This window comes from Micromys minutus, assembly GCF_963924665.1.
Source record: "Micromys minutus genome assembly, chromosome: 15".
Classification (NCBI taxonomy): domain Eukaryota; kingdom Metazoa; phylum Chordata; class Mammalia; order Rodentia; family Muridae; genus Micromys; species Micromys minutus.
Genome location: NC_137984.1, coordinates 18,447,962 through 18,520,050, shown reverse-complemented (window position 1 = coordinate 18,520,050; position 72,089 = coordinate 18,447,962). Strand labels below are relative to the sequence as shown.

At 38.9% G+C, this 72,089-nt stretch overlaps 2 pseudogenes across 2 annotated transcripts; one reads left to right on the top strand and one right to left on the bottom strand.

Annotated features, from left to right (window-relative positions):
* The first annotated feature begins 30,783 nt into the window (after positions 1-30,783).
* On the top strand, positions 30,784-31,535 carry LOC308430304 (cyclin-I-like; annotated as a pseudogene). Its single transcript has 2 exons — positions 30,784-31,317; positions 31,370-31,535. The product of its transcript is annotated as a cyclin-I-like (transcript).
* Positions 31,536-47,951: 16,416 nt separating this feature from the next.
* On the bottom strand, positions 47,952-48,876 carry LOC308430303 (ribonuclease H2 subunit B-like; annotated as a pseudogene). The gene has a single exon. The product of its transcript is annotated as a ribonuclease H2 subunit B-like (transcript).
* Between the last annotated feature and the right edge of the window lie 23,213 nt (positions 48,877-72,089).

Genomic DNA, 72,089 nt, shown 5'->3' with positions numbered 1-72,089 from the left:
CAGGAACGTTGTCCTAACGAGATAAGTACCTACTACAGTGCTCAGCTAAACGTGGAGAATGAGCTTGTCTCCTGAACGAAAGCAGCCCATTTCTATAAGAGAAGCACCGTGGCTTTTCCCTTGCTCCCTCGGAACATCCGGAAAGTATGACGGCACGGAGACCTGGGCACACACCGGTGAAAACTGGGGTCCACCAAGAACAGGCGTGGCAGACCAAGCTTATGTAGGTCCCTGCATCAGTCTGATTTCTCACGGGTTTGTCGGGCCTCCGAGTGACATCTGGAACATGGAGTGGTGAGCAGTAGGCCTGTGTTGTAACTTCAGCCCCCAGAACCAGGCTCATGCCCTGAAGACCGGTCCTCAGGGCAAGCAGCATTTAGTAGAGGGGTACTGAGGAGAGATCACAAGGGCTCTGGATTAATCTATTGATGGAGTCCCAATCTGAATGAGCTGTTGGGAGGTGTGGCCTTTTTGGAGGAAGCAGGTCATTGGGTTGCATCTTTCCCTGTGCCCTATTGTTATAGACAATGGCTTCCTCGATCCCATGAACAAAACAGTCCACCATCCTGCCTTCTCTGCCTCTGTAACCTCCTACCTCGACTCGGGTCCACAGGAGTGGAGCCAGCCTGCCATAAACTGAACGCTCTGAGTCAGCATGAGGCTTCCTCCTTTGAGCTGTTTACGGCAGACCTCCCGTCACAGCACAGCTCCAGTTTCCAGTCAGAACCCGGAGAGTGCGCTCAAGGGAAACCCGTGATTCCTCGGTCTTAGAGCAAATAACGCAGCTTTACCGTCTCAGTCACCTGTGCCACGTGACGTTTATAAACCTCATCAGTTGGTCACAACTTGTGAAATCCTTTGTCAATCATTACACATGACATAGGCTGTGCACACTGCCGAGGTGCCCATCGGCTAAGGGTAGGAAGGTGATTTTACAGACACCTCAGCTCAGCCTCTTACACATGCGGGCATCCCCACACATAATATTCCACAGAAATATATCCGGTACCTGGTTGAACACTTTCTCTTTGAGGATCAATTGAATGACTAGAAAGTACACGCACTGAACGGAAATCTGAACTTGATTGGCCTTGCCTTTTGTTTAGGACAGGCCACAGGCATCACACTAATCTTTCCACTGATTTTAGGCAAATGCTCCTCTCCCCTCCTCTGCGCTTCTCCTCTGCTCACATTTCCATATGGTTCTCTTTCCGGTGACTGTTTTGCCCAGCCTGCTCTCCTCGTCAAAACATGAGATCTGGAGGAGAGCACGCATTTTGAACTGCTGTTCCTAAGTACTAGAAGAGAGCTCTTCCTGCGGGGATGACCCTGGGCGTCTGGAATCATCCCTGAACAAACACTGTGCCCAGCAGAAATCTCTTTGCTTTTCCTTGGTGTAACCAACCAGACGGGAAGAATTCATTGTGCTTGTGCGTTCTTATGTGTGTATGCAGGTGATAAAAACCAGAAACTGGAAACACCAGAAACACCGACACAGAGTACACCATTGCACACTGCTGAGAAGCAGTTGTTTTTTTCTATCATGATCACAATCGTGAGAGGCAGCGGCCATTAGTACCACGGCCTGAGGTGATGACTTGAATGATAACTCCAGCTCTGCAGACACCGCGGTCGCTTTACGCTTCTTGCTGACAGAGTTTACACATATCAATTGGAAATATACAGCACTATTTTGAAAACAAAAAACAAAAAAAAACAAAAAACAAACAAACAAACAAACAAACAAACAAAAAACCCAGCTCACTCCCTCTTTAAAGATTTGTTAGCAATGAGCTGACCTCCGTGGGTTTGTGGGCAATATGGATTACCAAACTGACCAAATTTTGAATCACACAGGAGATAATTCTCTGAGTATGTTTGTGAGGAATGCTGCAGACTAGCGTAGTTTTGGGGCTTGCTTGTGAAGGACCATGTGAACAGGTTAAATAAAGTGGGATGTCCTAATCTAATGGTAGGTGGTACCATTCCCATAAGGCCTAGACTGATAAAAGAAAGAAGCTGAATTGACCACTCTCTTCTTCCTGATAGGATGACTGGTTCAAGATATTGTCACATTGACACTCCACCCTTAATGGGGGGAAAAATTGACAGTTTGAAAAAATAAATTCTTAAACTTGCTATTACATGGTATTTTATCACAACAACAGGACTAGGAATGAGGTCTTCATTTTAAGACAGCTGAATTCATTACATTACAATGACTTATTTATGGGGCTGTGAGGAGATGTCCGGTGACAAAGCGACATTTAGCAGAGGCTGAAAAGGGAGGAAGTAAACTATTAAGATGTATTTAGAAGAAGCAGAGCGGTCAGTCTTTAAATTACTTTCCTGACTCGTTCTGAGAGCACTGACAGGAGCAGAGGATGGAGATGGAGAAGGTGACCTGGGGACATTGTGGCAAGTGTTGAGGCACATAGAAGATGAAGATGAACAATGTGTGGGTATTAGACAGAATGCAGTAGACACAGGTTAGATCATTCTGTGTGAAATTACCTTCCGTGAACTATTGCTACCCAGTGCCGTCCTCATTCTGTGTTGGGGTTCAGTTGAGTTGGCCTACATTTCTGAGGCCAGACTCAAAAAAAAAAAAAAAAAAAAAAAAAACACTTCTTCTCTTCTATCTTTTATCTCTTTAGTTTGAATCTGGAAAGAACTGAAATATTTCTGGATATTCTGGATATAAGTTGGGCTGAATATTTTCAATTTACAAAAGCCGCCCTTGAAGAGAGTATGTACACGATGGAATACGACAAGCACTGTGGATCAGCACTTTCTTCTGTCCACAAACAGACTCTGTATACGTACCTTCTCAAGAGTATTGACTCCCATCTTAAAGTTATTCTTGTATGTGTGAGAGGAGAGAGAGAAAGCAAATGATGTCCTCTATTTATACTTTTGAGACACCAAATCTTTTAAGTTCAGACTGCATTTTAGAGAACTCGAACTCATGTAAACTAACAGACCAGTACCTAGTACTAGTTTCCAAGGTTCAGTCCAAAACTCCTGTGCCTGGTTCCAGTTTCTAAGCTAACCCCAGTAAATCCAGCATTTTGAAATTCCAGTCCCTGCCTAATGACTACCAATACAGAAAGAAGCAGAAGTTAAATTTATGGTTTGACTCCCAGAACCAGCCATTTATGCTAAAGGCCATAGTAGCTTCCCAATTATATACCAGAAACACTCCTTGTAGCTTCCTATAATGCCTTAACCAGAAAGATATGCAGGGCTCCTCACCACCAAAACCATTTTGCATGTCAGCGAAGGACTGGGGGGTCCGAAGAAGCTTGAATAAAGACTCTGTAATGATTTGCATCAGATCGGCTCTTCTAAGGTTTTGGGGGTTCAGTCAGACTTCACTGGCACTACAAGTTAGTTATAAATGCTCATTTCTACTATGAGCAGTAGAAAGGGAACAATAAAAGAGATATGCTTTCACCTCTAAGAGTATATTTACTTACTTATTTTTGAAGAGAAACTTGGAAGAATAGGAAAGAGAGCAAGTTTATGTCTACAAATATGAAATATCACAATAGAGAATATCAATGAAGTTGGGTGCTTGGGTGGAGTAGAATCCAGAGGAAAAGTAGTACTGAAGAACATGGACTAAAGTGTGCAGTGATACACAACCCCACGGCAAAGGCTTACAGACAGGCAGGTGCACTCTGAAAGGAATTATGGATACTGTCAAAAGGAGCACAGAACCTTTTATCACACCACTGCTGAAGGTCTTGTGACAAGAATAAGAGGTTGAACAGGATATTTAGTGGGAAAAAAAAAATCTCAAGCAATTTGGTTCTTTTTGTGTAGGAGATAAAATTGTCTCCTTGTTTCTTTGCATTCTTGTCCTTTCCAAAGTGAGGAATAACAAAAGTGTTTAGAAGCTCTGATCTATGTTTTAGAACTACTTTTGCAGAGATAGCTATTAGGGTAGAAATGAAAGGCCATTAAAGAACAATTGGGGGTTAGCAGAAAGTAATTTGACCTAGGTGAAGGCTTATCATTCCAGGTTGGAAAGGTTAATCACCCAGGCAAAGTATCCTCTTTACATCACTCAAAAGAGACAGATTGAATAAATCTGTCTATAAATCTATAAATAGATTACAGGAATCTGATGGTGCAGCACATAAATAATCTCAATATTCAGGAGCCAGATGGTAAGAACCTAAGTATACCAATTTTGATGTATTTGCTTTTTTAATGTTTGTTTATTCCTAATCACTCCTCCTTTCTATCATGTGGCAATTCATTCATCATGCATCTGACTTGCAAGCTTTCTGAAAAAGCAAGGGAAATTCCCCCTTTTTATCCTTCATTCTCTTTCTGCAGGCAGTTGCTAAGATTTACCTGTACTGGCACTGAAAAAAAAAATTCGTACTTAAATAGACTATCCTTGAATTTTAGGTCAATCCTTATATTCTTTTAATGATAACAATAAGGACCACAAGAACAGAACCCAATATGCACCACACGAGATCTCAGAAATAACACTACATTCATAGTAGAAAAACAAGCAATTCTGTGTTGGGGTTGTCTTTCTATGAGAGTCATTAGGAGCAGAGTTCAGCAGCTTCTCATGAGCTTCTATTTCTATACTGAGTCCTTACAAGAAAGATGGTGTCAGTAAGTTTCAATGTGGCAGAAAATGAAGGGGAAAGATGTGGAGAATCACCTCTCACTCTCTACTCCTTTCAACACTTACACATGATCTGAGTGCTACAGAATTCCTGACACAGCTCTCATCATAGCATTCCTGTCCCTGAGCAGATGAGATGCCAATGATATTAAAGTGTTATTTCCGACTAGCTCTTGCCTCATGAAATACTCTGAGTCTTCTCATAATCAAAGACAGGCCAAAGTAGAAACAGTCATTATAACAGGCCAAAGAAAATGCGTTAATTTGGGCAAATAATATACACTGAATTTTCGCTTGGGTTCCGTGTCTTCTGTGGAGAAGGGACATGAGATGAGTATGATCTCTGTAATTCTCAGCAGAATGAGACACCTAGGAGTCAAACTTTCTCAAGCAGGGACTCCTGGTGTTCTACAAGAAAGCTGCATATCTTAGGATGTGGCTTTCATAATTTTTTCTCATTAAGAGTAAGATTGTTTATAGTTTAATAAGACTATACATCTAAAAGTTGGAGTGCTGACAGTTCTCAGCTGAAAAGGAGGGTTTAGTCTCTTTGAACCAAGATAATCCAGTGTTAGTGAAAGAGCAGCAAGTGAGAGTAGCAAGCATTTATTCTGTTTGTCTTTAAATGAAGTGGAACTTTTGAATAAATTGTTCATTAGCTAACTTGTCTGGGTATTCTCTGTGTCCTGGTTAATTCTCCTCTACCGCTGAAATCTCAACACACTAAATATTGACAGGTTTTCATGTAGTGATTTCAAATGGAAAAAAAAATTGGGCCAACACACCAAATCCTGCCTTTGTGTCTATGTTCTTCACATTTTGTCAGCCTTGTTTGCCACCTTTGTCAATGTTCCACTGGAGAATTCTACAGTATGAACACACTTTTAGTGACCTTAGATTTTCACAACGTGTTTCATGTGATCCTCCGGGAGAATCAGAATTAGGTCCTTAACAACATAGATGCTGACTCCATTGTAATAAATGACACTACTACATTTCTATCCTACTGATGCTGCCTTCCTGTGTTAACCTCTCTCTGTCTCTCTCTACACACACACACACACACACACACACACACATGCCTTCCCTTTTTCTGGAATGTTTGAATTTTGGTTCCTTCTTGGTGGTAGGTCCTCTTTGTGAAGGGCTCAGTATCATACCCTTGCTAGAGGATGTATTGTACAGTGTTGCAGTAAATATTTGAAAATAATGGAGGGTTCGTCTCTTTTCCTGCTCTGAGGTCTCACTCCTCAGGCCCGGTTTTCGTTTGGAGCCCCACACACCTCTGGAGCCTGGTCCGAGCTGACAACATGGCCCAACTTGTCCACGCAACTCTCTTCCCTGGGCGGTTTTCTACCACCTGTTCTATGCCTCTGTCCTGGGGTATTTCTGTACCCCAAAACTCACACAAACACAACTCTACAGCCCGATAGCTTTTCATACAGGTTTATATATTCAACTCTCAATCCACAAACCCTCTACACAATAAGGACTGCATCAAATAGACAAAGATACAAACTGCCCTTCTATATGAGATATTAGACCTGTAAAATCCTTAATGTTCATAGCTTTTTAACACCAATCAATCCCACCTGGGTCCAGCTGGTCCTTGGGAAGCTTCAAGTTGACATGATCCCTAACTTCTGTCCTCTGACCTCCTCAGACCTCCCAGCCCTCTCTATTTCCCTTGCCCCACCCAGTCACTGGCCTTCCTTTATTTTACTAATTAAAATGGGAAGGTTCAGTTGAAGTCACGAGACTAGGCAGCCATTCTTGCAGAACAGGAATTTACATTAAAATACAAACAGTTTCAGGACAATCTATAGTACTTTGAGCTTTGTGATTAAAAGGCTTTTCTTTTCTTATTTCCAGTTCTTTTATCTGCTTCTCTTATTCTCTTAGAGCATGGGCACTTGGCTGTTTGTTTTAGTTCCTATTTTTCAACTGCAGAATGGATACATCCAACTCTGGAATTGTAAGAGGCTAAACAAACCTTTTCCTCTATAAGCAGTTTTAGTCAGTGTTTTCTAATAGTGACAGAATATTAAGTAATATACTGTTATCCCTCCTAACTAACAATGATGCATTCTACTTCATGTATTTACACATGACAGTGAGACCAATTATCAGCAGCAATTTGGAGCTAAGGAGCACATCTGTAAGTACTTTTGCAGTACCTGATATCTTCATTTCAGGAAATCAAGAAGCAGAAGAAACCATTAGAAAGCTCACATCAGTGTTCTTCTCTTAGCTGATCTGAGAACTTCTAAGCCAGCAGTTCTGAGAATTTTGCATCTGTCCCTTGTCAGCATTTGAAGCACCAAGCAAAAGACAAGACATAGTACAGTCATGTCGACATCTCCACTGGTCCTATGTCAGTTTGCCAATTTTCTAAAAAATAAAAAATTGGAAGGTATTTTCAGTCAGCATCACAGGGCCATTCATTTATGAAGAAAATTTCACACAAAATAGATGAGTTTTCAAACTGTATCTTTGCAAGGTTGATTAAGTCTTTAAAACTTCAATGAGTTGTATAGTTTGGCATGTTTTATATCCAGAGTCAAGTTAATTTGATCATACTTAGCCTGCTTAATAGTCATTTATTACCTTCCTCTTATGTAACAGCTGCTGCTCTGTGTTATACACCTCACTCATGAAATTTCTTCTTACAATAATTACATCCCATGAGGAGTGGGGCTTCCAATAGGTATCCTCATAGTCTGGAAAGTCCACACATCACAAAAGTAGCCATCAGCTCCTCCACACTTATGGCCCCATGCCCTATGATGCTCATTTCAGGGGACACACATAGACCTGGATGAGACATAGCTTACTCCTTAGCTGAGGGTGCCTGCTAATCCTTGTTCTCCCAGACCAACCCCGGGCAGGGATTTGGGGATCTTGTGGGTTCACCCTTGCATTCTGGTAGTCCTTCTTCCAGTTCCTGAGTGGGAACATCGCGTCAGCTAATTTACACAAATCAGGGGTTAAAGTGGGCCACCAGTTGTAAAGGGGTGATTCTTTAGACATGGACCACACATGTAGCTGATAGGACCTGCCATATAAGTCTAGAAGGGGTATAGGACAGTTCTTGATATGTCCTCCAACAGCCACAGACAAACTAGTAGCCAGATCATGGTGTTCTGTATATCTTGAGTTTTATGGGGTTGTAGGTCTTTTCCATTTTCCAACTGGAGATGTCAGATGGTTCAGGTGCTGGAGCAGATTTCACATGGGAGGCATGTATTCAAGCTGTGATCCCATCCACCCAGACTGCGGTTGGCATAGTCAGCAAAACCAGGTATGGTCCCTTCCAGCTTGGTTTGAGGGTCAGAGTCTGATGTAGTCTCATGTGGACCAAGTCTCCGACTTTGAAAGGGTAAGCAGTCTCAGGAGCAGCTAGAACATTTGCCACAGCCAATGGAGCCCAGACTTCTTTTTAAATTGTCTGTAGAGCCTTAAGTCTGCTCACGTGGCTCACCCGACTGCTGGAGTCCAGCTCTGAAAGGAGTGATTCTCTGCCCACACACCAAATGAAAAACTCAGAGAGCCTTTTTATCTGGGAGAACCCATATCATAGAGACACGGAGGCAGCAATCAATGCAAAAGGAAGACATTTATTAGTCCAGTACATGGGGGTGGCCTACATCCAGAGGAGAGGTAACCCTGAACGGCTGTTAAAAGCAGTTTTTATACTTTTTAAGGGTACAGGTTACATCAGCAAGGTAACAGTTTAAACTTATTGGCTAATCATATTGGCCTTTGAATCTATTGTCTAGCAAGCATGTGACAGGCATCAGAACTCTATCTGGGACAAGAGGGTGAGGTGACTATCAGTCAGTATATTCTGTGCTTTTTCAAGAATGTTCCTGTTCCTCCCAAGAACTGTGGGTAGAGAATGAAACTTGGTCTAGCCTGGATCTAAGACAGTGGATGTAAGGCTGGTGAAAGTCCTTAGGTTCTTGGTGAAGCCTAGTTGCAGTAGAAGACCCCATTGTATTGATGCCATAACCATGGGATAATTACCAAGAACAACAGTGGCAGTAGAGTGGAATCAACGTGAGCTTACAGTGCTACAAAGAGCAGAGCTGGGGATGTGACACCAGCCCTTCGGAGGAGCCCAGAGGATCATGTGTAGACCCCAGACATTGGAACAAGAAAGTGTTGCCTTACAGGCCCCAAGCTTTTCGAGATGCTGGAGCCATAAGACATCTCCTGAGGAAAGCTGCTCACAGGGAGTGGAACCAGCTCAGGAAAAGTAGTTTGTTACAGTCAACAAAAATGAACAGTGTGTACGAGATCTGAAAACTGCTCTGACATCAGACATGAAAATGCAGAGTTTGTAGTTTGGTTCCTACCTTGATTCGAGAATTATAGTTAAGTGAATGGATGAATCTCAGAAGAGATTTTGAACTTTGGACTTTTAACATTATGGATACTGCTATGGGGTCTTCGGAAGTTAGACTAAATGTACCTGTTAAATTATGATAGGAATAGATATGGCCCCCAGAGTCCCATATGTTTAAATAAACCTATGAGAGCCAGGGAGTAGAATATGAGGATTTTTATATGCTTAGCCCAAGGAGTTTCACTGTGTGCAGGTGTGGCTTTGTTAGAGTAAGTGTGGCCTTTTTGTGATAGTTGTGTCACTTTAAGAGAGAACATTAAGACCCTCATCCTACCTGCCTGAAGTCAGTCTTTCACTTGCAGCCTTCAAATGGAGATGTAGAACTCTCAGCTCTGCCATGTTCCCACCTTTAATGGACTGAACCTCTGAACCTGTAAGACATTCCCAGTGGATTAAGGCTGGACTTAATCAACAAGGGAAACAATAGACATCACACCTACTCATAGAAACTGAACAAATCTAGACTCATTGATCACTTGGTCAAAAAAGAAATAAAGAAATTTAAGTCTTTTAAAAATTCAATGAAAATGAAGGTACAACATACACAAACTTATGGCATATAATGAAAGCAGTGTCAAGAGCAAATTTTATAGCCTGCATAAAATAAATTGGAGAGATCCAATATAAGCAACTGAACAGCACACCTGAAGTATCTAGAACAAAAAGAAGCAAACAACAGGAGTAGACAGCAGGAAATACTCAAACTCTGAGCTGAAGTCAATTGCTTTGAGCAATACAAAGAATCAGCAAAACTAAAACCTGTATATGTGAGAAAATCCAGAAGACAAACTTCTCCTTTGTCAAGCAAACTAAAAGGTCTAGATTCAGTATGCTAGTTAACAAGATAGTCATGAAAATGGAGGTATAACAACAGAGACTATTGAAATGCAAAATTCACCAGCTCTTACTTCAAAAGCTAGTACTTATCAAAACTGAGAAATCTAGAAGAAACAGATGATTCTCTAGACAGGTACCACTTGCCAAAGTTTAATCATGATTGTGTAAACCACCTACAGAGACTTATAACCCTTAAGGAAATAGGAGCAGTCACCAAAAGTCTCCCAACCAAGTATGGTCAGGGCAATATTATTGTGTAGAATTCTACCAGACTTTCAAAGAAGAACTCATATCAATACTCCTCAAACTATTCCAGAAAATAGAAACAGAAGGAACACTTCTTACTTCATTCTATGAGGCCACAGTCACCCTGATAACTAAACAAAACAAAGACCCAACACAGAGATTTTCTGACCAGTTTAACTTATAAATGTCAATACAACAATATTCTACCAGCTTGCTCTGGAAGAAAGGGTCTATTGTCCAGAAGGAACCTTTGTCTGGTTCTTAATTGGAACACAGCGCTTTGATGAAATAATGGTTCAGAGAGAGACTGTGGCAAATTGAATCCTACCGGCCCTTGTTCTTAATCCTGTAGTATGGATAGATTTTAGTGATGTGTGTATAAATCCCATCAGGCTAAGATGTTTGTCAGGAACCATTGTAATTGCTTGTACTGTCAACTGTGCATAGGACTGAGGTGGTTTTCATTCATCCTCTGTGCTGTCTCTGCCTGAAGCTTCCTTTCAATTTCTGGCCGTTAACTGTCAGCCACTAAATTGAGGTCACAGGTATAACAGGGCTCATTTTTTACTCTAAAGAGCCTGCTCCCCGGGAATAAATGAGCAGGAGTCTGCAGCACTGATAGTTCCTGTGTGGGGGAAGGGTGCTGATGAGGTGGCATAGTGTCTGGAATGCAATGGTCAGGGGTGAGATCTGTGGCTGCACAGGCTTCACTGGTGACTGCTCCCTGCTTCTCTTTACTCGCTGGATAGTGCTGGAAATGTGATCTTGATATTTGTGCTCAGAAACCTGAAAGTGCACAGGAGCGGCAGCTGCAGTGGTGGCGCCCCCGTCCCTGGAACACAGGGTCCATAAACAAGAAATTGTGTCATTACCTTATGAGTAAAGGTGTTTGACTTTTTACATGTTTTTGCCTCATTCATGGCTCATTAAATTATGCCTGCCTAGGGGACCAGGAGATTTGTCAGAGCCCCTGGAGCTGGAGTTACAGACAGTTTTGAGCTGTTGTATGTACTGGGAACAGAACCTAGGTGCTCATAAGGAATGCTCAGTGTTCTTAATTGAGTAGTTGTATTCCACCCAGGTTTTCTAGTTTTGAAAAGGTTTTCAGACCTGAGGTTCTCTAGGGAGTGAGACTCCCATTGCTTATTAAGGAGGGTAATTCTTCTACAATTGGTAGAATTAGCTACAGGCAAAGATAAACTCTCTACCCGAGTCTCCAATTCAAAATGATAAGGCCTGCATCCATAGACACAGAAGCAAAACAACCCAGATGAAACAGAATTTAGTCATTTAGTAGAGTTTACTTTCATACCTAACATAGAAGAAGTAGGAAGTGAAAAATTTGGGAAGACATAGAGGGAGGACAAGGAAAGGGAAAGCTATATAATTTATTTTAATCAAGAAATATACAACTAAATTTAAATTAAAAAAAGAATAGAGAATGGACTCAGAAGTTCACGTTGTAAAACAAAAATGGTAAATAAAATTGTGCTTTTATACCAGTTGATGGGATTATTTGACCTACTCTGGTTATACTGGGTACTGAACACAGAGATATGCAGGCAAATACCCATATAACTTATATGTAATTTAAAAAAAATGAAAAGATGGTATTCACTAAGTGATGTTACAGTCCTGAGAGAAATAGCAGGCAGGACTAGTTAAAATGTACTCATTGTGGTCCTTGATGGAAGCTGCTGTGACCTTCCCAAGTCAGTCTGCCAGATGAAAGAATTCTTCTGAGGTAGCTTAGCATAACCACCCAGGTAGAGAGCCCTTTGTGCCGCACCCAAACAGGGTGCTGGCTTCCCGCTAAGGACTCGGCAAACAGAGCCCAAGAGACATAGTGCGCATGTCACAGCCCGCTGTCCGGGCATACTAATGAGCTACTGGAGAGTGCACCAATCAGGTAGTGACACAAGTCTCCTGGGCATATATAAGCAGTGCATTTTTCTTCCACGGGGGTCCCCTAATCAGAGTATTGTACAATAAAGGTTGTTCGCAGAAGAATCCTGTTGTTGCATGCCTATTCCTGCCGGCGGGACGTGGGGCGTGGGACAACCCACCAAAGAACATGCCCACAATGATATAGATGACTTTTGCAAGATGGGTTCCGTATTTGTGCTTTTTTTCTTCTGAGAGTTGTGCCATTGATACATGTATCCTTCAGAACATACATCATGATTAATTAATAAACAACTGGTTCAAGAAAATGTACTTTCACAGTGTCATTTTATGTTAGAAATCTGCCTGACTACTTTTTGAGTACTGGAGTCATTATTCTGTATTTTTAAAACTAGGTTTTCATTTACTATAATAGCTGAGTTAATGTTTTCAGGTCTGTTTCCTGGAGCCAGATGTGCTGCAATTCTTGATCTTTACTCTTTTTGGAGGACAATCTGTTCCTCCCTAATGCCTTCCCAATCTCATGAATACTGCTTGGTGGTGTTTGTCTGTCTGTGTGTTGTTTCAGATTCTTCTGTATTCTCTTCTTGCATTTTTCTCACTTTTGTAAACTTGCTTTGTAACTATTTGTGATTTTTCTCTTTAAAGTGGGCCCAAGACATGAATTTTGTGTTGTTCTCTTAAATACAGTCAGGAAGTAGACATTGAACACATTTTGACTGTACTCCAGTAAAATCAAGCTTTCTGTAAATTTGGCACAAGGTTATGATATGAGACTCATTCTTGCCTGATGGGATGAACACTTTCTTTTTAATTAACATCTTCTGGTACAAGATGATTATGCCAAAGACAATTGTTCTTATTCTTTATGCTTTATATCAGTTCTTGTATGATTTTGAGCTAATGATGTCCCCAAATGTCTTTTCTATTCTATGTTGATGATTTTCAAATCTGGATTTGCTAGCTGAGAATGGGTGGAAATAGGGAGAATTCTATTAATCCACATGCTTTCTCTTCTTCTTTTTTAAAATTTTTGTTAGAGCCATTGCTTTGTATATAATACTATGCACACCTTTCCTTTTTTGGAAATGATTCTATGCTCTCCTTGCAGAATACCTGTCTCAGCTCCTTTGTCTGACTGCTGTAATGGCTATAATTTGTAGTCAACTTGACCTTATCTAAAATAAGTAACACCCACAGAGTTGGGTAAACCTGTGAGGATATTTTCTTAATTAAAGCTTTTGAAGTGGGATCTTTGGATCTTTTAAGATGACAAGATCTGGTCTACATGTTCTGGTGGCAGCCTAAGTACATAAAGGACATCGAGGAAGGAAGCTCTCTCATTTTGCCTGCTCACCCTTTCTTGGGCTGGCGGGTTAATTTTCTTGCTTTTGAGCCTATTCTTTGGTATTGTGCTGTACACTGGAGACCAGCAGAAACATCCAGCTTATAAACTGAACTGCTAGATTCTTCAACTTTTGCTTGGCAGACAAACCTTGTTGGATTATCTGGACTACAGCCTGTGAGCCACCCTAAAAAATCCACATACACAGATTTACTTTATCAGTTCTATTCATCTAGAGACCCTTGACTGATAGAATGTGTTTTTGCACATTTACACTAAGAATGCTAACAATAAATAATGTCAATAAAAACATTCTCTGAGTATTTAAATTACATAGGAGAATATACTTTCTATTATGATTCATTTGTCTAGAGATTGCACTGAATTTCCCGAAGAAACTCTTATTGGAAAGACACACTATGCATCCTTCTGGTAGGGGAAAGATCCATCATTGTGTTTGTGATCTAGTTCCTGCTTTCTGCCTAGATTGTTTGAACTACCCTTGCCTACCTTGTTAAATGTAGCTGCAGTTCACCTGACCTCAGTGTGAAGGTCATCTGACCTCAGGGTGAAGGTCACCTGACCTCAGGGTGAAGGTCACCTGACCTCAGTGTGAAGGTCACCTGATTTCACTGTGAAGGTCAGTGCAAATATTTTGTTTCTTGACTTCTCTCCATAGTTATAGGCTCTCTTCCACCTGTGGACAGGAGAATCCCTCTGCTGCAAGTTGTGTAGTTTGCAGTTCCCAGATCTCTGGGAAAGGTCTATACTGGGGCAGATACCAGTCCCTATAGATAATGAAATATGAACCTGGAATATACTGAAACCTTAAAGGATGTCCTTCATGTCAGTCAGTGCTTCCAGCCAATTGAGACCTCGAGGCAGACTGCTAGTCACAGGGTGGATGGGCGGGCTCATAAAGGAGCCATGCTGTTAGGCTTGGTTCAGAATCTGAGTAGCTGATAGCTTTCAGCTCAAACACTCAGAGCTGTGGTGCATGCAGAAACAACTTAGGAACCCTGGATATGGTGAAATGGTGAACCAGGCCTCGGGAAAAGTGGGTTGCTGATCCTCGGGGGTAGGGGAGCGGAGCATCCTGTGTCATTCATGCTCCTTCGGTTCCTTTGGAACTAGTGGCCATAAATATCTTCAGCTGAAGTATTTCCAAATCCTAGGCCCCAAGTGGTGGGCTCTGCATGTTGTATCGAACATTTATTCATAGGATCCACTTGGAGTTCATTTGCTGGGGTGAGTAAATAAGATCTTTCTGGCTGCACTCCTTTCCTAAGCTGTCATGTAGAAGAGTAGAATTGGAGATGGAAAGGACTTGCCAATGGTTACGAGATACTGAGTCACACGAAGTAGAATTTAGCTAATGCAAGGTTAACTTATAACATGTGCAACATTCACTGCATGTTAATCAGACCAGTCAGAAAGTTCATAAATACTCAGGAGACAGGTAGTAAAAATTGCAAAATATTTTTGTGTTGGGAGATGGCCTGAACAAGCAAGGCCTTTCCCTGAATTTCTCATAAATATAGAAAGAACATAGCATGGCTCCTTCTCAACCCAGGAATGTACTTAGAAGATCTAGTAACAGCCTGGATGTAGCCTAGACCTTCAGAGCTTTTTTGGTAATTCTAAGTTATAGAAACTAAATGAAGCTCTTATTCAAAAACCAATGATAATCTTGAGAGAGTTGATCATGGTCTTGGGCGAGGGTATATGGAGAGGAGTTTGTTCTGTTCCTGAGAACCCAACTCTACCCACCACATGGCATATTGGTCATTAGTTCCAACGCCACTTTGTGCTTAGCAAGTAATATTCTTGACTTGCCTTGTGTTGCTTTTAGGCAGTTTTGCTTGATTAACCTCCTCCTGTGTTTGTACCATTACATGTTGGTTTTTTTGCTGTGTTCATAGATGTTCCCAAGTTCCTCCTACTTTCCCCCAGGAAATAATATACAAGATGTTAGTCTTCTTAAGAATCCTGCTTGACTTACACATAGGTAGTGTATGACTTCCCCACCCCAGCTTTTCTCTTACTTTCCTTCTACTTTCCCAATCTCTTTCATGTCCTGCCACTGAACCCTGTCCCTGAAAACTGATCTGCTGCTCCAGGCCACTGGTATACTTAATAAAACCTCTGGGAGTACATTTGCTGGATCCATCTTCCATCTCCCTGATCAGTTAGACTTGCAGTCTCCTTTTTCTAATGTTCACTGTATAGCCTGGGACTCACCACACTTATATGGGATGCAAAATCTGTTGTAGGCTGATTTCCCTTTGAGCAATACCCAAACCTCAATGCATGATATTTTTTGTTTCTTCTGTTAATAAACAACCTTATTCTGGTCACCAGAGTTGAAACATAACTAGGTCTGACAGAGGTGGAGGGAAATGAAGGAGGAGGGCAGCCTTTTTGATATGGAGAAGGCAAATCAAGCAAAATGTAGATCAGAGACTGTTAGGTCTGTTGGTTGGTTCTGCCACCACCATAGGAAGACTTCTAATATAGAATTGTTGATGAGTTTAGGATGATACTTTCTGCACCCAGCTGTTGTGTTATCTGTTGACTCTAAACCAAGATCAAAATAATAGTGGTTTCCATTTTTTGTGACTCAGGTGGGAAGGGGCAAAATTTGGCAAAGCTTTGGAACTGGAAGATTTGGCAAGAACTAAGCTCCCAGGAAGAGATAACTGCTGATGAGTGCTGATAGCAAGAGTGCATGCCCAGCTAGCCCCAGGAACTTAGTGCAAAGCTATTTGGCAGCTGCTGGCTGCAAGGATGGAGAGAGGTTTCCAGCTCCAGAGAGTCAGACCTGGTGTTTGTGGGAGAGGGGTGAGCTAGGAAAACATGCAGGCTTGGTCCCAGGCCCTGGGAACAGACCAGTCAGTGCCTAGCTGGCAGTAGTGTGGATTACTTTTTAATAATTACAGGCAACATTGATTGACTTGGATTTAACTCTTACTCAAGATGATGATTATTCATCTACTCATATTCTCCTTGCCTATTTCCAGTTAGAATAGTACCATGTGTTGGTGCTCTTCTTTTGCTCTGTGGATTTCTAGCTTCTTTATCAAAAATGAAATCTCCAGAGGTGTAGGTTTATGTCTGAGTCTTTAAACTATTTTCATTGATTAGCATGTCTAATTTTTGCAAATGCCTTGATGTTTTTACTACTACATCTCTGCAGTACATCCTGAAATCTGGGATGTCAGTACACTTAAAGTTCTATCATTGTTCAGGCTTGTTCTTAAGTATCATGTTTTGTCTTTGTTTTTCCATATGAAACTAAATATTGCCTTACCAAAGCCTGAAAGAATTATGTTGGGATTTTGGTGTGGGTTGCCTTGACAACTGTATATTTCTTTTGGCATTAAGACTATTTTTACTATGTTAATTCTATCCACGGTTGAGAATGGGAGATCATACCATATTCAAATAATCTTTAAATACTTTTTTTTCTTTTTTTTTTTTAAGACTGGAGATTTTTGTCATAGCAGCCGCTCTCTTATTTAGTTATAGTCAATTATTGTGGCTACTGTGAACTGTGTTGTTGCCCTCCTGTCTCACACAGCCATTTGATACTTATTTATGGGAGAACTATCAAACTTGATTTTGAGTTAATTTGTATCTAACTACTTTGCTGATGGTATTTTTCAATTATAAGTTTCTTCAAAGAATTTTTATATGATTTATGTACATCATTGTATCATGTGGAAATCACAGTACTTTGACTACATTATTTCCAATTTGCATTCCCTTCATCTCTTTCAATTTTCTTATTGCTCTAGTTAGAACTTCAAGTACTGTATTGAATCAAGTACTGTATTGAGTCAGAGTGGACAAGCTCTTGTCTTCTGTCTGGTTTTAGTGGAATTGCTTTGATTTTTCTCTCTACTTAATTTTTTATTGGCTATAGGCTAGGAGTACATTTCCCTTTATTATGTTTATGTATGTCTAGTGTATCTTTATCCTTTTCAATGCATTCATCTGGAAGGAGTATTGAATTTGTTAAGCATTATTTTACATCTTATGAGTTTCTAATTTTTTTTCTTTAATTTCAGTTTGCTTGTATTGTGAACTAAATTGACAGATTTTCTTATGTTGTAAGATCCCCGCATCTCCTGGATGAAGCTTACTTGATTCTGATGGAGGTCTTTTTGACTTGTTCTTAAATTTGGTTTGAATTACTTTATTAACAATGTTTGCATTTATGAGTGAAGATGGTATATAATTCTTTCTTGTGTGGTTTGGGTCCCAGTATGTCTCTGGCTTCATAAAACTAATTAGGCAAGATTCCATCTGTTTATATCTTGTGGACTAATTTGAAGAGTGTTAGTAAATAGGTATTCCTTGAATATCTAGTATTATTCTACACCAAGACAATCTGGACTTGTGGGTTTTCTGCTTTAGACAATTTTAATAACTGCTTTTTTTAGAGGCTATATATCATCATAAATTATTATTTTTTGTGATCAGAATTTAAATTTCTAACTGGTATTTGGTAACTTTCTATTTCTATTAGAATTTCTAATTATATGGTGTACATGTTTTTAAAGTTTGACATGGTTATTCTTTGGAATTTCTCTGTGTCTATTGTTATGTGGTTTTTATTTCTTCATTTATGATTACATTTATGTGCTTACTCTCCTTGCATTAAAGTTAGTTTGCGTAAATGTTTGTCCATCTTTGTAGTGAACCAACTCTGTTTTGTTCATTCTGTTTAATGCTGTCTTTATTTCTATTTAATTTATTTTAGACCCCAGTTTGATTATTTCTTACAGTGCTTTCATATTGGGTATGTTTGCTTGTTTTTGTCCTATGGCATTCAGGTGTGTAGTTCATTTCCTGACATGAAGTCTCTTCATTTTTTTATTTCTAATGTAGTTAGTGCCGTGAAGTTTCTTCTCAGTTTTCATTATGTCCCATATATAAGATGTGCTGTTCAATTTTATTGAATTCTAGAATTACTTTTGATTTCTTTATTTTAGCCTGGACCCTGAGTTTGTAGCAATCTTCCTATTTCTTTTGTTGTAATCCATGTTTACTACGTGTTAGCCTATAGAGTACTGAAGGTTGTTTCAATTTCTTTACATTTGTGGAGACTTGCTGCGTGACGGAAGATGTGGCCAGTTTTAGAGAAGGTTCTGTGAGGTGCTGAGAAGAACATATACTCCTCTGTTTTGGGGAAATCTTCTGTAGATATGTTATGTCCATTTGTTCTGTCACATCTGGTAGCTCCAGTATCTCTGTTTAATTTGTATCCAGATGAGATAGTGAGGGTGCAGCACTGGAGTCAGCACTGTCAGCATTTAAGGGACACTGTGCGGTTTAATCTTCATTTTCTTTTACCAATATGAGAGGCATGCTTTTACACATAGATGTTCAGACTTGGTGTGCTTTTCCTTTAGCAGATATGAAATGTCCTTTCCAGTTTCTATTGCTTAACTTTTGTTTAAAGTCTATTTTCTTGGATATTAGACAGGTTATGACAGCTTCATTCTTTTTTTTTTTTTTAGTTGAATAAACAAGTTTATTTGTAAATTTATTCAACATACATAATTGACCTAAAAACTTCAATAGGATACTTTTAAAAACCACTTGAAGGCCATCTCTATAAAACATTTTTTTTTTTTTTTTTGCCAGGATAGTAACCAGGTGTAACCTAACCCATCTTCATTGGCAGAGGTCCAATAAGCTGAAGCTGTACTCTTACCGCCATGTTTATGAACTACAAAAGGAAAAACAAACCTTGTACATTTTCTCCCCTTAAAGATGAAAAAGAAACAAAACTGAACTCAATCTAGGTATAAGACCAAACACAGTGAAAAGCTGCACTAACTAGATTGGTAACAGATGATGCTGGTGTGAATAGCTTGTTATTTCACTCTAGAGCCCTTATAAATAAAATCCCCGTTAGTGTAGTTCCCAGCCAGAGGGTCAGGGGTCAGTGAACATGTGGTAGAATGAGGACTTATGCAAGGTTTAATCCGAGTAGCATTTTCCTACTTTGTTAAAAACAAATGCAGTCTAGTCAGGAAATACCAACTGGACTAAATTACACACACCTTAATGACAAGACTCCCCACCACTTGTGAATGTAAAACATTTAATTTTAAAATGTTGAACACTACAATATATAAAATAGCTATTATAAATGCACATAGTGTATTCTATAGCTGCCAGGTTTCCTTTTTTTTTTTTTTTTTTTTTTTTTTTTTTTTAAGAAAACTGTTACACTGTGACTAAAACTTGTATCTTTAACCTTTGAAAAAGCCCACATTCTATCACAGTGATGTATGGTTAAACACTTGGATCAAGTCATAACCAGTTTTATTGCAAAAGGACCCTGTACACATTTATCAATTCTAGTACCTTAATAGCTACCCAACAAGTCATTAACATACAGAAACATGCATGAGAAGCAAGAAGTACCACCCATCCCTTCTGCATATTAGCAACGTGTCACTCCTGAGCCACAGTGCTCACATCACTGAGGTCTGTGAACAGTCACTCTTCCCATTCATCCTGAGTGAAAGATGGAATGACTTAAGTACAAATGCAACATATTATAAACAATTTCTTACCAAAAAAAAGTCACAAATTAAACCAAAGTATTTTACAGAATTTACTACAAAATGCCATAAAAACCGCCTCAACTTAAGCTCTCTTCACCCACCCACCCCCCACCCCCCGTATCCGGCGAGCCAACTGGATGTCTTTGGGCATGATGGTGACTCTCTTGGCATGAATGGCACACAGATTGGTATCTTCAAAAAACCCCACAAGGTATGCTTCGCTAGCCTCCTGAAGGGCACCGATGGCTGCACTTTGAAACCTCAAATCGGTTTTGAAATCCTGGGCGATCTCCCTCACCAACCTCTAGAAGGGCAGCTTCCAGATGAGCAGGTATCGATTTCTGGTAGCGACGGATCTCTCTCAAAGCCACAGTCTGTAGCGATGAGGTTTCTTCACCCCACCGGTAGAGGGCGCGCTTTTCCGGGCCGCCTTGGTGGCCAGTTGTTTGCAGGGGGTGGGGGGGCTTTCCCACCGGTGGACTTCCTAGCGGTCTGCTTGGTTCGGGCCATTTTCTTTCACCCAAAGCCGAAGTTTGAGGCCCTTGCTGGGACTGACGCGCCGCTGTACGCAATCGCAGAGCAGAACGGGAAGATGCTCCTCCAACGAACGACCAAACCGCTCTGCCGACAGCTTGATTCTTAAGTCCATCTCTTTGGAAAATGTCGTTCCAGTCCTTTATTCTGAGCTAATGTCTGTTTTTAATGTGGAATTGTGTTCCTTGTGTTCATTGGAAGGATGGGTTCTGTTCCACATTCATTCTGATAGACTGATTCTTTTCTCAGGGGATTGACGCTGTTTTTGTTGAGAATTAACAGTGACCAATGCTTGTTAAGTTTTGGTTATTTAATTTTAGTTGTGGTAGTTGTGTCAATGTGTGTGTGCATGTGTGTTCACATGCTTTGCAAGCTTTTCTAGTGTGGAGCTAATTCCTGTGTTTTCGTGAGTATAGTTAACCTCCTGGGTTTGGAGTCCTCCTGACAACTTGTATAGGATTTTATTTTGGAATATAATGTTGTCTCGATCCTTGGTGGTTGAAAGATTTGCTGGGTAATAGTCGTTGCTGGCATCTTTTGTTTCATGAGAGTCGGAAGTACATATTTTCTCAACCCTTCTGTATTACAAATTCTCAACTTAAAAGTCACATTTAAGCGTAATATGTCTGTGTTCATGCCACTTTGACTTTTATTCCTTTAGGATTTTAATAGTCTTTCATTGTGTTGTATGGTTAGTGTTTTAGTTACTACGTGGAGAAGAAATATTCTCTTTTGGTCAAATCTACTTGCTGTTCTGTATGAGTCTAATAAAATTATAATCTTTTCTCTCTTTGGTTTGAACTTTTTCTTTATAATTTTGTTAAAAATATTTCTGGGCCATTAAGCTGGTATTCTTTTCCTTCTTCAATTTAATTCCTTGGATTAGATTTTTTTATGGTGTTCCAGATTTTCAGGGTGTTCATATGAAGAACTTTTGAAAAATGTAATATATTCTTTGACCAGTGTATCTATTTCTTCCAGTTTCTTCATATGTTGTGTACTCTTGATTCTTGTGTCTATTTATTTTTGCTTATGGAAATTGCCTATTTCCAGAATGTATACAATCTGTGGTTTCATTATTGCTTCCCCCCCCATCCTTGTTTTTCCATTTCTTTAAGGCCTTTATTTCTTCTTTAAGAATCTCTATGATCTTCCTAATGTTGGTTTTAAGATCTTTTTCTTGTATATCTTCAGGACAAGAATTCTTCAGTACTTCTAAATTCTTGTTCAGTTACTCAGGGCTTTCTTTAGTAGGATAGCTGGTGCCATATTGTTCTGGTGTTAATTGTATTCTTAAACTGTTTTTAGGCATCTGGGATTTGGGTGATTATTGATTTAGGTGCTTATTTATGAGATTGTCTTTGTTAGATACCCATTTTATTCCTTGGCTTCTATTTCTGCTCTTCTGACCTATGTGGTTTGTATTTGAGCATGAGCTCTTGACCTAAGTTGGGAAAAGGAGTTCTAGTGGCCTTTGTGACCTCTGATATAGCAAGAAGTCTCCACCTGAATTAAGAGTCTAGACTTTTGGGGTATAGTATGACCTTTGGTTATAAACCAAGTCCACCCAAGTTGAGGGTTGTGATGTGGTGAGAGAGCAGAAAGGCTGTCCTGGTGCTTGGATGGGAAGCCTATCCAGTCTTCTGGCAGCTGTGTCCTGTCATTATGCACAGATGTCTGCCTGAGGTAATGAATGTGGGAGAGGTTTTCAGGAGCACAGCCAACCTGTATTTATTTGTTATTGTGCATATGACTATCAGATGGAGGTTATATTGTTGAAGGTTATATTTGCCCTGCCTAAGTTTCCTTAATGTTTTGTTTTTGTTTTTTTTATTACACTCCACTATATTTTTCTGTTTTTTTTTCTATCCGTGTGTTCTTCCACAATTATACACATACTTAAAAGACATATAACCCTGTAGTATGTATAAGTTAATGTGTCTGTATGTGCAGTATTTCTTTATAGTCATACTGAGAATTATGATTGTGTTTTCATATGTCTTTGAATTCAGTTTTTCAGCTATAAACTTTTGGGAATTTTCTCTGTACTGTATTAAATTTATGCAGTAAATTGAACAGGTCCTACATCTGAATAATTATGATATTAAAAAAATTTACACAAGGATCATTTACTTTTTTATTTATTTAGGTTTGTTAGTATTGTTAATTTATGAGAGATATTTAAAATATATTATGGCCAATGAGTCCTAGTTAGCTTCAGCTGTCAATATGACGTAACTCAGAGCCATCTCAGGAAACATCAGTTCAGGGCATGTCCGGATGAGAATGGCTGGTTCCTGTGTCTTTGAGACATGTTGTGGGGTAATGATTAATAGAAGACGGATCTTCTACTTAGGGTGGCAGTATCCCTAAACAGGTATGCATGGGCTGGGTAAGAGTGCTAGGTAAGCATGCAGGAAAAACCAGGCAACAGTGACCAGGAAACAATGTTTCTATTTTATTTAGGGTTTTACTGCTATGAACAAGGCAACTCTTACAAGGACAATATTCAATTGGTGCTGGCTTACAAGTTCAAAGTTCATTATCATCAAGGTGGAACATGGTAGCATATAGTCAGGCATGATACAGGAAGAGCCCAGTTCTGTCGCGCGCCCTACATCCCGCCGGCAGGAAAAGGCGTGCAACAACAGGATTCTTCTGCGAACAACCTTTATTGTACAATACTCTGAGCAGGGGATCTCCACGTGGGAGAGAAATGCACTGCTTTTATATGCCCAGGAGACTCGTGTCACTACCTGATTGGTGCACTCTCCAGTAGCTCATCAGTATGCCCCGAGAGTGGGCTGTGACATATGTGGCGCATGTGCTCTAAGTCTCTTGGCTGGGCAAAAGCTCTGTTTGCTGAGTCCTTAGCGGGAAGCCAGCGCCATGTTTGGGAGCAGCACAAATGGCTCTCTACACAGTTCTACACCTTCATCTGAATGCAGCTAGAAGACTGCCTTCCAGGCAAGTAAGAAAAGTGTCTTGACCACAGTGTCCATAGTTATGCGCCTACTCCAACAAGGCCACGCCTCCTAATAATGCCACTTCCTTGATCAAGCATATACAATCTATCACAGGTCTCTCCCTGGATTTTTTTCTTGTTTCTTTCATGAATTTATATCCTAAGCTCTCACAGTGATGGATTATGATCTGGCAATGTTAGACAATTAAATCTATCATTAACTTAGTTGCTTTTAGTTAGAAGATTTAATCACAACAAAAGAAGCAACTTCGAACAGAAAAAACATCATATATCTGAAGGAATTTTGTTGTTGGGAAAGATCATAGCAATGTGGTCTTTGGAGGAGTGTAGAAGATATCAGTACTTTAGATGATAGAAGTGATCAGAAGCTGTACCCAGAGATTAATCAGTTACTCTGGTAAGACTTAGAAATTGTGAGTGGTGAGAGTTGTGTATTCATGAGAGGTTGAGCTCATAGGATTTCAGTGGGAAATTGACTCCATGAAAAATTAAGCTAGAGGTCTTTTGTGTGATATTTTTCTTCAAACTCTTTCTTGTTTTGCCTATGTCATGAATTAAAGAGAAGTAAAATGGGGGTGGTGGTGGTATTTTCTTAGATATTGATTTTGTTGGACTGTTATTACTGATGACTCCTGGAGGTCTGCAACAAAAAGGAGTACAAATAGGGTATTAAAAAACCAGTTTGTGATTTGTTGAGAAAAATATCACTAGGTAGTTTCAGATGGTAGTCAAGTTCTTAAGCAAACTCAAAATGTTTCAGGAAAATACAAAAATTAAATATACGGGTAAAGGGATAACATCTCAAGTGTAAATACAGAGAATCTAATAAACAAAAATGGAGAATCTAAGGTTCAGACATTGATAACCATTAGTAGCTCCAATGTTAATACTAGCAAATTCTGTTGTTACTAACACTAGGATTGTATTAGTTCAAAGTATGGTAGTAAACAATGTTATCCTCTGTTGAAAAAAAAAGTTCAAATTCTCTTCTGAGATCTAGCCAATCCTTAATTATAATCCCTGATTCAAGACAATTGACCCTGTGCAAACTCTAAAATCGATATCTTTATGTCTTATGTCAAAGCAGTTTTCCAATCTCAGGCTTCTTTTTCATCTTCATTCACTGCAACAAACAAACTCTCTCTACATACTCATATTTTCTTTTTTTAATACAGTTCACTTCATGAACTGAATTTCTTATTTAGTTTTTGTTTTGGTTTGTTTTGTGTTATTTGTTTGTTTGGTCTTTGAGGAAGGATATTTCTACATACTCGATTATATACTGAAACGTACAATATGAACCAGATGGATTCAAACTCAGAAAGGTCTTCTTCCAATTTCTCCTACCTCCAATATCTGTTCTTTCATATTTTCGTGGATGACTCCAATTTCCAAAGACTTTACCATGGAGTTTGCATTCAGTTTACTCTTCCAGTATGTATTCGTTCATGTATTTGAAGATAATACAAACTTGCAATGGCTTTACCATGTTCAATAATTCATACGGTTTCTCTCCAGTATGTACTCATCAAAGATACTGTTGTGCAAAGGCTTTACCAGATTCATTAGACTCATAATGTTTCTCTCCAGTATGTGTCCTTTTATGTCTTTTGAGACACTTTTGAGTTGGAAAGGCTTTACCACATACATTACATGCATAGGGTTTCTCTCCGGTATGTTTTCTGTTATGTATTCTGAGATATTGCTGAGTTGTGAAGGCTTTACCACATACCTTACATTGATAGGGCTTCTCTCCAGTATGTATTCTTTTATGTACTTGGAGATTACCCTGTTGTGAAAAGATTTTACCACATTCCTTACATCCATAGGGCTTCTCTCCAGTATGTGTTCTTTTATGTACTTGAAGATGCAACATTTTAGCAAATGCTTTACCACATTGATTACATTCATAGGGTTTCACTCCAGTATGTATTTGATTATGTTTCTGGAGAGATTGTTGAGTTACAAAAAATTTACCACATTGATTACATTCATAGAGTTTCTCTCCAGTATGTCTTCTTTTATGTATGGGAAGATATTTCTTAGTTGCAAAGGTTTTACCACATTCATTACATTCATAGAGTTTCTCTCCAGTATGTCTTCTTTTATGTATGGGAAGATATTTCTTAGTTGCAAAGGTTTTACCACATTCATTACATTCATAGGGTTTCTCTCCAGTATGACTTCTTTTATGTGCGTGAAGACATTGCTTAGTTATAAAGGCTTTACCACATTCATTACATTCATAGGGTTTCTCTCCAGTATGTGTTCTATTATGTATTTGGAGATAACTATTACTTGCGAAGACTTTACCACACAGATTACATTTATAAGGCTTCTTTCCAGTATGTGTTTTTTTATATATTTGGAAGTAATTCTGAAATATAGCAGCTTTACCAAATTTATTATCTTCATTGGACTTCTCGACATTATGAATTCTTTCATGCCTTTGAAGATATGCAGAGACTTCATCATACTGAGTATATCCATAAGGTTCATCTTGAGCATGACCTCTTTCTTCCCTGTGAAGATAACAGGCTTATGTGAACACTGTACCACACTGATTACACTGAGGAATCTTTTTGTCTGTATGATTTAATTTTAATATTTAGCAAAATTCTCAATAGGAACAGATTATGGTTTTATCATCTTGTTCACAGGTATATGGAATTATGTATTATTGTGTGGCTTTGATTATATCTGTGATTGTTAGAGCCATTAGTACACCTTTCACAATTATAGCATCCTTTACTAATGTGAGGTTTTTCTTTCCCGTCGTTGAAGAGAACTAGAAGAACTTAGATATTTACCCCAGTCATTACATTCATATATCCCTATCATGTGTGTTATACTATGTTTGTAAAGGAAATCAGGAACAATAGAAGAATTTCTCTAGTCCTCCTCACAGGACTTTCATGAATTATGTGTGTATAAATACATTCTCAATAACACTAGACACACCATTTCTTGTAAATTTGAGTCTGCTGAATGTGAGGACAAATAAATGTCTTCTAATTTTTCTGGGAAAGAAAGTGGCTCACTGCTTCTTTCCATACTCCTTATGCTCATATGGATTGTATCTTATTTAGCACAGGACATATGTATTAAAGCAAGACTAACAAAGTAAAGATAGCCACATTGGATTAATACAGTTTAAATTTTAGAGATGAAATATAAGAAGTAAATCTCCTGTAAAACAATTATCTTCTTGACTCTCATCAACTTCCCCTCTCAATGAACATTGGTAAATCAGTACAAATATATAAGTAACAGGAGTTTCCCTATAAACTATGTGCTTCTTAGATGGGTTGGGAACCCTATTTTTGTGACTCCTTCTGAGATTCCTGAGAGGTATCCAAATAAATGAATTGGCAATCTTAACAAGTAAATTCCATTAGGCTATGATTAAAATGGTGATACCATTGTTTCCTTGTCTTGTCTTTAGAGAAATACCTTTCAAACAAGGTACAATAATATGCTTTCAGAGGAACATTTGTATCTGTTTGCACATGATACTTACCTTTTATATATTCCAGAACGTTGATGATGGTCTTCAATACTGCAGTCTTCCCATTTGCATTCTAAAGCACATTATGGAAAAATATATGATACATTATTTGAAAGTAAACAACAGTTAAATTACTATTATCATGTAACCTTAGGACATGTCTAAAATATTTACCATTTTCACAACTGAAATAATAGAAGAATATCACAAACCAACACAAAAACAACAACAACAACAACAACAACAAAAAGCAACTTGAGCAGGAGGAAGAAAGGAAATGGGGGGGGGGGAAGAGGGTAATGGGGAAAGGAGGAAGGTATAACATTTGAAATGTAAATAAAGAGAATATACAATAAATTTTAAAAAAGAAAAAATTACAAGGCATAAAGCAAGGGAATCACTGTTAGAATATTTATATATACCAATACTTTTTATGTCCTCTGTTTAATCTGTAGTCTTGATATTTACTAAAGTAGGGTGAGGAAGCCATGTGGCTAATGACTTCTATTATAAAAACTTGTTCAGAGTTCTATTTTAGGTTTTATCACTGTTAGTTTTGGTTTCATCTTTATAAATACAATTTCGTTTAGTGCACCTTAGTCTCTGGAAAAAAAGCAAGCAAAACCTAGTCCTCAAATTGTAAAAACAGAAAGAAAATTCAGTTGTACCTATATCAGTGAGGTTCCTGTAGGTCTCCAGCATCACATCTTTATACAGTCTCTTCTGAGAAGGATTCAGCAAGACCCACTCTTCCAGACTGAAGTTTATGTGAACATCATCATAGGTCACTACATCCTAAAATATTCCATAAATGTGTAAAAAAGTGCAAAACTGACAACAGTGTAATTGTATCAAACTTTACATGTAGTTTATGCTCATTGTAATTATTAAGATTTTAATGCATACTATTAAACCTTTAAAAAACCAAGTACTGACAAAAATGTATTCATATACTTTTATGCAAAAATGCTTAAAATCTGTACATTTATCTTTGTTTTTTAAAATAAAGTTGTTAAATTTAACAAAAAAACCCAAAAATTCAATTCAATTTGACCTCACTGACTGGAGAAAAGCCTTGTCTATAAAATGAGATCCTACACAGCCTGATTTTCATTTTAAGAATCTATATACATCACTGCAAAACAAACAAAACCAACTCAAACCTAAAACAAAACAAACAAAAATAATATGGCTTAACAATGAAACCTAAATGCATTTACTATATTTTGTTATTTAGCACTAAAGGGTAAAATGATAATTAAGACTAGGTACTACGTGATGGAAGCTGGCTGTTTAGTGTCATCCACTAGAAAGAAGGCACCACAACGGATATTTGTTTAACCGAAAGTGTCCTCATACTCTTTACGAGCCCTAACACTGAGTAAATACTTACAATCCCATCTAACACCCAAAACAAACAAACAAACAAATGAACAAACAATAAACCACAATCTCTCTTCTCTGTGACATCTTCTCAAAATCGAAAACAAAGTTGATAATTGTAAAATACAACAGTAGGAGCTGGGAAAAATGCTAGGCGGAAAAAAGGACACAACAATTCACAGATCAGACTGAGCAGGAAAGAGATAAAAGATAAAATTTGAAAGCAAAGTCTAGCAGATAATTTATTAAAGCTAATACACCAAAATAAAGCAGATACTCAGTATCAGAATTAGAACACAAAGAGAAGCAAAGACATAGAAGCAGGGCTTAGAACAGAAGATACAGGAAACAATAGAGAAGCAGGAACAACAGAAATAGAAATGTAAGACTTAGGAACGTGGCCTAGGGGAAACGCTAGAATTGACGACACAGGAAATTATATATCAGAAAAAGATACAGAAAGATGAAAATGAAGGTGGGAGACAGAGGCTGGAAAAGATGCTGGAATGAAAGATTCAACAGCTCTCAGATCAGACTAAGCAGCAAAGAGAAAATAATTTAGGATTTGAAGGCAGACTTGGAGAATAACCTTATTAAATTAATCAAAATAAAATGGAAAGCTGACTATCCGAATTGCCATATAAAGAAAAAAAGTTAAAGTGTAGAAGCAGAACCTCAAACAGGGAATACAGGAAAGAACTCAAGAACAGAAGGAGCAACAAAAGCAAAGAGATGAAGCGTGGGCACAGACCATAAGGGAGGAATTTAACATTTTAATTTGAAAGACCAGGATAAAGTAGAAGACCCCTAGCAGGTAGAGTAGAGCCAAAAATATAGGATAGCAGGTTCAGTGACTGTTCCAGGAACTGTCTGACCATAAAGAATTTATGGCCTTAAGGTCAGGGTGACTCTGTTTCAGAAACTGACTGACCATAAAAACATAAAAGTCAAATAACACATCATAAACAATCTTGAGAAACTGAATTTTCCCCTCGCGATTCGTCACGTGTAATTTTCACCTTATAGGCAATCTTGAGAAACCAGGTATTTCCCTTATGATTCGATTCTTCACTGGTATTTTTGGTGTTCTTCAATGATGTACTCACCCCCCACTCTGGGTTGTGGTTTTCTTCCTTTAAAACCCTCTTCTCCCAGCCTCTTGTGATCAGACTCCTTTACTCCTGTGTGGGATATGAGTCTCGACCCCAGTGCACTGGTCAATTAAAAAACCTCATGTAATTGCAGCAAAGATAGTCTCTCATGAGTTCTTGGGGGGTTATGTTATCCCAAGACTTGACTGAGGGTCTCCCCTCTGAGGTGGTCTTTCATTTGGGGGTTCAGTCTGGTATTTGCAACCACCCTCATCTCCGAAGACCTACTTGGAGGTGAGATATTGCCTGTGTCTTTGTAATTGTCTGTGTCTTTCTAATTCTGTGCCGCCTAAATTATGGTTCTGTACTTTTGGTTCTGCAGTTGCTTGTGAGTTTTGATTCTGGTTTTGCAGTCGCTTACATCTCGGGTAGAGGCGGGGAGTGTGAGTATTGGTAGAAGTGCCAGGAGCTCACCAACTGCCTGCATTGCCTTGGGAGACATCCCAAGAGGTCTTAAGGAACCCCAGGGACGCCTGGGACATTTCCTGTATGGGTGCAGGTGAGGGTACAGTAGTTCTCCTGGATTGGAGAAGCTGTACACCCACCTGGCCATCCGTATTTCTGGAGTAGTTTTGTCTGTCTAGTTGGAGACAGGCATCTGTTATGTTAGTCTTTGTCTGTGTGTCTTAGGTTTCTGTTTTGTGTTACTTGTGACTGATGGTGACAGACTGTGACGACTCCTCTGAATTTGACTGAAGTTAAAGAGAGAGCACATAATTTGTCAGTTAAAATTTAAAAAGGACTATGGCGTCCCTCCCTCCCCGCCCCCCCCCCCCGCGAGCGGATGAGCCAGCGCCACTGTCTCCCTTTTCCTTATTTTCTCCCCCTTTCCCATTTCTTTTCTTTTCTTTTTTTCCCCTTCCCCCTTCCACCATTTCCCCTCGGAGGCGCTTCCCTCGCTCGGGCAGAGGCAGAGCCGGCCTCACCCCAAGCCTCTCCCCGGCCCCCGCCACCCTATGGCGAGAGGGCGCCCCCTCCTCACCCGGGCACCAGCGGTGGCGGTCGAAGGAGCGGGACCCGCAGCAGTGGCCTCGGGCCCAGGGCCATCATGGAATTAGTTCGCTGAGTGACCCTTCGGCCGCAGCTGTGACCGCCGGCCGGGTTTGCCCTCTTCTCCCTCCTCAGTCGGCCCGGCCCTGGTCCCACTCCGAGGATCGTGAGGTGGTAACGCCCCCCCACCCCATGACCCCGCATCACCACTGTGAGGCCTACAGCTCTGCCTGGGAGGAGGAGGAAGAGAAGGTAGCTACATCAAGCTGGGTGGCGGGCAGATCCAAAGGGATATCATGAAGTTTCCAGGACCTTTGGAAAACCAGAGATTGTCTTCCCTGTGGGAGAGGGCAATCTCCAGGGAAACCCAGTTGTGGAAGGTGAATGTGCGAAAAATACCTACAAATCAGAATGTTTCTTCATCGCAGAGAGATGAAGTAATTCAATAGTTGGCCAAACTCAAATACCAGTTCAACCTTTATCCAGAAACATTTGCTCTGGCAAGCAGTCTTTTGGATAGGTTTTTAGCTACAGTAAAAGCCCATCCAAAATATTTGAATTGTATTGCAATCAGCTGTTTTTTTCTGGCTGCTAAGACTGTTGAAGAAGATGAGAAAATTTCAGTGCTAAAGGTATTGGCAAGAGACAGTTTCTGTGGATGTTCCTCATCTGAGATCTTGAGAATGGAGAGAATTATTCTGGATAACTGAATTGGGATCTTCACACAGCCACTCCACTGGATTTTCTTCACATTTTCCATGCCATTGCAATGTCAACTTGGCCTCGGTTACTTTTCAGTTTGCCCAAACTGAGCTCGTCTCAACATTTGGCAGTCCTGACCAAGCAGCTACTTCACTGTACGGCCTGCAGCCAGCTTCTGCAGTTCAAAGGATCCATGCTTGCTCTGGCCATGGTTAGTCTGGAAATGGAGAAACTCATTCCCGATTGGCTTCCTCTTACAATTGAACTGTTTCAGGAAGCACAGATGGACAGCTCCCAGTTGATCCACTGTCAGGAGCTGGTGGCATATCACCTTTCTGCTCTGCAGTTTTCCCTGCCTCTAAATTCCGTTTATGTCTACTGTCCCCTCAAGCACACCCTGGTGACCTGCGACAAAGGAGTGTTCAAATTACAACCCTCCTCTGTCTCAGGCCCAGAATTCTCCAAGGACAACAGCAAGCCAGAAGTGCCAGTCAGAGGTCCAGCAACCTTCCATCTTCATCTCCCTGCTGCCACTGGGCACAAGCGTACCTCTGCCAAACGGAAGGTGGAGGAGATGGAGATGGATGACTTCTACGATGGGATCAAGAGGCTCTGCAATTTAGACAGTGGCTCTGAGAATGTGGGTTCTGTGTGTGGCACTGATGTATCAAGGCAAGAGGGCCATGCTTCCTGTGCACCTTTGCAGCCTGTTTCTTCTGTCATGTAGTTTCAGGTGTCACCTTTCAGTGCACACCAAGGCTGACTACTTGGGGTGAGACTGGAAAACCAGGAAAAGCTATAAAGAAGGGCATGTGCTTTATCAGACTGAAGTGAGCCAGGAAAAAAGAAAAACACTTATTCTTTTGTGTGTTACTTACAATTCGAAATAATTTAATATAAAGGCATATATTTATATGTGTCTCAAGATCCAAAATATATTTTAAAGTAAAGCAAAAATTCCTTGTACTGTATCAGTTCTACTTTTTTGTTAAAATGTTTGCCCCATATCCAAAAACAAACAAAGAAGATCAATGTTTAGGAAAAGTTGCAGGCTCACAGCTAGGAACCTTATCCCAGTGTCCTCACTTTCCTCTTGCCTTTTCTTGCCTCAGTTGAATACTTCATACGTTGTGTGCTTCTTGATCTTTGTATTCTGACTTCACTGTGTTCTGACACCCGCCTGTTCTTTTAAAGTAATTCAGTAAGCAAATTGTTCTGTGTGGCAGCCATGTCTAACCCAGGGTTCAAGTATGTTACTTTGAAAAGGGCACTATGACGCTATCCCCGTGAATCAGCAGCAATTGAAAATGTTCTCTTACTTTGTGTGTCTTATTTCAGTTTTCACTTTAAAAAGATTACTATTGTCATTCTGTCCATCTTGAGCTTAAAAAAATGGCATGTAATTAGGACATTTTAGGTATTTTTGACATTTATATAAAAGAATTTCTGATAAAGTTAATATATGAAGGTGCTCACCAAAGAAACATGTATGTAACATATACGTAGACTTTTATAACTGATCTGTTTTTGCTCATTTATAATCAGTAGAAGCAACTGTCTAGATATTGGGGCAGCCCTGATTTGAGTCCATAACTTATAATTGAATTCAGCACCCTAGTTTTATATTACACTATTAGCATTTCTCTTGATAAGGAGTTATCAAGTCTTTTCCCTGATTCTGTTACTTTGATATCCCTCAAGTTTCAGTGTCTGGCCATGAAACACATTAGTCCCCTAATAAGAATTTTAAATTAGTCAGGGAAGGCTATCAAAAGCAGTTACAGACTGTCCACACCGTCCAAAAACAAGATACAGCAGAGGCTCACCATTTAGCTCTGCCCCAGGGAGCCACTACTGCTAAGATACCAACTGCCTTACCACTAAGGTGGTTGACTGACCAATCCATTTGGATTGATCAATGGTCTATGACAAAAGAAAAACAACAGGCATTGGAACAGCTACTGCAGAAGCAGCTGGAAGCTTAGCATACAGAGGAGTCCACCTGACCTTGGAATCCTCTAGTATTTGTCATTAAAAAAAAAATCTGGCTACAGGAGAATGTTGAAGATTTCAGAGCAATTACCAAGATTATTCAGCCAATGGATTCCCTGCAGCCTGGGATTCCACTGCCTTCTTGGTTGCCTAAAAAATGGCCTGTCCTAGTGATTGATCAGAAACTTTTTTTTCCCAACTGCTCTACATGAATTTGATAAGGAAAGGTTTGCTTTCTCAATTTCTACCTTTAACAGAGGTCACGCAATAAAAAGGCATTATTGGAAAGTCCTGCTGCAAAAAACATTCAATAGCCCTACATTGTGCCAGAATTTTGTGCAACAGCCATTGGAGATGATTCCCAAACAATTTCCCCAATCCATTATTTATCAATATATGGAAAATTTACTATTGGATGATCCATATAAATATCATGGAAGAAATGTTTGATGAAAAAAATAAAACAAACAAATGCAAAAACCTTGCCTTACGGAGGATTTGCAAATTGCCCCTGAGAAAATACAAAGAGGGGATTCTTTTAATTATCTAGGGTATAAAAAAGTCTGCAAAAGGACAGGTCACAAAAGTTGCAAATCAATAGAAAACAATATAGGACCCGTAATGAATATCAGAAACTACTGGGAGATATTAACTGGCTGTTGTCTGGGACTTGATTGGTCACTAAAAAGCTAAGCAATTTATTTTAAACCATACAATATGCTATATTTAAACAGCCCAAGGAAACAGTCAGCTGAGGCTGAAAAGGAGGTAACTTTGGTGAAAAGAAACTCGCAGGATACACATGTAGATCATTTTGATCCAAAGATGGTCTGCATCATAGTTAATTTTCCTTCTACTCATCCCCCTACAGAAGTTCTCATGCAGAGGGAAGATTTCATCTTACAATGGATATTTTTAGTTCATCAACAGAGTAAGAAAGTAAAAACCTACACTGAGAAGGTCTCTGAGTTTATAATAAAAGAGAAAAGGATACTTCGACAATTAGTCTTAATGGATCTGGTTGAAATTAGGGTTCCTTTTACTAATGCAGGAATTCCATCCTTATGGGCACAAAATGAACACTGTCAAGAGTATGCAATAATGTCTTGGGAGAGATTAACAACAACAACAACAACAACAAAAAAAAAAAAAAACAAAAACACAGAGCTTCAGTCCAAAAAAAAAAAAAAAAAAAAAGAACTAATTGGATGTTCTGTCATATAATAAAGGGAACTCCAATATCTGGAGCCCCTATATTTTGTACTGATACCAGTAAATGAGGAAAGGAAGGCCATAAATCAGAAGATGTAAGGTGACTGAGAATCCCTATAAGTCACTTTAAAAATCTGAATTATATGTAATACTCATGGTATTCTCTGATTTTCTTTCTTTTTTTTCTTACAACTTTATTTTTTTTTTAAAAAAGAGGTACATGTACAGATTTTTAAAAGAATTTGGCATAAAACTATATGAATATATTTTTGTCAGTATTTGATTTTTTTAAAGTTTTGATAGTATACATTGAAATCTTACTAGTTACCATAAGCATAAAATACATATAGATTAAACATAATGAGTTTTAAATACCAAAAATTGCTACAAGGCTATCTTCTTAGCTTTTGAGTTATTAATGATTTAAGATCTAGGTGTACCCCACTCTGAGTGAGTGCTATACACTTGTTGTTTTTTCTACTAAGGAATGAGGCTTCTACAATTTGGCCTTTCTTTTTTTGAGCTTCATATGATCTATGAGTTGTTTCTTGGGTATTCAGAGCTTTCTGGGGCTACTATCCAATTATCAGTGACTGCATATTATGTCTGTTCTTTTGTGATTTGGTTACCTCACTCAGGACAATATTCTCTAGATACAGCCATTTTCCTAGGAAATTCATAAAGTCATTGTTTCTGATAGCTGAGTAGTACTCCCTTGTGTAAATGTACCACAATTTTTGTATCCATTCATCTACTGAAGGACATCTGGGTTCTTTCCAGCTTCTGGCTATTATAAATAAGGCTGCTATGAACTTGGTGGAGCATGTGTCCTTATTGTATGCTGGAGCATATTATCAGATTTTCAAGTGTCTCTTAATATAATAACTGACTTAATATGCAGAAAGGGTTCTTTTATACATATAGATTGTTGAACCTTTTCAAGATGATTCCGAACTGACTTCACTATACATTCAGCTCCAGTAAATGATCAGAAATAGAAGTTATCTAATATATATAACACACATAAGAACCAATGCAAATATGCAGGGCCCTTTGGCCCAAGGTAATAATGAAATTGGCCAGCTATAGTTAGGAAGTGTACTAGAGGCTTTGAATTCATTTTTTACCCATGGTAACAGCAAAGTTTTAAAGACAGAATACTGTAATATCACTTGGCAAAAAGACAAGAAAATTGTGAAGCAATGACTTCCTTGCTCACTGTTTACCCAAATTCCATTCCCTAAAGGAACTAAGGGAACCCAAAGAAATGACATTTGGCAAATGATTATCTTCCATTTTACAGAGTTTGGTAAAATGAAATATGTGAACCCTACTATAGACACATATTCAGGATATCAAAGGGGAAACTGCCTTGTCGTCAGAAAACGCTGATTCTGTAATTACGTATTTCTTAGTAGTTATGGCCATTATGGGAATACCAACTGAAATGGACAACTGTTCAGTGTATATTTCTAATAAGAGAAAGCTGATTTTTACATATTATAATATAAAGCATGTTTAACGCATATCACACAATCCTACAGGACAAGCGATTGTGAAGATCGCTTATCTAACTCTAAAGCAGATGGCTGATGAGCAAAAGGGGACAACAAAAACCCAATGGTAGGTTGCATAGTGCTTTATTGACCTTAATTATTTTAAATGGCAATGAACAAAACACCACAGCTGCTGAAAAACATTGAATTTTGCAAAAAGCTAATGAAGTAACTCAGCATGTTTATATTAAGGATATTCTGACATCATAATGGAAAATAAGAACTTTGTTACGCTGGGCCATGCCTGTGTTCCTGTCAAGTTGAAAAAAATCAGACATGAAAAAGGGAACCTTCTGAAGACCTTGGCAGCAGAGAAGAAAAGGGAGACTAACACAATCAACAAAATCGGTGATGTATATCTGGTGATGTTTATGTCAAGAGACAGTTCTGGATGCAGCAGAGACTAAAATGTCTATACACAGTCAATAACACTTATTGGGTACAAATTTCTCATGACTTGCTATTACACGTCATCCTTTAAGGTGGCATGTATACAAAGATATGTTGCAGTTTGATTATGTGATCAAACTAACCTGAAATTGTGGAGAGCATTTTTGGCACCTCTGATCAGTTGGTGGCGGAGTAATATTAATTTTTCAGGACACCTTGAAGCTGATCATAGGCAGGAATCTGGCTTCGGTGCTATGCACAGAAAGAGCTGGTATTAAGCACACTGGCATTCATAGCTCTAGGCAGAGCCCCTGGGATAAGGCTATAAGGAAGTACATAGATGAAGAGACAAAGATATCCCAAAACAAAACTAAATTTACACATTACCTGAGCACAAACCCAGCACTACAACGAATTACAGGTGGAAAACCCAATACAATGTGGGGAACTACATTCTAGTAAAAACAAGAAAACTCCTAAGCAAGAAAACAAAAAGGAAAAAGACACACAGGAACAATTCAACCTACAAAAATAATAATAGCAGGAAACAGCAACCACTGTTCCTTGATATCTGTTGACATAAATGGACTCAACTCCCCAACAAAAAGATATAGGTTATCAGACTGGATATATAAACATAACCGAGCAATTTGCTGCATACAAGACACTCATCTCAGAAAGAAAGACAGACACTATCTCAGAGTAAAAGGTTGGGAAAAAAGCTTCTTCCAAGCAAACGGCCCCAAGAAGCAAGCTATTCTAATATCAAATAAAGTAAATTTCCAACCAAAAGTTATCAAAAAAGATAAGGAAGGACACTTTTTACTCATTACAGGGGAAATCTGTCAGGAGGAACTCTCAATCCTTAACATATATGCTCCAAATACAAAAGCACCCATATTCATAAAGGAAACCCTATTAAAGCTCAAAAAATACATTTTACCCCACACAATAATAGTGGGAGACTTTAATACCCCACTCTCACCAATGGAAAGATCATGGAAACAGAAACTGAACAAGGACACTGTAAAACTGGCAGAGACTATGAACCAACAGGAATTAATAGATATCTACAGAACATATCATCCTAAAGTAAAAGAATACACCTTCTTCTCAGCACCCCATGGCACCTTCTCGAAAATTCACCACATAATTGGACACAGAACGAGCCTAAATCAATGTAAGAAGATTGAAATGCTCCTGTGCATCCTTTCAGATCATCATGGTCTAAGGCTGGTCTTTAATAACAACAAAGACAACAAAAAGCCCATATACACAAGAAAACTAAACAATGCTCTATTAAACAATAGCAGAGTCAAAGAAGAAATAAAGAAAAAATTAAGGATTTTCTAGAATTCAATGAAAACGAAAACACGCCATATCCAAACCTATGGGATGCAATGAAAGCAGTGCTGAGAGGAAAACTAATAGCTCTGAGTGCTTCCAAAAAGAAACTGGAGAGAGCATACACTAAAAACCTGACAGCACAGGTGAAAGCTCTAGAACAAAAGGAAGCAGATACACCCCAGAGGAGTAGATGGCAAGAAAAAAAAAATAAAACTTACGGCAGAAATAGACCAATTAGAAACAAAAACAAAAAAACAAAAAAACATTTAAAGCATCAACAAAATCAAGAGTTGGTTCTTTGAGAAAATTAACAAGATTGATAAACCCTTAGCCAGACTAAGTAGAGGGCAAAGAGAAAGTATCCAAATTAACAAAATCAAAAGGAAAGTGGAGGAATAATGACGGAAACCGAGGAAATTCAAGAAATCATCAGACCCTACTACAAAAGCCTATACTCTACAAAGCTGGAAAATCTGGAGGAAATGGATGAATTCCTAGACAGGTACAAGATACTAAAGTTAAACAAGGACCAGGTAAACCATCTAAATAATCCCATAACACCTAAAGAAATAGAAGCAAAAAGCCTCCCAACCAAAAAAAGCCCAGGTCCAGATGGGTTCAGTGCAGAATTTAATCAGACATTTATTGACGACATAATACTCTCCAAACTATTCCACAAAATAGAATCAGATGAAACACTACCCAACTCATTATTTGAGGCTACAATAACTCTCGTACCTAAACCACACAAAGACCCTACAAGGAAAGAGAACTTCAGACCAATCTCACTTATGAACATTGATGCAAAAATACTTAACAAAATCCTTGCAAAATGAATCTAAGAACACATCAAAATGATCATTCACCATGATCAAGTGGGCTTCATCCCTGTGATGCAAGGATGGATTAATATACGGAAATCCATCAATGTAATCCACCATATAAACAAACTCAAAGAAAAAAACCACATGGTTATCTCACTAGATGCTGAAAAAGCATTTGACAAAATTCAACACCCCTTCATGTTAAAAGTCTTGGAAAGAACAGGAATCCAAGGCCCACACCTAAACATAATAAAAGCAATATACAGCAAAACAACAGCCAACATCAAACTTAATGATGGGAAACTTGTAGCAATCCCACTAAAATCAGCGACTCCACAAGGATGCCCACTCTCCCCCTACCTATTCAACATAGTACTGGAAGTCCTGGCTGGAGCAATTAGACAGCAAAAGGAGATCAAGGGGATACAAATTGGAAAGGAAGAAGTAAAAATATCACTATTTGCAGATGACATGATAGTGTCCTTAAGCGAACCCACCAATTCCACCAAAGAACTTCTACAGCTGATAAAAAATTCAGCAAAGTGGTTGGATATAAAATTAATGCAAAAAAATCAGTATCCTTCCTATATTCAAAGGACAAACAAGTGGAGAAAGAAATTAGGGAAAAGATACCCTTCACTATAGTCACAAAAACTATGAAATACCTTGGTGTGACTCTAAGTAAGCAAGTGAAGGACCTGTATCACAAGAACTTCAAACCTCTGAAGAAGGAAATCAAGGAACATCTCAGAAAATGGAAAGATGTCCCAAGCTCATGATTGGAATGATTAACATCTCAAAAATGGCCATCTTACCAAAGCAACCTACAGATGCAATGCAATCCCCATCAAAATTCCAACCCAGTTCTTCATGGAATTGGAAAGATCAATGTGCAATTTCATATGGAATAACAAAAGATCTAGAATAGCGAAATCCACCCACAACAACAAAAAAACATATGCGGGAATCACTATCCCTGACCTCAAGCTATATTACAAGGCAATTGTGCTAAAAACTGCATGGTACTGGTATAGAAATAGGCACGTGGATCAATGGAATAGAATAGAAGATCCAGAAATGAGCCCTTACGTATATGGTCACCTGATTTTTGACAAAGGAGTCATAAACATTCAATGGAAAAAGGACAGCCTATTCAACAAATGGTGCTGGTCCAACTGACACTCAGCATGCAGAAGAATGAAAATAGACCCCTTCTTATCTCCTTATACAAAGCTCAAGTATAAGTGGATCAAAGATCTCCACATTAAACCAGGTACACTGAAACTATTAGACAAGAAAATAGGGAAAACCTTAGAACACATAGGCACAGGAGAAAATTTCCTGAACAAAACACCAATGGCTCATGCTCTAAGATCAAAGATTGACAAATGGGACTTAATGAGATTGCAAAGTTTTTGTAAGGCTAAGGACACTGTCAAGAAAACAAAACAGCAGCCAACAGAGTGGGAAAAGATCTTTACCAAGCCCACATCAGATAGAGGCCTAATATCCAAGGTATACAAAGAACTCAAAAAGCTAGACAACAGAGAATCAAACGCTATTAAAAAATGGGGTATAGAGCTAAACAAAAAGTTCTCAATTGAGGAATATCGAATGGCTGAGAAACATCTAAGGAAGTGCTCAACATTCTTAGCCATCAGGGAAATGCAAATCAAAACAACCCTGAGATTCCACCTCACACCAGTCAGATTGGCCAAGATCCAAAACTCAAATGACAACAGATGCTGGTGAAGTTGCGGAGAAAGAGGAACACTCCTCTATTGTTGGTGAGGTTGTAAACTAATACAATCACTCTGGAAATCAGTCTGGCGATTCCTCAGAAAATTGGACATAGTACTACCTGAAGATCCAGCTGTTCCACTCCTGGTCATATACCCCAGAGACACTCCAATATACAACAAAGACATGTGCACCCCAATGTTCATAGCAGCTCTATTTATAATAGTCAGAAGCTGGAAAGAACCCTGATGTCCCTCAGTAGATGAATGGATACAAAAATTGTGGTACATTTACACAATGGGGAACTACTCAGCTATCAAAAACAATGACTTAACTAAATTCTTAAGAAAATGGTTTCATCTAGAGAATGTCATCCTGAGTGAGATAACCCAGTCACAAAAGAACAGACATAATATACAGTCACTGATAATGGGATACTAACCCGAGAAAGCTCTGAACACCCCAGAAACAACTCACAGACCGTGTGAGATTCAAGAAAAAATAATAATAACCATTTGGCTCAATCCTTACACACCAAGAAAACTTTGACTAATTCCGGTTACATCCTGTTTTACATGTACTTTATTCTCATTGTAACTAGTAAGACCTTAATGCACAGTATCAAACCCTTGGGGGGAAAAAAAAGCCAAGCACTGACAAAAATGTATTCATATACTTTTTTGCAAAAATGCTTAAAATTTGTTCATTTACCTTTGCTTTTTAAAATAAAGTTGTTCAAAAAAAATTAAAAGGGGGGGTGAGAAAACTCTATACTACAAAAAAAAAAAAAAAAAAAAAAAAAAAAGATCTGTGATCAGCCTTATTCACAAACTCAACCCCATGCTCCCATGAGAAACCTGTGCACCTCAGAAACTTCCTTTTCCCCTGGAAATAAACATCCTTAAATCATGGAAAATTAACAGGAGTTTTGTTTTAGTTTTGATATCTTTACTTAGTTTTTATAAAAATTCTCTATATGTAACCTGATCTTGAACTTGTTCTCTAAGCCTGGATGTGCTGAACTCAGACTTCCACCTTCCACTCTCTCCTGAGTCCTGAGCTTAAAGGCATGGGTCACCAACAGGCATTTAAATGTTGTTTTTATGTGTGTATGTCCCAGTTTGCGTGTGTGTGTGGCCTGTGTGTACACACAGGAAAGTGCCCACATGCATGTGAATGTATACTAATTAAGGTAACAACTGATTTTCAGATGCCCTGGAGGTGGAGTTACAAGCAGATATGTCCCACATGATAGAACTGAACTGTGGTCCTCTGGAAGAACATCGGTTCCCTTAATGACTACTCCATCTCTTTAATCCTAATGAAGTATTTCTGAAAGATGATCCTCATGATGACTTTCCTACTGGCTCTAAACCCTTTGTAAAATTTATAAGGCAAACCAGGGAAGTACAGCTGTTTACGATTTTAGCAATTATAATTTTAATCACTTAGACAGCAAGGCCATTGTCCTGTAAACCTACATTTTGACTCAAGGCCTCCTGTAGCAACATTAAGAGAATCTCAGTAGATTTTATTTATTTATTTATTTAAAAAATTTTTAAGACTGAGGGCACACCTGTTCTAAGATTACTATGTCTCTCAAGGAAAAAGAATTCAAGGGCTGGAGAGATGGCTCAGGGGTTCAGAGCACTGACTGTTCTTCCAGAGGTCCTGAGTTCAATTCCCAGCAACCACATGGTGGCTCACAACCATCTGTAATGAGATCTGATGCCCTCTTCTGGTGTATCTGAAGACAGCTATAGTGTACTCATATAAATACAATAAATAAATCTTTTAAAAAAAAAGAATTCAAAGAACTTAAGATATTAATCAAGAAAAAAGTACTGAAGAGTAACATGCATCCAGCTCTGGCTAATGCTAAAAGCAGAATCAGCTTACAACAGATTTTGCATTGCATATAAACTGAGTGAATCTTAGGGAAAGGAGAATGGAACTCTAACTGCTTAGGCAGATCAAAGATGGATCCAGCAAATGTATTCCCAGAAGAATTATTAATTATGACAGTGTACTAGTACAGCAGATTATTTTTCAGGGTCTGGGTTCAATGGCAAGGGATTGGGAAAGGAGAAGGAAGGAAAGAGAAAAGCTGGGGTGGAGAAGGCTTACACTACCTATGACTAAGTCAAGCAAGATTCTTAAGAAGACTAGCATCTTGTATATTTCTTCCTGGGTGAATAAAGAAGGAAACGGGGGACTTCTGTGAATACATCAGAAATCATCATATAAGGATACAAACACTGGAGGTGGTTAAACAAACAATGCTGCCTAAAGGGAACACAAGGTATAAAACGAACATTACTTGCCAAGCCCAGAGGGGCCTTGAAACTGATAAGGAGAGACCCAATTAGTGGGAAGAGTTGGGTTCTTGGGAACAGAACATACTCCTCTCAAAATACCCTGACCCCAGAACATGACCAACTCTCCCACGTATATCCAAGGTTTTGGAGAAGGAGCTTCATTTAATCTCTAGACCTCAGAGTCCTAGAGAATGCTCCCAAGGCCTAGGTTCTAGGCTGTTACTGGGTCTTCCATGAATATTCCTGCATTGAGAAGGCACTATGGTACGTTCTTTCTCCATACAGAAGGACTTCAGGGAAAAGCCTTGATTTAACAGACAAGTCCTCAATTTTTTTTTTTTTTTTTTTTTAGTTCTGTGACCTTATTCCCCATTGGGGCAGACCTATGCTTTTCTCAAGATGAAAACTGGACTTCATTACACACTAGTCCTTAATGTTGATTGTGATCTAGTAATATTCTCTTGTGTAGTTTCTTAGGCATTTGCCCTTTAATATGGGATTTGGTATAGTTGCCTTTTTTCTTAAGGTATGGAACCATATATCTAAACAATTCTGGTGAACAAATATGTTCATCCTAGCTCTAATATCTAACAGGATGATTAACATCTTATGAATTTTGCACATGTTATACTTAGCCCTCCATTAGCTAAATTCTACTTCGTGTGACTCAGTATCTCGTAATTGGCAAGTCCTTTCCATCTCCAATGTCTTCTACATCACAGCTTAGGAAAGGAGTGCAGCCAGAAAGATCTTATTTACTAACTCCAGCAAATGAACTCCAAGTGGATCCTATGAATAAATGTTCAATACAACATGCACGAATTCTAGAGGTGGTGGAGAAATATGGTTTTCTGAATTAGCCTCAGGCTGTCCTCTGATGCACAAAAGGCATGATGAAGCTGAACACAAAGATTCTTCTACAAACAGCTCCTGTTCAAATGCTCTGTACAAGTACAGCACACAGTAAAGTTATTCAGAGCCCATCACTTGGGGCCTAGGATTTGCAAATACCATAAAAGACTTCACCTGAACTTCTGGACACTAGCTCTCACTGGAACCCAGGTGTGCCCATGACACAGGCTGACCCCGAGGCTCACCAACCCACTCCTCCCAAGGCCGCCGAGGTTCCTTGCTCACCATTTTACAATATCCAGGGTTCTAAGTTGTTCCTGCATCCACCACAGCTCTGAGTCTTAGCGCAGAAGGTAATCACCTACTCAGCTTCTGAAGCAATGCTAAAGCATGGCTACCCGAAAAGCCCGCCCACTCGGGCATTGCCTTGCAGTCTGCCTCTATGTCCTGATTGGCTGTTCACAATGAGTGACAAAAACGCCATCCTTTAGGTTTTCAGTATACTCCAGAGACAAGCGCGTTCTTTCCAGGGGCTCATTTCTGTCTCTGCATAGACCTTTCCCAGACCTCGCGAGATCTGGGAATTGTTTACTACACAGCTGGGTGGGGGGCGATTCTCCTGACCACAGGTGGAATAGAGCCCACAGCTAAGGAGAGAAGTCGAAGAACAAAATATTTGTTCTGACCTTCTAACTGAGGTCTGATGAACTGAAGCTACATTAACCGGGCAGTCAAGGGTACTTCAAACAGTCCAGACAGAAAGCAGGAAGTAGATCACCAACACAATGATGGGTCTTTCTCCCACCAAAAGGATGCATAATGGCTCATTCCAATAGGAGATTTCTTCCCGAAATTGAGTTCAATTATCTAGACAAATAAATCATAATAAAAAGTATTATCTCCTAGATAATTTGAAAAATCAGAGAATATCTTTTATTGACTTTATTGTTAGTGTTAATGTGCCAAAACAAAACAAAAACATTGTATCAGTCAAGGGTCTCTAGATGAATAGAACTGCTAAAGTGAATATCTCTGTACGGGAATTTTTAGAGTGGCTCACAGCCTTTGGTCCAGATGATCTAACAAGGGATGTCTGACAAGTAAAAGTTGAAGAATCCAGCAGTTCAGTTATAAGCTGGATGTCTTACCTGATCTGCAGGGTACAGCACAATGCAAAAGAAGGAAGCTCGAAAACATTACTGACTGAGGGGAAGGACTCCACCCATACAAGACTGAGGCACCTAAGTTTGGCAGTTCTAGAAGGTAAAATAAAAGTTCCTGATGGGGATGGAGACATAATTTACTAAATATCAGCACACACTGTTGCTTCAGAGGGCATAAGTTCAGATCCTACTAAGTACTTCTGGCAACCTAAGACTGCATGTCACACTTGCTCTAGGAAAAGAACCTGCCGATCATAGTGTTCTTCATGTGAACCTTCATTCAGGTGTACCTGTGAACACACACACACACAAATACAAAATAAAAGTTAAATAGATAATATATGTTTATAAGCAATTCGTATATATTTAATATATATTAAAGAAAGATAACTGAATAAGAATCTGGGGACTAAAGATGTAAGAAGTGTTCCTCCATGGCCTCTGCTTCAGTTCCTGATTCCAGATGCCTATGCAGTTTGAAAGTGTCCAGCACATAGTTTATGATCATTAGAAAAATAATAGACCACTGAGATTCTGGGCATTTCATTCCATATATTTGCAGGAGAAAACTACCTAATATTCCAGTGAACTTGGGTGGAAAGTGAGGTTGTACAGGGTGGCGGTGGGGTGATACACAAAGATGGCTCCTTCTTATCAGAGAAGGGGAGAGGAAAATGGGGTTGAGTATCAGGATCCTGCATGAACACAGAATCAGAGTTCTCATCTGCAAACAGGGACATCTGGAAGGTGGGTAATAAATAAACACAGACCACTTTTGAGGTGCAAACTGACAGGCAATGTTACAGGGTTTAAATTTTATCTTCTCTCTCTCCCTCTGCTCTTTCTCTCTTGCTGTCCTGCCCACAGCTTGAGGCTGCACACAGCCTGCATTTTCTTGAGCTCTCTGCTACTCTCCTTGGTGTTTTTCTTTTCTGGAACTTCCATACTCATACATCTCTGTTCCTTCCCCATTCTTTCTCACAAACACACTCTTCATGAGCACCTTACACATATCTCACACACACATTTTCCACACACACCTCACATTCTTTCCTCAAACACTCTTCACATGCTATTCACATGCTCTCACTTTGTCTACCTCTCTGATTCTCTCAAACAGACACAAACACACACATACACACAAATACACACATAAACACACACACACACACACACACTCTCTCGAGCGCGCCGTAAAAATGTGCTCTCTCTCTCTCTCTCTCTCTCTCTCTCTCTCTCTCTCTCTCTCTCTCTCTCTTTCTCTCTCTTCCCCCAATAGTTTATTTCATCTCCTAAAGTAGGCTCACGATAAAATGCTTACCCTAAATGGAATTTATACACCCATCACTAAAATCTATCAATACTACAGGAGGAAGAACAAAGCAGAAGTCCCCAGTATATTGGAGAGGCCAGTACCATGGGATGATCACCAAGAACGGCAGCATCAGTGGAGTGGATCAACGTGGCCTTGGAGTGCTACAGAGAGCAGAGCTGGAGAAATGAAACAACCCCTTTGGAGGAGCCCAGAATGTCTTCTGTGGATCCCAGACATTGAAAGAAGCTCCAACATTGATGTTTCCTCAGAATTCCTAAGATTTTTAAGACGCCAGATCCAGAGGATATCTGCTGAGGAAACCTACTAAGAAGTAGTGCAACTAGCCCAGGGGAAAGAAGTTTGTTGCAGTTAACAAGGATGAAAAAGGAGATGTAGACCTGAAGACTGATTTGACATAAAACATGGAGATGCAGAGTTTGAAGTTTGTGCAGCTGTTTTCCTGTCTTGCTTTGCAGATTACACTAAAATGGTTGAGTGAATCTCAGAAGAGACCTTGAACTTTGGTCTTTAAACATTGCTGAGACTGCTATAGATTATGGGGTCTTTGGAAAATGGACTAATTGTATTTTGCATTGTGGTATGTTTATATATGGCCCACATAGACTCGTGGGGGCCATGGAGTGGAATGTGGTGCTTTGTATATGCCATGCCCAGAAAGTGGCAGGATTAGAAGGTGTGGCCCTGTTGGAGTGGGTGTGTCTCTGTGGGTGTGGGTTATAAGTCTCCTATTGCAGCTGCCTGAAAGTCAGGGTTCTGCTGGCAGCCTTCAGAGGAAGATCTAGAACTCTCAGTTCCTCTTGTATCATGTCTGCCTGGATGCTGCCAGGTTTCTGCCTGGATGATACTGGACTGAACCTCTGAACCTGTAAGCCAGTCCCAGTTAAAACTGTCTTTTATATGACTTGCCTTGGCCAATGTGTCTATTCACAACAGTACATCTCTAACTAAGACAAGAAGTCAGAGTAACTGAGGAGACCAGACATAGAGACCTAAAACAAGTAATGAGAGGGAGTACATTGTTATCCTAATTCAGTCAAAGATATATTCAAGGATAGAAACCAAACTTTCTGGAAAGTGGGGTGTGGTGATCTCTCTCTCTCTCTCTCTCTCTCTTTTAATATTCATGCCACACACAGAAAGGTTTATCAAAATCACCACTAAACACATGCTTGTTTTTTTCTTTTTCCACTTTCACAAAGGATTCAGAAAACTTTACCAATCATGAACAGTCAAAATGAAATATCTTGATCTTGACAAAGTGTATGTTTAACTGTAAATTGGATATAGATATAGAACATAAATTTTCTCTTATTCTAAACAAAATATCAGTAAATATAATCCTAATGAGGTGAAGAAATGTATTGTACACATTGAATTTTTTTCTTGTAAAGAATAGTGCACGTAGAGCTGCTTATTGAAATGTGGGTGGGTTTTTTTTGGCTTTTTATTGTTTTGTTGCTTTTTTTTTTTACAAAAAACTATATGAATATATTTTTGGTCAGTACTTACTTTTTTGGCATTCTTGAAAATATTTTTATTTTAAGTAATGGAAAGGTGAGAGATTGCTATTTTGTTTTACTGATGTTTTTAACAAAGAACATGAATTGATACAAAGATATGACTAATTATAAAATTCACCAAAATGCAGTTTAGCTGTCCAGCTCATTTCAGCTGGAGCCATGCAGGACAGAGCAGGGAATGCTGGGCGCCGGTCACACCTCCTGGGGGATCTGTGGCTCTGTGACCTGTTCACTTGATGACTTTTCATTATGGCAAATGTTCCAAAGGCCCGGGACAGCGGCTCACACAATCACTTTCCCACAGCAAGTGTGTGTCAGACACAAAGTCACAGTCTGGCAAGTGTCGGCAGGATGTGAAAGCACCTCGGTTCTCAGTGGAGTGACTTAGGGTTGGGGGCAGCAGCAAGAAGAGACACGACAGAATAGGCAAGAGGCAAACTTCTGTTTCTGCTTCACTGGGCTTCATTTTCAATGCTTCAAATCTTTCCAGATTTTTTTATTTTTTGCACCAAAGAAAGCATCAATGCTTTTCATCCTGCTCTTGTCGACTTTAGCCAAAGCCTTCTGAGCTGCAGTCATTTTGCTATTTTTCTTGCCGGTCTTCAAGTCTTTAGAGTTAAACTTAGTGTAATCTTCTTGTGCTTCTACTGGCTCAGCTGATAACTTTAATTTCTTTAATGGAGGGTTTGGCGATGAAGCTGGGAGTTCTGGAAGCTTCAAGAACCTTGACAAAGCATCACTTAATTCTTTAGGGATGTAATCAGAGATCAGACCATGGGTATATCATACGTAATCTTCTTCCTTGTCCTTGGAAGCCTGAGTACCAGAGAAATATGCAGAGGACTGTACCCGGGCTCCAACACTGACATTATTGGCTTTCAGTGCTGCCAGTTTGCTTGATCTTCTTCTCCAGCCACTCCAGTGTCCTCTCTGGGCTGTACTTATAGTACCTCTTGCTGTTCACTTCTTTTTCCTCCGTCACATGCCGAAGGGACTTCTTAAGCCCAGGAAATCTCAGTAGCAAGGTGCAATCTGGAAACATGTCATCCACTACAGCCTGATCCAAGTGCTGATACTTCCCCTCTTTGCCAGCCTTAATGAGATAGTGAAGGAACAGAAATAAAGGATCCATGGGTGTTGCAAAGTGGAGAAGGCTCCCTGACTGAACGGACTGATTGATAGACCAAGAATGGTGTTTTTCTTTGAAAACCTTTATTTCAAACAGCTGCTGTAGACACATATCAATTAAGTAAGTGGCTCCTTCCCGAGTGCGGGTTGGCCAGCTTTATGAACAGGAGGCCGCTCTTCTTCTTTGAGGCATCTTTTAAATATTCTGGAAGTAGGAACACTAGCTGCCTGGAGCCAAGTCCCCACGGTCCCGGCCTCCGGCCATGTCGCACGCCGCCGGAAGTGGCGCGGAGGGGCCCGTCAGCCCGGGCCACCAGCCTGCCTTTGTTTCCGGGCCTGCCTGCTTGGCTTCCTCTTTGAAATCTGCGGGTCCTCTTGGTGGCGGAGAGTGTGCAACTCCGCGGCTTTCTCACTCTCAGCCTGCGGGCACTGCACGTGGGTGTATTTCACACATTGAGGTTACTAATGCATGCGGGCAGTCTTCAAATTGGGCTTGGGCCAATTTGGTAGTTAAGGTAATTCTTTGAGACACAACCCAAAGTATGTTTATAACTTGGGGTTCAAAATACGAACTTGTAATTTAGGATACAACTTTATATGGTAACTGTAAGGAAAAGATGACGGGGCACCAATGAAAGGAAAAGTCACTGAAAGGAAAAGTCACGGGGCACCAATGTTGTGAAAAGATAAAGATCTGAGTCACGGCACCAATGTTAAGGGAAGGATGAAGAGAGTGGGGGGCATATGGCCCATGGAGGTGCGGCGAGGCCTGGGGGCAAGGGAGATGCCTCTGGGGGGGGGTCCATGTTGGGAATCCCTTCCCCCTGAGGCACCAGCCACACACCGGTATAGTACAGAATAGAGTTTATTCAGGTCATGGGAGAGTTAAGAGAGGCAGAGAGAGAGAGTAGAGGAGTAGAGGCTGGCCATGAGAACTTGGATGGAGAAGGGGGAAGGGAAGGGAAGAGGAGGGGTAGGAGTGGGAGAGCAAGGCTGCAAGGGCATAAGAGCAAGAGCTTTTTTTTTTTTTTAAGATTTGAAAGTATGCATTGAAAATTTGCTAGTTACAATGAACATAAAGTACATATAAAACAAAACGTAACGTGGAAATATTCAAAAATTTCTTCGTGTGGAAAGGTTAAAGATGATGCTTTCTAAGTACCGAAGATTGCCATAAGAGTGCATTCTTACCTCTTGAATCATTAATGATTTAAGGTCTACTTGTAGCACACTCTGAAAGGGGGTTATAAACTGAGTGAACTTTTCAGCTACAACTGGTAGCTCAAACTCTCCCATTTTTTCCTTCATCCTGGGATAGTCATACCTGCACAATTTTTAAAATTCTTCATCTGCTGTCTCAGCTACTTTAAAACAAGTGAAGCTTCCCTGAATCTCAAGTTCTCTGTGAAAGGCCAGGATAAATCCTGACCCTCTAAAAGGTAAACTTAAAGGGCCCCTAGCAAGTAAAGTAGAGCCAAAAATGTAGGGGAGCCAGTTCTGCAATTCTATTCTTCTATTCCCAGAACTAGCAGACCATAAAGAATTTATGGCCTTAAGGTCAGGGTGACTCTGTTTCAGAAACTGACTGACCATAAAAACATAAAAGTTAAATAACACATTATAAACAATCTTGAGAAACTGGATGTTTCCCTTTGAATTCTTCAATGGTATTTTTGGCATTCTCCAATGATGTACTCCCTCCCCGATTGGGTTGTGGCTTTTTCCTTTAAATACCCCTTCTCCCAGCCCCTCAGGGTCAGACTCCTCTACTCCTGTGTGGGATGCAAGTCTTGACCCCAGTGCACTGGTTCTGTTACTGTCAATTCTCATCAATAAACCTCGTGTAACTGCAGCAAGGATGGTCTAATGAGTTCTTGGGGGGGGGGTCGTGACATCCTGAGACTTGAGTGAGGGTCTCCCCATTCTGGGAGTCTTTCATCTATTAGAACATAGCCATCCAAAAATATATTTATGCCTTCTCAATCACAATCACATTCATCAAAATATAAGTGTGCGGAACTAGAAAAGGGTTAGGCAGCAAATGGAGGAATTGATTCTGTAATATGTATTCTGACAAATAATATATAGAGCAGAAGACAACTGTGCTGTAAGTTTAGTCATGTTATTGTGCATACTTACATACATAATAATGACTAATTCTGAAACCTGACGTGTGGCTTAAACTTTTGAAGTAATGGGTCAGCATGAGTCCATCTTAAGATTAAAAGTTATCTTGTTCCTTGGTGGACTTACAGTTCTGTCAATTTGACAGGAGCTAGAGATATCAAAGAGAAATGAGAAAATGTCTCTATAAAAGCTAGCTGGAAGGCAATTTTTCAGTTATTGATCAACAGGGGGGGGGATCCTAACACATTGGAGCAGGTGTTATCCCTGGAATGATGGTCCTGGATTGTATAGGAAACCAGCTAAGCGAGTCAAGTGAACAACCCAGTAAGCAGAACTCTTCCCTGTCTCCAGCATAAGCTCCTGCCTCCAGGATGCTCTCCTGTTAGAGTTCCTGTCCTGAATTTCTTTGGGGAATGTAGAAGCCATGTGGGTCAGTAAGTAGAAAAACCTTTTCCTACACCACTTGCTTTCTGGCCATGAAATTTTGTTACAGCAATATAAACCACAACAAAGATACAAGATCAAAATAAATTCATTTTTGCTTTTATAAAACAAGTTTGACCATGGCTTGACCCATTTTACAAAACTTGACATGTTCTATACCCCATTTCCTAACCTCCACCATAAAATAAGAAGTCCTGCCAAACAATAAAAGGTTCTCCCAAGGTCCACAAAACCAATAACTAGGAGAATGTCCTAGGTTTGTAGTATTTGGGGATATGTAAATGCCAATATTCTCTATATTCAAAACACAGTTTATCAAACCGGTTTTAGGGAGCTATCCCTGACTGATAGAAAATAAGTCTTGCATATTTTGACCAAAGTGTTTGTTGAGTAACAGTCTTTACTCTGATTTATTGGTATTAACAGTGTATCAACTCTCATGAAATAAAACTGAAATTTGACTTAGTCTATAAGGTCCTTGAATTTTTTAGATTTCTTCCTATTTTAAGAGTTGAGACTATCCATTAATGGAAGACAGAAAGTTGTGTGAAGAAGAATGCAGGTCTAGAAATGTCCTGAGAACAGATGTCCACTGTTGCCAATAAAACCAGACCTGCACATGCACTCAGGCCCAACTTCAGTCAGATTAGCCGACTTTGCATTTAGTTTAACAGTTGCTGGAATTACTATCAGTCAGTCATCATTGTCCTTAATGCTGTCTAACATTTACACAGTTGTGCATAGCCTATAGGCACAGCCATGTGGTACAGTGATCACATGTCTGGTAGGAGATGTTCCTTACAAATCAATCAGGAACCAACCACTGTGTTACATCAAAAAATGAAGTGGTCAAAGAAAGACTGACTCCTTTGGACAACATTAAATACATTAAAAACATGGCAGACTTCGAACATCCAGGTCTTACTTGAATTTACTAAGACAGTAATGAGTGTAGCTCTGACTTCCTAATAAGGACTTGGAAATGTGTGGTTTTCTAACTACTTTAATTAAATGACTAAAACCTACAAAAATTATGATACAAAGTGATCCAAATTCAATCTGCGATGGCTAATGAAGTTTCTGCATTTTAGTACAACATCCCATGTTCTGATTAGGTGTGGACTCATTTTTGAAGACCTAATTAAGCCAATGAGAAGCTGAAGACATAACCAATGTGAGGAAAGTAAGGAAAGATAATCACTCACTCAGGTTTCAGCCTACGCCTTGTCAAAAATTTTATAGTAAGATAAATGGTAATATATGTCCATGGGATTCATATATTCCCACAAGTCCTATACGTTTATGTTTTTTGGGTCAGTTAGACCTCCATCTTGGTTCTCTACAGGTACTGTTTTTATATTCTCTCTGGTGTCCATGTTTTAATCTCTTTTCCTGAAATACCTGTTGTAGTCCTGCAATTTACAAAGGGAGTATCTGGCTCTGGTTGGAGGACTGTAACCAGTAGCACTGCTGTCCTGAGAACTGCCTTGATGCCCTCAGCCATCTGCCTGACGCAGCTGCCTTATTTCTAATGCAGTCATTTGTGAGAAATAGATTTGGCTGTTGCAACTTAACTTGCATTACATACATATATACATATGTGTATAAAAAATATATAGAGAAATTATTTTATGTGATATGAAATTATCTATATCAACTCTACAGTATGTTGTAAGTAATGTTCCCCTAATTTCCACCCAATTACATTCTGGCTAATGTATTTGCATTACTTTTGAAGATTGCAGCTAACTGCTTCTTTGCTGCATTTTTTCAATTCCAAGGATTAGATAAGCATAGACAAGGAAAAAGTGTTATTTCTATTCCTATTGACTGAGTCAGCTTTAGTATTTAATCTAATTGAGAAGTAGCAGTTGTGCCATTTGTAGTCTTGTTCAGTTAACCTTTACATCTGTGGATTATACAGAACCGACATAACCTAAACACATTTTTCAGAAAATGTCATAGGGAAGTCAAACAAGGATGATAGCTTTTTTTTTTTTTTTTAAGGATTTCTATCTTTTTTCTTAAGATTTATTATTTATTATATGTAAGTACACTGTAGCTGTCTTCAGACACACCAGTAGATGACATCAGATCTCATTACAGATGGTTGTGAGCCACCATGTGGTTGCTGGGATTTGAACTCAGGACCTCTGGAAGAGCAGTCAGTGCTCTTAACCTCTGAGCCATCTCTCCAGCCCCCGATAGCTTTTCAATTATAGAGTTTATTATGCTATTACACTATGATGTGTGTGTGTGTGTGTGTGTGTGTGAGAGAGAGAGAGAGAGAGAGAAAATATATTAACTTTCAGAACTAAAGAAAGACTTGGGCCATGAGGGTATAGCTTGCCTAATATGTATGAAGCAGTGGTATAATATCTAGAATAGCAAGACTAAATGAAGGAGAATTTATCTTTGGAAGATTTCAAGTTTCCTTGTTAATTAGTTTTAAAAATATTAAAATCAAATATTCACAAATAAGTATCAACAAACAGGAAAACTTAAACTGATCATGTAAAACCAAACCAAACAACTTCATGGATAATTCAAAGGAAACAGCCAAGGTGATAGAAAGTAACAATTCTTTTTTAAAAATGTAAAATAAGCAAATTTTGGTTTGATGAAATTGACTGGCATAAGGACTTCTGATTTTTCAGCTGAACAATTTTACATTCATATCCATAAGAAGTGTATGCTTGTAATATCTTTATTACATCAAAAACATCCACAGTACTTGGGTTAAACAATGGAAAAAATTTCTGTAGCAAAATCTTGCTTTTCAAAAGCAGTAATCAAGTGTGTTTTGTTGCTCTTAAATTACATTAATCTGAAAAAGTCTAAAGAAACTTTCTAATAATGTCATTAGTGCTTCGTTACATACACAATCATCAATAGTTCTATTTGAAGCCTAATATAGGCTTCCTAAGAATGTGACTTGGAAGTCAAGTTTCTTGGGGTCAATCCCTGACAGAAACACTCAAAGTTCAGGAAAATTTATTCTCCTTGCCCTCTAACAGTTTATTTAGTAAAAAATATAAAATAAAACATATGTCAGAAGGTTCTTGTGAATAACTTAGCCCATATGCCACCGTTATAATTACTACCTGGCATTCTAAAATTACTCAGTCAAGATTTACTTATGTTACAGCATTAACGCAATATACTTTTGAAATTATTTATTGCTACATAGCATGACACTCTCCTGCTTTCTGCAGTTCACTTATTCACATTCCTCCTTGCAGTCACAAGGACAGTTGCCATGCTATAAGGACACCTAACCAGGCTTCTGTATAGATCTTATAGTGAGGCATGGACCCTTTCTATAGACACAAGGAACCCAGGCATGCTTAAATAACATATGAGAGCTTGGCAGTGCTAAAACCACAGTCAGCTTGGTTACAACCTTTCCACTAGGTCCAAAGCTTCCAGAAAAATACAGCTGGACTTAAGAGTGAAGTTTATTACTTACCAAGAATTTTCAAACTCAAAGATAGGTTGCTAGACGGACACACACCTAGGAAGTTCATACCTTCTGTGACTATAGCTGCATTGGTCCTCCAGAAAGAGACAAAAGTGAAGCATGTACTGAGCTCATGCTAAGCCTGGGATTTGTGGGGTTTTTTTTTCCAGATACATGGTTATGTTTTTAAATAAAAAGAATCATTTTTATATAATATATTCTTCTCATTGTCCCCTTACAATCTACAGTGTCATTAAACACTCATAATATAAGAACCTGACTTTTGTATTCAGCAAAACTGAATCTTTGATTTGGTATTAGTATTAACCTAGTTGTTCACTGTTTTATTGGTCAGAATTTGATGTATAAAAGAGAACAATGGTGGTTTGACTACAAACTTCTAAACCCCACTGAGTTTACCCAGAATGGGTAACTGAGCCATTTGAACTGCTACTCACACAGATCTAGCTAGGCTATGTAGCACGACAGGTGAAGCTAACTAGGATGCTAACATAATAATGCCTTGGCTATTAAGATGCATAAGTTAACAAAATCAATCATTTAAGTAGTAAAACCTAAATCAATCATACCAACAATAGAAAACAATGAAATGGAGAGGAGAAAAAGAAAAGTACGTCTTTACAAAATGTCCACAAAAAAAATTTCAAATAAGAAATCAGATACTCTGGTCAATATCATGAAATTTAAAAATGCATGAAAGTCCACCAATTTCAAAATTTCATAAATGCTTAGAACTATGATTGACAAAAGGTAACAAAGATACCACCACTGATGAAATACAAAAGGACGTATCTACAAATATAATGAGGTAACTCAAACAAATTTATAATGAAAAATATGATCAAGGAAATGTGGGTCTATATTCAATGCATGTGCTTCCTTTGGCAAAGGGAAGGGGTATGTTTGCAAAGCTCTTAGTACAAAATCAGGGAGATTTGTTTCAATTGCACTGATGTGCCAATACCAGTCATAGAATATTTAACCACTAGAAATTATTTCATTTTATTATCATAAAAGAATTATAGTATATGATTACCAGCAACAATTATTTCCTATAGTTGATGACTGGTAGCACATCTGTAACACAGTGAAGTAATGTAATAAAGAACTTTCAAAACCAAATGCAGGATAACAAAGCTTTAAAGAAAAGTTGAATGGTGTCTATTATACACATGAACATAAAACAATCTGTTTTGCCTAATTGCTTTAGTAAACATAAAAATCTTTGACTAAAGCCCAGTTTTTATATCTCTCTCTGTGTGAAAAGAGTGTATCGTAAACACAAACAGGGACAACAGAAGTAATAAGCTGTGAGATGTACTAGATTGGTGTTGAAGGTAGTCATGAGCTTCTTGACATGGCACTTGGGAGATCACTATAGGTCTTCTGAAGAAAACAGTACGTGAAGAGCAACATGTGCAGACCCAAAGTACCTTTGATAGGATAGATATATTTTCACATTTTAACACAAATTAAAAGAACGAAATAAATAATGACATGAACAAGGATCCTTGTGAACATGTTGAGTCTATATTATATTAGAATCATGCACAGTCAACTTACAACACAAATTCAACAAAACCAAATCAAATTCTCAAAAATTACAGAAGGATAGCAGATTGAAAATCAACATGTAAGAAAAAAATCGTAATGTTCAGTAGAATTCTGAAGAATTAAAAACAACTGATACAATGTAACTTCTATACTGACTACAAACTTACAACAAGAAAGGGTGGTATATTTGTGAAAGGAATTCAACCAAAGGAAAGAAAAAAAAAAAAAAAAAAAAAAAGCACAAAACTAGGGTACTTTGAAACAAAAGATCAAATAAAATTCACCCAGTAAACATCAAGATTTTGAGACATGTTATAAACTTTCTATACTTTTATATGTAGAGATAAAGTTGACAAACTCCACAACTCCCACAAAACTGGCTTACGTTTTAAACTGCTTTGTACCTAACCCTGTATATGATGGAGAGAACCCGGTCACTAGAGGTTTCTCTTGACATGCAAGTGAAGAGAAAATCTGGCTATGCCTCAGCAGTTCGACTTTAAGTTATTTCAAAACAAAGCCACACTAATGGTTCTAAGATATATCAAACAGCAATTGCTCCCCTGAAATTGCATGTAAGTACCCTTTAGACTAGGAATTCAAATCTCAGGATCACCCTCACCAAGGAAAATCTTGTTTATTTACAGTCACAAATCTGTATTATAGAAATTGGATGACATGCAATAGGATTATTTAAAAAAGTGTACTATTCTTGAAACACTCGTAATTCTCATTGGTACCAATTCTGTGAATTCATGTACTACTCCAAATATCAAAAGGGGATGCTTTGCATCAAAATGACTTGATGATGTTCTGGAACAGCCTAATCTATATATTGAGATTCAGGTCAATAAAGTACCCTTAGTGAGTATATTACACAAGAAATAAAGAAAACACGACTAAAGCAAATTCTTTAGTGTGAATTAATTGGAATAGAGATCAAGACATAAATTAACAAATCTAACATAGTAGTCCTATCAGGATACATAGACAGCAAGAGATGTGTACCTTTAATAGATCTAACCAAGCTGTAAGACAGATGTTTACCATCCAATAAACCCTTCCATGTACTCAGCACCTCTCTCTAACAAAGCATTCAGATAAGGTTACTTTTCTTCAGAAGGGACATGCACCTCTGTAGGCCTCAGTTTTTGCAGAGAAAGATATTCCTGAGTAAATGTAAATTCCATGGGACAAGTGTTTTACTAGTTTTAAGAAAAGCAGAGACATTAATGGCTATTTCCTATATCCTCAGTTCTACCAGGAAGGTTACTGGGAAGACAGTGTCCAACTTGTCAGAGTTAAAGAAGAAACAGCTGAAAAGGACGATACAGGGTACCACGATGTACAAGTCCAATATTATTGCAAAGAAAATTGAGAGGGTCAAAGACCTGAAGGGGGCTGACTCATAAAAGAAGAGTGGATGCTGAGAGAGGACAGGATGATTCAGCTTGGCTTCAGGTTCATTTTGCACATTGCCTTCTGCCCTATTGATAATCTGGATTTTACAGATAAATGGTCATCCCTAAATTTCTATCCATATTCCAAACTTTGAGTTAAGATTCCACAAGGTTTAAAGTACCTTCTGGTTAAGTCTGAGGACAAATGATAACCTTGGTATCATGTGGAATTACTAACACATTCAGCTCTTACCTGAGTGATTTGCAGGAAGTAGGAAAGCAGAACAGCACCACTTTCAGACAATTACACTACAAATTCATCTTCCTGCCTTTTTAAGAGGACAAACTTCAGCTTGGTACAATTGACCAGGGTGTGTCCTTTTGGTCTCCCTATCCTGCCTAATTGAGATTTGTATTTGAGATTTACTTGATATTGTAGCCCTGGTCTATCAGTAAGCCACCTTCTAAAGGAGTGAATTGTTAATTTCTGCCCAGAAAATTCTTTGCAATCTGCTCACATATTTTGGAAATTTAAGTTCACACTCTTCATTAAGCACTAAGTACAAGCTAGATTCTGATGGGATCAATAATATATTTCTTTTGGGACATCAAGATTAACCTAAATATCCATAAAATCCAGATTCCCAAAATTCATCCCTTAATTTATCTCCTACTCTGGACCCTGATAGTACCTAGAAAGCATTTGACAAACACACTGACAATCTGTATACAACTCAAATAGATAAATTTTAAGTTAAAAAACTGATAAATGAGAAAAGATTTTCCAATATGTCTTTACACTGATGTATACCTAGTGCCGAGGAAGTCAGAAGCATGCATCAAATTTCTTGGAACTGGAATCATGGTTGTTCAGAATCATTCCAAGTAGATGCAGGGCAGCAAATTTGCATTTCCATCCTAAGCAGTATCACTGAGAAAACAGTCCAGGTTCAAAAAATATGTATAACACATGAGATGACAAGACTCCATTACTCCTTTTCTGTTTTAAGTGATAAAAACCTCTACTATGAGCTCAAGGTTACATGAGGGTTTTATAGATTTATATATTTTTTGTAAGCAAACTCTCTCTATATATTCATATTTTTTTTTGCAATACAACTCTCATGATGAACAGAATTTCTTATTTAGTTTATGTTTTGATGTCTTTTGTGTTCTCTGCTTGCTATTTAAGAATGGATATTTCTACATACTCGATAACATACTATATGAACTAGATGGATTCAAATTCAGTATTGTATTGTTCCATTTTCTTCTGTGGAAGAGACGGAATCAAACACAGAACGGTCTTCTTCCAATTTCTCCTATTTCCAATATCTATCCTTTCTTTTTTTTTTTTTTTTTTTTTTTTTTTTTTTTTTTTTTTTTTTGTGGATGAGTACAATATCCAAAGTATGAGTCTGAAGTATTTACTCATTCATGTATTTAAAGATAATTTAAAATTGAAATGGCTTTACCATATTCAATACATTCATATGGTGTCTCTCCAGTATGTATTCTCTTATGTATTCATCGATCAAACTGTTGTGCAAAGGCTTTAGCACATTGTTACACTCAGAAGGATTCTCTCTACTATGTGTCCTTTTATGTCTTATGAGACACTGTTGAGTTGCAAAGGCTTTACCACATTCATTACATTTATAGAGCTCTTCTATAGTATGTATACTTTTGTGTACCTGGAGATTAGACTATCGTGCAAAGGCTTTACCACACTCATTACATTCATAAGGTTTCTATCCAGTATGTGTTCTTTTATGTATGTTAAGATTTTGCTTACTTGCATAAACTTTACCACATTCAATACATTCACAGGATTTCTCTCCTGTATGTCTTCTTTTATGTATTTGAAGATATTGCTGAGCTGCAAAGGCTTTACCACATTCATTACATTCATAGGGCTTCTCGCCAGTATGTGTTGTTTTATGCACTTGGAGTTGAGATTGTTGTGTAAAGGCTTTACCACACTCATTACATTCATAAGGTTTCTCTCCAGTATGTGTTCGTTTATGTATGTTAAGAATCTGATGATGTGTAAAGGCTTTACCACATTCATTACATCCATAAGGTTTCTCTCCAGTATGTGTTCTTCTATGTATCTTGAGATATTCTTGAGTTGCAAATGCTTTACCACACTCATTACATTCATGGGGCTTCTCTCCAGTATGTGTTCTTTTATGTACGTGGAGATGATACAGTTGTGCAAAGGCTTTATCACATTTATTACATCCATAAGGTTTCTCTCCAGTATGTGTTCTTCTATGATTCTTGAGATATAGTTGAGTTGCAAAGGCTTTACCACATTCATTACATTCAAAGGGCTTTTCTCCAGTATGTGTTCTTTTATGTACTTGGAGATGATACATTTGGGCAAAGGCTTTACCACATTCATTACATCCATAGGGTTTCTCTCCAGTATGTGTTCTTCTATGTTTCTTGAGATATTGTTGAGTTGCAAAGGCTTTACCACATTCATTACATTCATAGGGCTTCTCTCCAGTATGTGTTCTTTTATGTACTTTGAGATTAAACAGTTGTGCAAAGGCTTTACTACATTCATTACATTTATAGGGCTTCTCGCCAGTATGTGTTCTTTTATGTACTTGGAGATGAGATTGTTGTACAAAGGCTTTTCCACATTTATTACATTCATATGGTTTCTCTCCAGTATGTGTTCTTTTATGTACCTTAAGACGATACAGTTTAGTGTAGGCTTTACCACATTCATTACATGCATAGTGTTTCTCTTCAATGTGTGTTCTTCCATGATCTCGGAGATGACTATGACTTGGGAAGGCTTTATCACACAGATTACATTTATAGGGCTTCTCTCCAGTATGTGTTTTATTATATATTTGTAAATAATTTTGATATGTAACAGATTTACCAAATTGATTATCTTCTTTGCATTTTTTGATACTATGAATTCTTTGATGCCTCTGAAGATGACTGTGATGTGCAGAGGCTTTACTGTACTGAGTATTTTCATAAGGTTCATCTTGAGGATGACCTCTTTCTTCCCTGTGAAGATAATAGGCTTGTGTGAACATTGTACCACACTGATTACACTGAAGAATCTTGTACTCTGTATGAGTCAATTTACTATTTAGCAAACATCTCAATAGGAACAGATTATAGTTTTATCATCTTCTTTACAGTGATATGGAATTATGGATTTGATTATATCTGTGATGATTAGAGCCACATGTACATCTTTCATAATTACATCATTCTTTATCCATGAACTTTTTTTTTTTTACATCTTTTAAGAGAACTAGAAGAACTCAGATATTTACCCAGTCATTACATTCACATTTCAATTTCATGTGTTACACTACACTTGTAAAGAAAATCAGGAAAAATACAAGAATTTCGATACTCATCCTCACAGGATTTTCAAATAGTATGTGTGTATAAATACAATCTCAATAACACTAGACACACCATTTCTTGTAAATTTGAGTCTGCTCAATGTGAGGACAAGTAAATATCTTCTAATTGTTCTAAGAAATAAAGTGGCTCACTGCTTCTTTCCATAATCCTTTTGCTCATATAGATTGTATCTTATTTAGCACAGGATATATGTATTAAAGCAACATTAACAAAGTACGGATAGCCACATTAGATTTATACAGTTTAAATTATTCTCATTTTAGAGATCTAATATAAAAATTCAATCTCCCGTAAAACAATCATCTTCTTGACTCTCATCAAGTTCCCCTGTCAGTGAACATTTACAAATCAGTACAAGTATATACGTAACAGGAGTTTCCCTATAAACTATGTGCTTCTTAGATGGGTTGGGAACCCTATTTTTGTGACTCCTTCTGGGATTCCTGAGTGGTATCCAAATAAATGAATTGGCAATATTAACAAGTAAATCCCATGGAACTATGATTAAAATGGTGATACCATTGTTTCCTTGTCTTGACTTTAGAGAAATACCTTTCAAACAAGGCACAATAACGTGCCTTCAGAGGAACGTTTGTATCTGTTTGCACATGATACTTACCTTTCATATATTCCTGAACGTTGATGATGGTCTTCAATACTGCAGTCTTCCCATTTGCATTCTAAAGCACATTATGGAAAAATATATGATACACTATTTGAAAGTAAACAACAGTTAAATTACTATCATCACCGAACCTCTGCCTTGTCTAAAATATTTCACAACTGAAGTTACAGAAAAACATCACTAACCAAAACGACAACAGGAAAAACAACAAAAGCAAGTTGAGGTGGAGGAGGGATGGGAGTAGGTGGGAAGAAGGGAAGGGAGGGACAAGAGAAGGGAATAACATTTGAAATGTAAATAAAAAGAAAAATTAGAAGGCATAAAGCAAGGAATCACTGTTAGAACATTTAGATCTGATGATACTGTTTATTTCCTCTGTTTAAATTCTGTAGTCTTGATATTTACTAAAGTAGGGTGAGGAAGCCATGTGGCTAATGACTTCTATTATAAAAACTTGTTCAGAGTTCTATTTTAGGTTTTATCACTGTTAGTTTTGGTTTCATCTCTATAAATAAAATTTCATTTAGTGCACCTTAGTCTCTGGGAAAAAAGCAAGCAAATAAATAGTAAAATTTAAAAAAACAAAACAAAAAACTAAAACCTATCCCTCAAATTGTAAAAACAGAAAGAAAATTCAGTTGTACCTATATCGGTGAGGTTCCTGTAGGTCTCCAGCATCACATCTTTATACAGTCTCTTCTGAGAAGGATCCAGCAAGACCCACTCTTCCAGACTGAAGTTTATGTGAACATCATCATAGGTCACTACATCCTAAAATATTCCATAAATTGTAAAAAAAAAAAAAAAAGTATAAAACTGACAACAGTTGGATTGCATAGATCTTTACAAATATATTGATATAAATTCTGTGCTTTCCATCTTGATTCCATGCCAAGTCTTAGTTGTGGGATGCCACTGCATTCGCCATTAAAAGATGGCTCCCAGCCCGAAGGGAGGTTGGCCAGTTTTGAGATAAACAACCTAAGTGCGCATGCACATATGCCTGTTTTGCTAACTTATCATTTAGTCCCAAGTATGCTAATTAGGGCACACAGAATGCACCAATCAGGTAGCGATACATTCCTCCTAAGCATATATAAAGAGGGTTGATTTCTCGGCTCCAGGTCTTTTGCAACTGCAATCAAACCCACAATAAACGCATGTAGAACAATCCTGTTGTGGCGCCTCTTTCTTGCTGGTGAGATAGGTGATAGCTACATTTGTAATGTTATCATCACATTATTTTAGAAGGAAACTAGGGCTGGAGAGATGGTTCAGTGGTTAAGAGCACTGAGTGCTCTTCCAGGTGTCCAGAGTTCAAATCCCAGCAACTACATGGTGACTCATAACCATCAGTAATGAGATCCTACACACTTTCCTGGTGTGTCTGAAGATAGCTACAGTGTACTCATATATAAAAGAAAGAGAGAGAGAGAGAGAGAGAGAGAGAGAGAGAGAGAGAGAGAGAGAGAGAGAACGAGAACAAAAAAAAAATGTATTTGTATAATCTTGTGCAAAAATGCTTAAAATCTGTACATTTATCTTCATTTTTTAAAATAAAGTTGTTCAATTATAAATAGAAGAATCATTGAATGTTGGAGAATTAAAAAGATCTTTGTTTTAATTTTAATTTTTTTCTTTTTCGCTTCTTTTTTTATAAAATGGGAAAGTTCTTTTACTTATTTATTTATTTGTGAGATTTATTTATTTCACGTATGTGGGTACACTATCACTATCTTCAGACATACCAGAAGACAGCGTCGAATGTCCATTAGATGGTTGTGAGACACCCTGTGATTGCTGGATTTGAATCCAGCAGCCCTGAAAAAACAATCAGTGCTCTTACCCACAAAGCCATCTCTCCAGCCAAATTTTAATTTTGTTATTTAATTTTATAAATAACTTGTCTATATGTAAACTGACCTGTCTTGAGCTCAATCTCTAAACCAGGATGATTCTAAACTCTGAGATCCACCTTCCACTGCCCCCTGAGTTCAGGGATTAAAGTCATGGGTCACCAACAAGCATTTAAATGTTGTTTTTCTTTATGTGTGTGTGTGTCTGTGTTTGTTTGGTGTGTGTATATGTGTGTGTGTGTGTAAAAACAGGCCAGTGTCCACAGGCATGAGAATATACACTGCATAAGGTAACAACTGATATTCAGATGCCCTGGAGGTACAGTGACAAGCAGACATGAGACACATGATATGGTGATATGGGTCCTGGGAACTGAACTGTGGTCCTCTGGAAGAACATCGGTTCCCTTAATGACTACTTCATTTCTCTAATCCTAATGAAGTATTTCTGAAAGATGATCCTCATGACAACTTTCCTACAAGTGCTAAATATTTGTAAAATTTATAAGAAAAAACAGAGGTACAGCCGTTTAAGAATTTAGCAATTTTAATTTTAATCATTTAGACAGCACGGCAATTGTCTTGTAAACCTACAGTTTAATTCAAGGCCAACTGAAGCAATATTAAGAGAAATAAACTCAGGAGTTGGTTTATTTTTTATTTTTTTAAGGCTGGAGATATACCTTTTCTAAAATTGATATGCCCCTCTGTGAAAAGAAACTCAATGAACTTTAGACAGTAATCAAGAAAAAATTTCTGAAGAGTAACATGCATCCAGTACTGGCTAATGCTAAAAGGGGAATCAGGCTACAACAGATTTTGTATTCCATATAAGCTGGGTGAGTCCCAGATTGTACACTGAACACAAGGGAAAGGAGACTGCAAGTCTAACTGCTTAGGCAGATGGAAAATGGATCCATCACATGTATTTCTAGAGGAGTAATTATTTATGCCAGTGTACTAGTACAGAAGATTATTTTTCAATGTCATATTCTGATGGCAGGGGATTGGGAAATAGGAAGGGAGGACAGAAAAGCTGGAATGGGGAAGGAAGTCTTACACTACCTATGTCTAAGTCAAAAAGATTCTTCAGAAGACTAGTATCTTGTATATTTCTTCCTGGGTGAATAAAGAAGGTAATGGGGGCCGTCTATGAACATAGCAGAAATCATCATATAATGATACAAACACTGGAAGTGGTTAAACAATGCTGCCTTAGAGGAACACAAGGCATAAAAAGAACATTACTTGCCCCAGACCATGACCAACTGTCTCAGTGTATCGTTTGTTTTGGAATAGGGGCTTCATTTATTGTCTATACCTCAAGAGTCAAAGAATGCTCCCGAGGCCTAGGCTTTGAACTGTTACTGTGTCTTCCATGAATATTCCTGGGTTGAGAAGGCACTATGATATGATCCTTTTCCATATAGGAAGACATCAAGGAAAACCATTGCTTTAACAGAGAAGTCCTCAACCTCCCATTTTTTTTATTTTTTAGTACCTGTCACCTGAGTTCTTCTTAAGCATCATACCTATGGTTCTCTCAAGATGAAAACTCAGTATCTGGGAAGCATTAGCAGATCCTTTCCATCTCTAATTCCACTACTCTACAATACAGCTTAGAAAAGGAGTGTAGCCAACAAAGCGATCCTCTTTACTAACTCCAGCAAATGAACTCCATGTGGATCTTATGCCTAAACCCGTCAATAAAACAGAGGAATTCAAGAAGGTGGAGAAATAGGGTTTTCTGAGTTTGCCTCAGGCTGTCCTCTGATGCACAAAAGGCAGGATGAAGCTGGACACAAAGATTCTTCTACAAACAGCTCCTGTTCAAATGCTCTATACAAGTACAGCACACAGAGTAAAGTTATTCAGAGCTCACCACTTGGGGCCTAGAATTTACAAATACCACAAAGTATCTGCCCTGAAGCTCCCAATGGAACCCAGGTGTGCCCATGACACAGGATGACCCCCGAGCGTCACCAACCTACTGCTCCCTAGGACTCCGAGGTTCCTCGCTCACTATTTAACTTTATCCAGGTTTCCTAAGTTGTCGCTGCATGCACCACAGCTCTGAGTCTCAGAGCAGAAGGCAATCACCTACTCAGTCTCTGAACCAAGGTTAAAGCATGGCTGCCCGAAGTGGCTGCCCGAAGTGGCCGCCCACTCACTCTTTTCCTTGCAGTCTGTCTAGAGCCCCTGAGTGACTTGTTGCACTGAGTGCCAAGGACGACATCCTTTAGGTTTTCAGTATAATCTAGAGACACAATGCATTGTTTTCAGGGGCGGATTACTGTCCCTGCATAGATAGACCTTTGAGAACTCTCAAAATCTGGGAACTGCAAACTGCACTGGTGGCAGAGGAGAGATTCTCCTGTCCACTGATGGAATGGAGCCCACAGCTAAGGAGAGAAGTCGAGGAACAAAATATTTCTTCTGACCTTCACTCTGAGGTCAGGTGAACTGCAGCTACATTTCACCGGGTAGACAATGGTACTTCAAATTATCCAGAAAGAAAGCAGGAACTAGATCACAAACACAATGACAGGTCTTTCTCCCACCAGAAGGCTGCATAGTGGGTTCTTCCAATAATAATTTTCTTCCAGAAATTCAGTTCAATCTCTAGATTATGAATCATAATCGAAAATATACTACTATTCTATGTAATTTGAATACTCAGAGGAGTCTTTTATTGACATTATTTATTGTTAGTGTAAATGTGCAAAAACACATTCTATCTCTCAAGGGTCTCTAGATGATTAGAACTGATAAAATGCATCTGTGTCAGTGGATTTATTAGAGTGGCTCACAGCCTTTAGTCCAGCTAATATAACAAGCGTTGTCTACCAAGTAAAAGTTGAAGAATCCAGCAGTTCAGTTACAAGCTGGATGTCTCAGCTGGTCTCCATTGTACAGCACAATGCCGAAGAAGGAAGCTCAAAAGCATTAATGACTGATGGGAAAGGACTCCACCCATACAGGACAGAGGCACTTAAGTTTGGCAGTTCTAGCAGATAAAAAAAAAAAAGTACCTCACAGGATGGAGACATAGTTTACTAAATATCAGCACACATTGTTTTTTCAGAGGGCATAAGTTCAGATCCTACTAAGGACTATATATTAAAGAAAGATGACTGAATAAGAATCTGGAGACTAATAATGTAAGAAGTGTTCCTCCATGGCCTCTGCTTCAATTCCTGCTTCCAAATTCCTATGCAGTGTGAAAGTTTTCAGCTCATAGTTTATGATCATTAGAAATTTTTTGGATCAGTTATATTCTGGGCATTTCATTCCATATATTGCAGGAGAAAACTACCTAATATTCCAGTGAACTTGGGTGGAAAGTGAGGTTGTACAGGGTGGCGGTGGGGTGATACACAAAGATGGCTCCTTCTTATCAGAGAAGGGGAGAGGAAAATGGGGTTGAGTATCAGGATCCTGCATGAACACAGAATCAGAGTTCTCATCTGCAAACAGGGACATCTGGAAGGAGGGTAATAAATAAACACAAACCACTTTTGAGGTGCAAACTGACAGGCAATGTTACAGGGTTTAAACTTTATCTCCTCTCTCCCCCTCTGCTCTTTCTCTCTTGCTGTCCTGCCCACAGCTTGAGGCTGCACACAGCCTGCATTCTCTTGAGCACTCTGCTTCTCTCCTTGGTGTATTCTTTGAAGGGACTGCTTTGGGCCCCAGCATAAACCTTTCCCAAATCTCATAAAATCTAGGAACAGAACACTACAATGCATGCAGGGGAGGGATTCTCCTGTCCCACTTGTAGAAGAAAGCCCAAAACTAAGAGACAATTCAAGAGACAAAATATTTGTTTTGACTAGTACACTGAGGTAAGCTGAACTGCAGTTACATTTAACTGGGTAGGAAAGGGTACTTCAAACAATCCAGACAGAAAGCAGGAAGTAGATCACAAACACAATGACAGGTATTGCTCCCACCAGAAGGATACATAGTGGGTCCTTCCAACAGGAGTTTTCTTCTAGAACTTAAGTTCAGTCTCTTATCAAAGCAATCATAATAGAAAGTATCCTATTCTAGATAATTAGAGAGGCAGCATTCTTAGTGTAAATGTGCAAAAAATCCCCATTGTATCAGCCAAGGGTCTGTAGGTGAACAGAACTGATAAAATGAATCTCTGTGTATATGGATTTATTAGAATGGCTCACAGGCTGCAAGACAATTAACCTGCCAGCCCGAGACAGGGTGAGCAGGTAAAACGAGAGAGCTTCCTTCCTCAATGTCCTTTATGTATCTAGGCTGCCACCAGAACATGTAGCCCAGATCAAAGCTGGAACTTGTCACCTTAAAACATCCAAAGTATAGGAAGATCTTCCCACTTCAAAAGCTTGAATTAAGAAAAAGGCCACAGAAGGTATACCCAACTGTGTGGGTGTTACTGAATTCTAGATCAGGTCAGGTTAACTACAAAGAATAGCCATGACACCAGTCAGAAAAACTAGATGAGACAGGTGTTTTTCTTGAAAAAAGATAATGAGAACATAGAATTATTTACAAAGCAACGGCTTATCCCCTCCCTAAAAAAAGAAAAGAGGAAGCATGTGGATTTATAGAATTCTCCTGATTTCCACTCATTTTCAGTTAACTAATCAGTACTGTACTTCATCAAAATGGAAAGGAAGACAGTTGGGGACATCATTAGTTCAAAATCATGTAAGAAACAATATAAAGCATAAAGGCTAGAAATAATTGTACTGCCACCCACAAAGTAATCTTCAGCAATAAATTTTGTCAAGATGCTCACACATGCCATTAATTCTAGACTAGGAAGGCAAATGAAGTCTGATATCCAAGGATTAGAGGTCACTGTGGACTAGCTAGTCTTGTTCACAATAATGAACTTCAGCACCTCCCATTTAAAAATAGAATATAATTTTGAAAATATCCCATTGGTAAATCCCTGACCTACCTATCTTCTTCTCTTTTTTTGATTTTTTTGTCATTGATTTATTTTTTTTTAACTTTACTTTCAAATTGAGGCATTTCCTCCCCCAGTTCCCCAACTCTTCATCCATAGTGATCCTGGATCCCGCATCATTTCTTCTCTCAGAAAAAGAAGCCCCAAACCCCTATATTACCTCACCCTGGCACATCATGTTACCGTAGACAAGGTACATCCTCTCCCACTGAGAAATGACATGCTGACTCACTTAGGCGTATAGGTACCAAAAGGCAGGCACATTTAGGGACATCCCTGCTCCAGTAGTTATGGGACCTACATGAAGAACTGAATTCTCTTCTAGAAATCAAGTCTAACTGACAAATAATCGTGTAACTTGGACACCATTAAGTACTTGTTCATGTTAACCCTACCCTACCCTGCTCCCATCATCCTGCCCCTCCACTTATGCCCACTTCCTCCTACTCACCCTCTCCACCCTATTGCCCTGGCATTGCCATACATTGGAAGATTAAAGGACAGCTTTTTTATGTAATTCTAATAGAGAAATTTCAAAGAACCATGAGTGTTAAGGTCTTATGGGCAGGAAACTCTTGTTCAGACATTCTTTCCAGTGTTATGTAGTCTAACTTATGCCCATTTAGGCAACCCATCCTCAGTGTGACATTCTTTCCTCATGTCTCCTGTATGTGATGAGAACTGCGGTTTCTGCATTTGGGGCTCCCTCTCCTGGTTACTTCTCATCACCAAACATTGAGTGTCTCATTTTGTCTTGTTTGACCATGCATGCCTCAGCACCCCCTATTTCTAGGACATAGTCTTGGTTCTCAATGTGTAAGATGAGAAGATTTAGACCAGCCTTGCTCTAATCAAGGGTGCATTTGTTTATTTATTTACTTCAATTATTAGTTTTGAAACATCACTTACCATGGCAGGCCATCTGCTCTATGCTGGGCTTCCGTATAGACACTGTCTATGGGAGAACATGTGGTCACTGTCTCTCCAGTAATTTTCTCACTGTGAAATAGAAATAACACAAACATTTTTGACAATCACACAAATACATCTGCCTATAGGATAAACGTGCAGGGAAAAAATGCACCATTGACTTGAAATTAAGAACATGTCTGGGTAACATTATATTTCCAAAGTTTCCATAACATCAAATTTCAACATACTTTTAGTTGTATTTGCAAAAAATAAGGCATTAGAGATAAAATAACAGTATATAAGTCCATACTCACACACACAACACACACACTTACCTATTCAGAAACTCGCACATATATATGTAGTATTTAATTGTTGCATCTACGGTAATTCCATTTTTGTCAACTTGTCTAGAGATGGACTGATCCAAAAAAAGAAAACCTCAAATAAAAAAAGTGCATCCATAAGTTGGGTTTCTGAACATATAAGTGTGGGGCATCTTCTTGATTACTGACTGATGGGAAAGGACTCCACACATACAGCTCAGTGACACCTAAGGTTGGTAGTTCTAGCAGGAAAACAAAAAGTACCTGATGGAGATGGAGACATAGTTTACTAAATATCAGCACATAGTGTTTCTTCATCGGAAATAAGTTCAGATCCTACTAAGGACTTCTGGCAGCCTAAGACTGCATGTCAAACTTGGTCTAGGAAAAAAACCTGACATTCTATGTGTGCTTCATGTGAACCTCATTCAGGTGTACCTGTGAACACAGACACACACACACACACACACACAAATACAAAATAAACATGATATATAAAGTATATTTATAAAGAATATGTTTATGTTTAATATCCATTAAAGACTGATGACTGAATAAGAATCGGGGGACTAAATATGTAAGAAGTGTTCCTCCTTGGCCTATGCTTCAGTTCCTGATTCCAGATTCCTATGCAGATTGAAACGTATCATCACGTATTGTATGACCATTAGAGAAGTATTGGACCAGTTAGATTCTGGGCATCCCACTCTATAAATTGCAGCAATAAACTACCTAGTATTTCAGTGACTTGGGGTGGAGACTGAAGTTAAACACAGTCATGGTGAGGTGACACACAAATGGGGTTCCCCTTTCTAAGAGAGAGGGAAGAGAAAGTGGGGGTGAGTATCAGGATCCAGCCTGCCCACAGATTCACAGTTCTCAGGTGCAAACAGGGACATCTGGAAGGCGCATAATAAGTAAACATCAGACAGGCAGTTTTACAGGGTTTAAAGTTACTCTCTCCTCTCTCTCCCTCTGCTCTTTCTCCCTTTCTCTCCTGCCCACAGCTTGAGGCTGCACACAGTGTGACTTCTCTTGTGCATTCGGCTTTTCTCCTTTGTGCTTTACTTTTCTGGATCTCCCACACTCAGACACATCTCTGTTCGTTCTCTTTCTCACACACAGTCTTCATACACTCCTCACACACATTCTCCAAACACACCTCATATACCTCCTCACTCTTCATGTGATCTCCTCATGCTCCCTCACTCTGTCTCTCTCTCTGTGTCTTTGCCTCTCTCTCTCTCTCTCTCTCTCACACACACACACACACACACACACAGGATCCACATGCTTTCTCTCTCCCTTCTCTTGCCCCAGTCTAATGATACTCCAAAAGCAGGTAGAAAAAAGGAATTGTATAATCGTTGCCAAATGATATTCTAACGAATAACCGCATACGACAGTGAACTGAGAATTATGCTCACAGTCACGTTGTCTCCCCAAACATACTCAGGTCAGCACAGGCCAAGATGGTGCTGGTCCTCCGCCAGTATAGCGCATGCGCGGACCGACCAGGCTGGTGTGCAATGGCGGCGGCCGTGCTCTCGGACACAGGCGTCCCTCCCGCGGGCGGCGCATCCCCAAAAGGCAGCTGAGGCCTGGCGAGGCTCGAAATCCCCGAGTCCGAGTACCTCAAGAAGAGCGGAGACCATCGAGCGGAACTCGTTGCAGGACTCGGTAGCCATGAGCTTGGGACACTGGAGCTCCATCTCGTGGCGCCACCTCGAGATCTTCACGCCCCGGAACCTGCGCAGCCCGGGCCGGAAGGGGCGCCGACTTCTACCTGTGCTGTCTCTGCGGGGATGGTGTGGCTTGTTCATGCACCCTGTGTTCCACGGACGGGGGCGCCACCGCTGCAGCTGCCGCTCCTGTGCACTTTCAGGTTTCTGAGCACAAATATCAAGATCACATTCCCAGCACTATCCAGTGAGTAAAGAGAAGCAGGGAGCAGTCGCCAGTGAAGCCTGTGCAGGGACAGATCTCACCCCTGACCATTGCGTTCCAGACACTATGCCACCTCATCAGCACCCTTCCCCCACACAGGAACTATCAGTGCTGCAGACTCCTGCTCATTTATTCCCGAGGAGCAGGCTCTTTGGAGTAAAAAATGAGCCCCGTTATACCTGTGACCTCAATTTAATGGCTGACAGTTCACGGCCAGAAAATGAAAGGAGGCTTCAGGCTGAGACATCACAAGGAATGAATAAAAACCACCTCAGCCCTATGCACGGGCGACAAGTGATCACAATGGCTCCTCATACACAACTTAGCCTGAATGGGTTTAAACACACATCACAAAAATCTATCCATACTACAGGATTAAGAAAAAAGACTGGTAATATTCGAGTTGCCACAATCTCTCTCTGAACCGTTATTTCATCAATGTGCCAC